The sequence below is a fragment of the Oncorhynchus masou genome, chromosome 15, assembly GCF_036934945.1.
Source record: "Oncorhynchus masou masou isolate Uvic2021 chromosome 15, UVic_Omas_1.1, whole genome shotgun sequence".
Classification (NCBI taxonomy): domain Eukaryota; kingdom Metazoa; phylum Chordata; class Actinopteri; order Salmoniformes; family Salmonidae; genus Oncorhynchus; species Oncorhynchus masou.
In genome coordinates this window covers 8,437,161-8,509,249 of record NC_088226.1, presented here as the reverse complement: position 1 = coordinate 8,509,249, position 72,089 = coordinate 8,437,161, and the positions used below count along the sequence as shown (strand labels likewise).

The 72,089-nt window shown below is 43.9% G+C and overlaps 1 protein-coding gene across 5 annotated transcripts; it reads right to left on the bottom strand.

Moving 5' to 3' along the window:
* Positions 1-21,656: 21,656 nt before the first annotated feature.
* On the bottom strand, positions 21,657-71,793 carry LOC135555494 (phospholipid phosphatase-related protein type 5-like). 5 transcript variants are annotated; one of them, XM_064987976.1, is made up of 8 exons: positions 71,441-71,793; positions 64,568-64,697; positions 48,153-48,341; positions 31,123-31,243; positions 27,209-27,459; positions 26,884-27,060; positions 25,860-26,003; positions 21,657-25,110 (listed from the first exon to the last, which is right to left on the bottom strand). In XM_064987976.1, exons 2-8 carry the CDS (start codon positions 64,640-64,642, stop codon positions 25,075-25,077), a joined length of 993 nt encoding a protein of 330 aa, XP_064844048.1. In that variant the 5' UTR covers positions 64,643-64,697; positions 71,441-71,793; the 3' UTR covers positions 21,657-25,074. The 5 variants fall into 5 exon arrangements, with proteins under 5 accessions (XP_064844048.1, XP_064844045.1, XP_064844049.1 ...); XM_064987973.1 differs by having other exon boundaries at positions 25,876-26,003; XM_064987975.1 differs by having other exon boundaries at positions 25,017-25,322.
* Between the last annotated feature and the right edge of the window lie 296 nt (positions 71,794-72,089).

Sequence of the window (72,089 nt, the reverse complement as noted above, 5' to 3'; positions counted from 1 at the left end):
TGTGGTATGGTGTCGCCCAGGCCCACTTCCTCACAAACTCTTATTGGATTCCCCATCCACCACGCACTGCCTCTGATAAGGGCATCTGTCAAGCGGAGGAATAATCAGAGCAAAAAAGGGATGTGATATATGGCTGGGAGGCGCTTACCTTCTGAAGAGGATGTCTGGTTGGGGCTCAAGGTACCGGTCACAACACAGCTCAGAGAGAGAGAGTGTTGGGCAGCGTTGAGGCTGCTTGGATCAACACTAAGGGTCCATATAATGTAGAACATTTAAAACAAATGATAGTACAAAAGTGAAGATTGATCTTTGGAGGAAGGTGTTGCTCCTGTATGTCTATATGACTCCAGAAGGAAAGGTTGGTTGAGGAAAATGGCTTCCACTCAGCTACGCGTATTCTCAAGCAATAACATCGACATCTGTATTATCAACCCAAGAATACCCGTGGTCGAGACGGGAGCAAACATTCCGGCCACTTCCTCCCCTCATCTTCTCTCCTCTCTCTCCTCTCCCCATCCATGCTTCATTACAGTGGAAAAGAGATGGAGGGGTGGGCGGGGGTTCATTTACCGCTAACATTGTCCAGGTCCTAGAGAAAAAAAGAAAAACAACTTGCAAAGGAAGAATCGTCTTTCAGTTTGGAGTAGTAATTTGGAATGAACAGTCAATGAATGAATAAGTATCCTGTATCTATATATTCTATATGTCCATATCACCTGTATCTATGCCTGTAATAGTATTAAAATACAGTAACTCTCCCATATCTAGTCCATATCTGACATCTAGTCCATATCCCACAGTGTGGGGTGACTGAAAGGCCAGTTGAACGTGATGTAACTGCACCAGTGTACAATAAAGTTGGCAGTTTTTGAATTCCCGGCCCCTGACTGAGTGTAAACTGTGAGGCTTGCCATCCCTGTCCCTGCGTTTATCAGTGAGAGCCACAGTCACACACACATCTGAAGGAGTGTGCTTCCCCCGCAGCGCCGGGAGCCCAGGCCCCCACGCTGAACACATGAGAGAAACGGAGAGAGAAAAAGAGAGAAAAAGAGAGAGAGCGTAAAGGAGGGAGCAGGGAGTGAGTGAGAGATATGTTTATTGGGACAGGCAGACTGTAAACTTAAAGGACCTGCTATCGCCTGGCTTTGGACTGGCGTTATGAGCTGTGATTGGCTGTCAGTGGAGATAAGGAGACTTCACATCCTCATGCCCTTGCTTCCTCAAGGGGTGGGAATCAAACCCAGAAAACACTGCTCTGCATGTCTCTGCTAAAAGGCGAGCACATGAAAGGAATGAATCCAGCTCTATTATTCTAAAAATCTCTGCATGTGACATACCACACGTTTGGAGGAGGAGTGAAAGAAGGAAGACAGAAAGCCCTGAAAGGCTTTAAATGGGAGGATTGTGGTAGGAGTCTGATAACATCCTTGTGGTTCCAAGGCCTGAAATTCAAAGCTATCTTTTTAGCTCCACTCCCTCTTTAAAACTGCCTTAGGCTCTCACACAGGAGAGTGAATTTAAGGGAAGGATGGAGAGGGGCAGTCTCCCATATCCCAAACCCCAATCGGATGTAGCTAGTACTGTAGCCCTGAACCAAAGATGCCATCTATAACATGTACATGATCATGGAACATACTGCATGAGGTATACATATGGGCCTTTATGACATATAGTCTAGGCAACTGTTTATATGATTTCTATTGATGCCTATACTGTATAGAGGTATATACACAATATAATGTCTACACTGTGAACATGACAGGGCTGTCTGACAGGACTACATCCTGGGTATGGACACCTAAAGTAGAAGAGGAGATACAGCTATACACCTATCTACCACTGACAGTCTGTGGGATTCCAGGAGCATCAGTGCCACTCCAAACCAGCTCCCCACTACGCATCACATCAATTATTCACCATATTTATCTATGCAATTTAACGGCCGCTCCCCTCTAAAGCGCCTAACAAATTGCGGAAGCTGCTAATATGGCTTCTGGGTCTCTGTCTCAAATCACCACACAACATACAGAATGCTCAGAGGCTATGGTGGAAAGGCTGTAACAAGCTAGCTTGGCAGTATGATAGTATTCAATACCCACTGGGCACAGACGTCAATTTAACATCTATTCCACGTTGGTTCAACATAATTACATTATGTGGAAACAACATTGATTCAACCAGTGTGTTCCCAGTGGGTAGTCTCTTATATGACTACCAACAGTGATCTTTCTTTGTAAAGAAGTATAATAACTGTTGACCAATGCGACCAATGAATAGTATAGTGCTGTATGTATGCAAATATGAAACCTGTGGAGCCTTTACCAACACAAAAATGATTTGTCAACCTAGCACCCCTTCCCCCATCAGTTTAAACGCACAATAACACACCTTTGTTTTCCTCTCCACCAAACCTGCATTTAAGCATGACCGAAGCCGAGGAGCCAGGGAAGCCAATAATCAAACAGATGTCAATGTATGTTTTACAATACTAAGGGGAGCCCAAATACCACACAGATGTTTTATTTTCACATAACAAGATGGTGTCGACAGATACAGTAGCCCTGTTTCTAGCTCCTAGCCAACTTTGCAGTATTTTGTCTTACATTATTTGCTCAGAAGGTTTATTTTATTATTACCTACAGCCGGAAATAACTTTTGGATATTAGATCGGCAGTCACCCACCAGAAATTTGAGCAGAAACGTGGATCCTTTGTTTGAACTTCCCGAGACAGGCGCAATTCATCCTGGGGGCTGCACCAAAATGTTGAGGCCAAAGAAGATTGGGGCCCTAGTCAGGAGTGGGGCCCTACTCGGACTCAGACGGCATGCATACCATCCACTGCTTCCGAGTATATTACTTGTTGGACAATAAACTGGACAATAAAAGGTAGACAAGCTCAGGGCGAGGATCTCCTTCCAGAGAGACATCAGGGATTCGTTCTCCCAATCTGGAATACCTAACCATCAAATGAGGACCGCATTACCTCCCGAAATGTTTTGGTCATCGTCACTGCCGTGTATACCCCCCCAAGCCAACACAGAGACGGCTCTCAACTAACTCCACTGGAATGTGCAAACCATATATCCCGAGGGCGCATTTAGATTAGCTGGGGACTTTAATAAAGGAAATCCTGTGCTACACGCACAACACAGACCCTGGATCATTGTTACTATCCCTTTCAGGAGGCGGCAAGACGCTTCCCCCGCCCTCGCTTCGGCGAATCAGATCACGCCTCCATTCTGCTCCGCCCCACCTATAGGCAGAAACTTAAACAGGAAGCTCCTGTGCTAAGGACTGTTCAACGTTGGTCAGATCAATCTGATTCTATGCTGTTTTATCACGTGGACTGGGAAATGTCGCCTCTGAGAATAGTATTGACGTGTACACTGACTCGCTGACGGGAAGTGCGTAGAGGATGACATTCCCACTGACAATTAGAACTTATCTAGACCAAACACCGTGGATAGATGGCAGCATTTCCACAAAACTTAAAGCGCAAACCACTGCATTTAACCATGGCAAAATGACAGTACAGGGACAATGTGGAGTCGCAATTCAATGGCTCGTGGCAGGGACTCCAGACAATCACAGATTATAAAGGGAAACCCAGCCACATCGCAGACACCTTCTTTGCCCACTTCAAGGCAAACAAAATGGAGTCGTCGACACGGGCCCCTGTCGCTTTCGAGGACTGTGTGCTCTCGTTCTCAGTTGACAACGTAAGCAATTTAAGCATGTTAACTATCGCAAGGCTGCCAGCCCAGACGACATCCCAAGCCTCATTCTCAGAGCATGTGCAGACCAGCTGGCTGAAGTGTTTACGGACATTAAATCTCTCCATATCCCAGTCTGTTGTCCCCAATTTCTTCAAGATGTCCACCCTTGTTTCTGTACCCTTGAAAGTGAAGGTAACTGAACTAAATGACTATCACCCTGTAGCACTCAGTTCTGTCAACAAGTGCTTTGAGAGGCTAGTTAAGGTAAGAACCATATCACCTCTACCTTACCTGACACCCTAGACCCACTACAATTAGCATATCACTCCAACAAATCCAACCGCCATTGCACTGCACACTGCCCTATCCCAACTGGACAAGAAAAATACCTATGCAAGAATGCTGTTCATCGTCTACAGCTCAGCCTTCAACACCATAGTGCCCTCCAAGCTCATCACTAAGCTTGGAGGGCACTGGGTCCTGGACTTCCCGACGGGCCTACGCCAAGTGGTGAAGGTAGGCAACAACACCTCCACCACGCTAACCCTCAACACGGGGGTCCAACAGGGTTGCGTGCTCAGCTCCCTCCTATGCTCCCTGTTCAACCATGACTGTGTGGCCAAAACGATAAGACAGCCTACAGGGAGAAGGTGAGAGACCTGGCAGAGTGGTGCCAGGAAAATAATCTCGCCCTCAACTTCAACAAAACGAAGGAGCTGATCATGGACTACAGGAGACAGCACAGAGAGCACACCCCCATCCACATTGAAAAGGACACAGTTGAGAGGGTTAAAAGCTTCAAGTTCATCTGCGTGCACATCACTGACAACCTGAATTGTTCCCTTCACACAGACACCGTGGTGAAGAAGGCGCAACAGCGCCTCTTGAACCTCAGGAGGCTGAAGGAATTCGGCCCCTAAGACCCTCACAAACTTCTACAGATGCACCATTGAGAGCATCCTGTCGGGCTATATCACTGCCTGGTATGGCAATTGCACCGTCCGTAACCACAGGCTCTCCAGAGGGTGGTGCGGTCAGCGCAACGCATCACCGGGGGCACGTTGCCTGCCCTTAAGGACATCTACAGCACCCGGTGTCACAGTAAGACCAAGAAGATCATCAAGGACCTCAGCCACCCGAGCCACGGCTTGTTTACCCCGCTACGATCTGGAAGACTGAGACAGTACAGGTGCATCAAAGCTGGGACCAAGATGGCCTCCCAAGTGTTGCTGCGGTCTAAGGTACTGCATCGCAGTGCTAGAGGCATCACTACAGATCCGGGTTCGATTCCGGGCTGTGTCCCAGCCGGCTGCGACTGTGAGATCCATGAGGCGGTGCTCAATTGGCCAAGCATCTTCCGGGTTAGGAGAGGGTTTGGCCGGCCGGGATGTCCTTGTCCCATCGCACTCTAGCGACTCCTGTGGTGGGCCGGGTGCATGCATGCTGACACCAGTTTGACGGTGTTTCCTCCGACACGTTGGTGCGGCTGACCTCCGGGTTAAGCGAGCTGTGTTCAAGAAGCAATGCGGCTTGGCAGTGTCGTGTTTCGGAGGACGCATGGCTCTCGACCTTCTCCTCTCCAGAGTTACAGCAATGGGACAAAACTGCAAACACAAATTGGAGAGAAAAAAGGGTAAAACGTACCAAAGAAAAATACCCTTAAGCTGTGACCAAGAGACAGAAAAACAGTTTCTATCTCCAGGCCATCAGACTGTTAAATAGTCACCACTAACCTTAGTCACTGTTCTAACTTGCACCTTAGAGACTTCTGCCCTATGTTCATAGTCATTGAACACTGGTCACTTTAATCATGTTTACATACTGTTTTACCCAATCGTTGAACACTGGTCACTTTTTTTATTTCACCTTTATTTAACCAGGTAGGCCAGTTGAGAACAAGTTCTCATTTACAACTGCGACCTGGCCAAGATAAAGCAAAGCAGTGTGACAAAAAAACAACAACACAGAGTTACACATGGGATAAACAAAAGTACAGTCAATAACACAATAGAAAAATCTTTATACAATTGTACAGTGTGTGCAAATGGAGGTAAGGCAATAAATAGGCCATAGTAGCGAAGTAATTACAATTTAGCAAATGACCACTCGACTGATAGATGTGCAGATGATGATGTGGAAGTAGAAATACTGGTGTGCAAAAGAGTAAAAAATGAAATCTAAACAATATGGGGATGAGGTAGGTAGTTGGATGGGCAATTTACAGATGGGCTATGTTCAGCTGCAGCGATCGGTAAGCTGCTCAGATAGCTGATGCTTAAAGTTAGTGAGGGAGATATAAGTCTCCAACTTCAGCGATTTTTGCAATTCGTTCCAGTCATTGGCAGCAGAGAACTGGAAGGAAAGGCGGCCAAAGTAGATGTTGGCTTTGGGGATGACCAGTGAGATATACCTGCTGGAGCGCGTACTACGGGTGGGTGTTGTTATGGTGACCAGTGAGCTGAGATAAGGTGGAGCTTTACCTAGCAAATATTTATAGATGAGCTGGAGCCAAATGGGTCTGGCGACGAATATGTAGCAGCCAGCCGACGAGTTCATGGAGGTCGCAGTGGTGGGTGGTATATGGGCTTCGGTGACAAAACTGACGGCACTGTGATAGACTGCATCCGGTTTACAGAGTAGAGTGTTGGAGGCTATTTTGTAAATGACATCTCCGAAGTCGAGGATCGGCAGGATAGTCAGTTTTACGAGGGTATGTTTGGCAGCGTGAGTGAAGGAAGCTTTGTTGCGAAATAAGAAGCCAATTCTAGATTTAATTTTGGATTGGAGATGCTTAATATGATTCTGGAAGGAGAGTTTGCAGTCGAGCCAGACAGCTAGGTATTTGTAGTTGTCCACATATTCTAAGTCAGAACTGTCCAGAGTAATGATGCTAGTCGGGCGGGAGGGTGCGGGCAACGATCTGTTGAAGAGCATGCATTTAGTTTTACTAGCATTTAAGAGCAGTTGGAGGCCACGGAATGAGTGTTGTATGGCATTGAAGCTTGTTTGTAGGTTTGTCAACACAGTGTCCAAAGAAGGGCCAGATGTATACATAATGGTGTCGTCTGCATAGAGGTGGATCAAGGAATCTCCCGCAGCAAGAGCAACATCATTGATATATACAGAGAAAAGAGTTGGCCCGAGAATTGAACCCTGTGGTAACTTCATAGAGACTGCCAGAGGTCCGGACAACAGGGCCTCTGACTTGACACACTGAACTCTATCTGAGAAGTAGTTGGTGAACCAAGCGAGGCAGTCATTTGAGAATCCAAGGCTGTTGAGTCTGCCGATAAGAATACGGTGATTGACAGAGTCGGAAGCCTAGGCCAGGTCGATGAAGACGGCTGCACAGTACTGTCTTTTAACGATGGCGGTTATGATATCGTTTAGTACCTTGAGCGTGGCTGAGGTGCACCCGTGACTAGCACGGAAACCGGATTGCACATCGGAGAAGGTACGGTGGGATTCAAAATGGTCAGAGTTCTGTTTGTTAATAACTTGGCTTTCAAAGACTTTAGAAAGGCAGGGCAGGATGGATATAGGTCTGTAACAGTTTGGGTCTAGAGTGTCACCCCCTTTGAAGAGGGGGATGACCGCGGCAGATTTCCAATCTTTAGGAATCTGAAAGAGAGGTGATATGAAAGAGAGGTTGAACAGACTAGTATTGGGGTAGCAACAATGGCGGTGGATAATTTTTGAAAGTGAGGGTCCAGATTGTCTAGCCCTGATGATTTGTACGGGTCCAGGTTTTGCAGCTCTTTCAGAACATCTGATATCTGGATTTGGGTGAAGGAGAAGCTGGTGAGGCTTGGGCAAGTAGCTGCGGGGGTGCGGAGCTGTTGGCCGGGGTTGGGGTAGCCAAGAGGAAACCATGGCCAGCCGTAGAGAAATGCTTATTGAAATTCTCGATTAAGGTGGAGTTATCGGTGGTGACAGTGTTTCCTAGCCTCAGTGCAGTGGGCAGCTGGGAGGAGGTGCTCTTATTCTCCATGGACTTTACAGTGTCCCAGAACTTTTTGGAGTTAGAGCTACAGGATGCAAATTTCTGATTGAAATAGCTAGCCTTTGATTTCCTAACTGACTGTGTGTATTGGTTCCTGACTTCCCTGAAAAGTTGCATATCGTGGGGACTATTCGATGCTAGTAATATCTGTATATCTGACTTTAGTCCACCTGGCCGTGCTGCTGCTCCAGTTTCAACTGTTCTGCCTTATTATTATTCGACCATGCTGGTCATTTATGAACATTTGAACATCTTGGCCATGTTCTGTTATAATCTCTACCCGGCACAGCCAGAAGAGGACTGGCCACCCCACATAGCCTGGTTCCTCTCTAGGTTTCTTCCTAGGTTTTGGCCTTTCTAGGGAGTTTTTCCTAACCACCTTGCTTCTACACCTGCATTGCTTGTTGTTTGGGGTTTTAGGCTGGGTTTCTGTACAGCACTTTGAGATCAGCTGATCAGCTGATGTACGAAGGGCTATATAAATAAATTTGATATGATTTTGATTTGATTTAATAATGTTTACTGCAGGAATGTCCAACAGAGCTGTTGCCAGAGAATGTAATGTTCATTTCTCTACCCTGAACCGCTTCCAACGTCCTTTTTGAGAATTCGGAAGTACGTCCAACCGGCCTCAAAACCGCAGACCACGTATAACCACGCCAGCCCAGGACCTCCACATCCGGCTTCGTCCCCTGTGGGATCATCTGAGACCTGCCACCCGGACAGCTGATGGAACTGAGGAGTCTTTCTATCTGTCATAAAGCCCTTCTGTGGGGAAAACCCCATTCTGATTGGCTGGGCCTGACTCTCCTGTGGGTGGGCCTAACTCAAGTGGGTGAGACTATGCCCTCTCAGGCCCACCCATGGCTGCACCCCTGCCCAGTCATGTGAAATCCACAGATTAGGGCCTAATGAATGTATTTCAATTGACTGATTTCCATATTGAACTCTAACTCAGTAAAACCTTTTAAAAATGTTTATAGTTGCGTTACATTTTTGTTCAGTTATATATATATATATATATATATATATATACACACACACACACACACACACACACACGCATACATACATACATACATACATACATACATGCATACATATACATACATACATACATACATACATACATACATACATACATACATACATACATACATACATACATACATACATACATACATACATACATACATACATACATACATACATACATACATACATACATACATACATACACAATATGTACACTGCTCAAACAAATAAAGGAAACACTAAAATAACACATCCTAGATCTGAGTGAAAGAAATATTCTTATTAAATACTTTTTCTTTACATAGTTGAATGTGCTGACAACAAAATCACACAAAAATTATCAATGGAAATCAAATTTCTCAACCCATGGAGGTCTGGATTTGGAGTCACACTCTAAATTAAAGTGGAAAACCACACTACAGGCTGATCCAACTTTGATGTAATGTCCTTAAAACAAGTCAAAATGAGGCTCAGTAGTGTGTGTGGCCTCCACGTGCCTGTATGACCTCCCTACAATGCCTGGGCATGCTCCTGATGAGGTGGCGGATGGTCTCCTGAGGGATCTCCTCCAGGTCGCAATTGTAAATGAGAACTTGTTCTCAACTTGCCTACCTGGTTAAATAAAGGTGAAAAAAAACTGGACTAAAGCATCCGTCAACTCCTGGACAGTCTGTGGTGCAACGTGGCGTTGGTGGATGGAGAGAGACATGATGTCCCAGATGTGCTCAATTGGATTCAGGTCTGGGGAACGGGCGGGCCAGTCCATAGCATCAATGCCTTCCTCTTGCAGGAACTGCTGACACACTCCAGCCACATGAGGTCTAGCCTTGTCTTGCATGAGGAGGAACCCAGGGCCAACCGCACCAGCATATGGTCTCACAAGGGGTCTGAGGATCTCATCTCGGTACCTAATGGCAGTCAGGCTACCTCTGGCGAGCACATGGATGGCTGTGCAGCCCCCCCAAAGAAATGCCAATTTGCCAATCTTGGTGTTCTCTGGCAAATGCCAAACGTCCTGCACGGTGTTGGCCTGTAAGCACAACCCCCACCTGTGGACGTCGGGCCCTCATACCACCCTCATGGAGTCTGTTTCTGACCGTTTGAGCAGACACATGCACATTTGTGGCCTGCTGGAGGTCATTTTGCAGGGCTCTGGCAGTGCTCCTCCTGCTCCTCCTTGCACAATGGTGGAGGTAGCGGTCCTGCTGCTGGGTTGTTGCCCTCCTACGGCCTCCTCCATGTCTCCTGATGTACTGGCCTGTCTCCTGGTAGCGCCTCCATGCTCTGGACACTACACTGACAGACACAGCAAACCTTCTTGCCACAGCTCGCATTGATGTGCCATCCTGGATGAGCTGCACTACCTGAGCCACTTGTGTGGGTTGTAGACTCCGTCTCATGCTACCACTAGAGTGAAAGCACCGCCAGCATTCAAAAGTGACCAAAACATTTGCCAGGAAGCATAGGAACTGAGAAGTGGTCTGTGGTCACCACCTGCAGAACCACTGCTTTATACTCTTTTATTGGGGGTGTCTTGCTAATTGCCTATAATTTCCACCTGTTGTCTATTCCATTTGCACAACAGCATGTGAAATTTATTGTCAATCAGTGTTGCTTCCTAAGTGGACAGTTTGATTTCACAGAAGTGTGATTGACTTGGATTTACATTGTGTTGTTTAAGTGTTCCCTTTATTTTTTGGAGTAGTGTATATATTCCTGTCTCTGACATTGCTCGTTCTGATATTTCTTAATAATTTTTTCTGGATGATTGTTTTTATTTATTTATTGCTCGGTGTTACTGCTTTGTTGGAGCTAGAAACACAAGCATTTTGCTGCACCTGCAATAACATCTGCAAATCTGTGTATGCAACCAATACAATTTGATATGATTTTGATTTGATCATCCCCTCTCTTGCCTTTTCCCAACATGGTATGTTCAGGGCCCTCTGAGGATATCCCTAGCCCCCCCTCCCTCCACCACACACACACTGCTTGCCAAATGGAGAGGCTGAGATTGTCAATTAGCAGGGTGGGAGAGGGGATGGGAGATGTTGGGGGGAGGTTGGGGAAGGTGGAAGGGATGGAGGAGGGATGGAGCACAGATCAGAACCAAGGACAGCTCCCAGTGGAGAGATCTGTGCTGGTTTACTAAATGGATGTCCCGCTTGTTTGGCTTTTAGAGAAACAGACACACTCGTCAATTTCCCTCTCATTTTCTATTTTCCCTTGGTTTCTTTTATTCATCTCTATTCTCATCTCCTTCCTTAGAGGAGGTACACTCACAGTTTCAAGCCCAGTCCAAAAACAGATGTGACAGAACTCTATGTCTCCCTCTTCTCCTTGATCAATATGAATTTAATGGACAAGGGTTGAGTTCAGGGAGTTCATGCTGGCCAGTGTGCCTATGGGCAAACTGACTACACACTGAGACTGACACACACACTCATGCTCACACAGTCCACATGCATATACACACATGCGCAAACACACACACTTGCACGCTCACACACACACTCACAATGTTCCCTGCAAATGCTACTAATTCAATCCAATTTAGTCTATAGGCAGTATGTGTCCCAAGCTCATATTACTGACATTCGAGTAATAATTCACACATTATTGAATTATGTATCTCACTAGGATAAACCTTGGAAGTTTTATGGGCTAAATGGGCTAAAATTGATTGACAGAAACAAAATACCTTGCCTGCCTCAAAGTGAATTTAAATATACAAGATAGAGACTGAGATACTTACAAATAGTGATCAAGCGGTTGTAGACAATTCACAACCCAAAAAAATGTATGCAGGACAAATGCAAATAGTTACCGTGTTTATAAAGATTATAATTCAACTCTAAATAAGATTGTGGAAGAACACAACTGACACATCAATCCCTTTCTTTTTAAAGAAATTATGTTAACCATGTAGCGACAAAAATTATATTTATTTATTTAAAAGCTTGAATACCTAATTGAAACAATAACAAAGCAGCCACCCCACCTCAGTTTTGGTAAAAAGTTGAGGGATGTGCTTTGGGAAATGTTACCACTCTCAAATCATAGTCAGAGCTATGGATGCAAGGGCTGACCATCCATGATATCAAAATGATAGTTTTAACCATATTTTGTGTTTTTGTTGCTATACAGTGTTTGTTTACATGGAGTAAAACAAGCTTATATTGTGGTTTCTGATGGGGTAGGCCCTACTACAGTTGAAGCTCATGAGGCATTTATGAGTTACATTCCTAGATAATTAATGGGGCACAGACTTTTGGTAATGGCTGAAGCAGAATGAGTGTTTTCCATGTGTCTGATGCCATTCCATTTGCTCTGTTCCGGCCATTATTAGCAGCCTCCTGTGCAATGGGTATATATCATTAATAAAAAAAACATTTAAAAAATGATGTAGCAATTAAGGATTCTAGCTTTAAGACTAAATATAGTGTTAAGTTTTAGGTGAATGAATGTCATTCATCTGTGTGTTGCATTGTGCATTGGATTGCCACCTGCTACACATATTCAATATGGATAGTCCTGTTTCATTTGTGGCATTATTTTAAACCAAATGACAAGCCTTTAACTTTTCCAAAGGTTTAGGTTGTTGAGTGTTGTATCTATATCAACTTCTATTCACAAATAATAACTTGAATCTACTGTAAAAACAAACAGACATGGTAAAAGTAAATCATTGGCAATACACTAGGCCTCACTCTCAACATGCATTCATAAAGTCGCTCGTGACAGTTTGAGCTGTCTATTGAGGAATACGAATTTAGTACAAGGTAGTCTATCTACCAAGTCACGTAGGTCTATCTCTGAATGCATAGACTAGCTTTTACAAAAACAGTCGGTCCTGTTATAAGGGGATATGAGATCAAACAATTACATTTCAGATAATTAAAATGGAATAAGATAGCTTGAGAAGTCATAGCACTGTTGGCTTTGTGATGCGTTTCAAACACAGCGCTTTTCAGCGCTTTTTCCACTTGATGATGGAGGGCTATCTTTTACCATGGCCAAACAAGTATTTGCCATCACGTGTAGCCTACATAGCAACCAGTTAAGTACCGTTCCTTACTGTATCAATGAAGATCAATTGATCACAAATGTTTGGTTAAGAATATAATAATTTCAACCAATCTAAATCCTCGTGGGTTTCGTAATTGTAAACCATTGGGTTATTTTGTCGGCAAGAGGAGAACATATAAAGCATGACCAAATATTACATTCAGATGTCATATACTCACCAATTGTTTTTAGTCCTGTCAGTTTCCCCCACTCAAGTAGACGACACGATGTTGACAATGTATTGGAAATATCTGATAATCATAGCCAGGAGAAACGCCCCCTCCAACTCTCTCTCTCCCGCTCTCTAGATACTCCATCCCAAAGCCTCTCCCTTTCAGAAAAAAAGAAGAAAGACCCGAAAGGCAGAAGCCACACGCGTACACCCTTTTTCCTTCGTTATCTCTTGCATTTCTTTCTCGCTCACTCTGTCTCTCTTTCTCTATGCCTCTCTCTTTCTCTATGCCCCCCCTCTCTCTCTCTCTCTCTCTCTCTCTCTCTCTCTCTCTCTGCCTCTCTCTCTCTGATTCTATTTCGCTTCTAACCTCCCATTGTTGAGATTCAAACGTGGTCAAAGGGGCGAGGCGGAGGCGACTCGAGATTGGGAGAGAAATACATTCATGCTCACACATCATCATGATGCATAGCCTACGGATCAAGATAATGAGAGTTATAAGTGCCAAAAAGAGCTGGTGATGACTGTAATTGTGTCATAATAGCCTAATAATAATAATCCAGTGAAGTCTAATGCCTACCATTTTATTGTAATCAATCAACTGCCTTCATTGCATTAATAACCACATTAAACAATGGTGCTAAAAATGCAGGACAATTATTCAAATGTAACCTTCAGAAAAGTGGTCGAATTATAAAACTGCACACCAGGGACACTAATTACACCAGTGCCATGTTGCTAAGAGACCTCCCTCTTTGAGCCGTTTTGCCCTAAACATAACCGTGGTATGCGTTAATTACCTGTAACTTAAAATTACAGATGGTCCTGAATTTAGATTCAGGGTAGACTGATCGACATTTCTGTTATAATTTCATGATCCATCTCGCCCTTGCACTACAACATGGTTATAAAACAGGGATCATCAATTTTTCCTTGAGCCGTATGGTCGGGGTGCCTGAACATAGTTGTAAATAATTTATACACTGGAAATTGACCGCAAGAATCCAAAACAGATAAAACAGTATTTCAAAACTTGATTACCTTTGGTAGGATACGATCACAAATGCCTTTCTATTTATACGTTGGAATAATTGGGAAAAGACTTCCTAAATTACAATCACTTTGAGCTGATTTCCTGGTGATTTTACAGTCTATGTACAACATTAAAATAAAGATTGTCTTTTTGCTTAGAAAACATGGGGCCAAATAAAATGAAGGCTGCCAGAAAATTGTTACCTAGATGCTGGGTATACTTTAAAACATATACATAAATTATAGGACTAATAAAGAATATTTAAAAATGTGTATTTAACCTTTATTTAACTCGGCAAGCCAGTTAGGAACAAATTCTTATTTACAATGACAGCCTACCCCTGCCAAACCCTAAAGACATTGGGCCAATTGTGCACTGCCCGACGGGACTCCCAATCCTTTTTAATAAAGGATAACATACAGAACATATGAGGCTATGATGGATATATCATTGCAATGAGTGAATATGTCTTGCTAGTGCATGAAGAGTCCTATGCATTGGCCACTCCATGTTGTCTGAGGAACACAGTAGGCTATGTGGTGAGTGACAGTGACATATCAGAGATGGGTTGTAAACACTCTGATTTAATCTCACGGGAATTCCAGGTGTGGCATTTAGACACAGACAGCTTCAATTCTATGATCTCTGCTTACCAAATCTCCCCAAACCATCCTCATCCTCTGGGGGATAACACAGGCCTGCACCATGGATAGCCTGCTCTCGATGCATCTGGCTATTACACAGCTCCCCATTGGCCTGTAGATCTGCCATTAAAAAATATAACAATGGATTTTGTCTGTCAGTCAGTTGATATCGTGTGTTTGTCACAATTTATTAGAGACACAAATGAATATTTCTGAAGTGAAACTGTCAGAGGCTCAAATAAATCTCCCTACACAATGGAAGGAAAAAAGTAAACGTTTTATTTCAAATCTATGCCTAAAAACATATATTTTACCTTTTTTGTGAAGAGATTTTCCACTTTTCTTATCTGCTACCCAAGAGACTAAATATGCATAGGCAATGTGGCATTGTGGTGTGTGCAGTTCCAAATGGCCTGGCGAGGACAGCTGAGTACTGAACAGGAGTCCTGTATGCCTCTAACTGCCCGCCCGTCCTGTTGTGTTCTGTTCTGTCTGACTCTCCACTCTCTTTCCTCTTTTGCAGTCTCCTCAGATCCCTGTTGGAATGAGCACATTTCTCATTCCTTCTATCCTTCTCTCCCGCTCCCTCGCTCCCTCCAGATTGCTGCTTTATTAAACAGACTCTCCCTATCTTTCATTTGTCAATCTGCTTCCCATTCCCTCCTCTCTCCTTCACTCTATTTTTCTCTTTCACTCACGCACGCGCACGTCCCTGCACACACACAGAGCTGGATACATCAGTACAGCACATATCAGTCATTGCTCCATGTAGTTTCTGCTCTTACACTTTCCTACATATTCTAGTTCAGGGAGAGAAGAGAGAGAAAGAGAGAAAGAGAAAGAGAGAAAGAGAGATAGAGAGAAAGAGAACAATGAGCAGCAGCCCCACAGAGAGCTCCACGCTGCTCTCGGTCTCCTCCTCTCCACTCCTCTCCCCCTCTCTTCCCTGTGCTCCGTCTCTCCCAGAACCGGCCAGGGCAGCTATATTTAGAGCCAGGTTAACTGCTCCTGTCAAAGGTCTGATTTGTATTCCTTGCATGTCTGTCTGACTCAGGGCTGGGAGCAACACAAACAAAAGGGCTAGTTTGAATATGCACTGAGCCACTGGCTTAGAAATCAAAACCCCCTTTGCCTCATTGCCAGTGGCGCCACCTGCTCTGGGGGGAACTCAAAGTCAAGCCCATTCACTCTGAACACAATCAGCAGAGAGGACTGAACTCAAAGCAACACTTCAGTTTGCTCTATCACATAGTCAAATGTAGGATGGTTAGATTGAAGAGGGATAAGGCAGCCTATTGGCCATCTATCATTCCCCTGAAATGTCTTCATAGGGCCCCTACAGGAACATCTTACTTGGAGTATTTCTTGACATTAACCCCCAGCTGAAATGACAGAGGAAATTGTATTGAAAGACATGCACACACACAGGGGCAAAGACGTGTAATGTTCAGTTGAGAATGAGGTGTGATGCTTGCTGCTGCTCACCTCCTCCTCTCTTCCTCTCATTGGCTCTGACTACAACTGTGAAGCCTTCTTCCCACAGGAGCCTCCCCAGTACTCCCAGCCAGACTTCAGCTCCAGCCCCTGGGGAGACAGACTCACTCCGCGCCCACTGTAGGCCAGGCTTCCAGCACCACTATTTGGTTCCAGATGCCCAGACTAGATGGGAAGTGGATCCCGTAGAGACCCTGACAGTCTGTCTGGTCCGTGATCGGCTAGAGGTACTGCATGAGGTTTGGACTCACATTGCAATTTACTTGCTGTATCTTGACATGGAAATATCAACCAATCCATGTTTACACCGGTCCAACTGCATTGGATCAGAGATGACTTCAAGGAAGAGAGAAAAGGAGGGAAGGAACTTAGGCCTCTGTCTTGAGTTCACTTCCTGACTGACTGGTAGCCTGACAAGGGACGTTCCTATGCAGAGCCCCAGCTGGGTCTGTGGTTGGTTGATGCTTCCGATGCTTCCTCCTGCATTCAGAGTTCAGACAACAGACACTGTTTGTCGTCAGTGTGGCAGAGTCACAAGAGCACCTTTGTTCCCACCTGTCATCCCATCAAACACTTTTGCTTTTCACCAAATACATAAGACTGTATCCTTTTCTCTTTCCTGTTCTGTAACAGTATTGCATTGATAGAGCAATGTGGTGGACTTTCACTTTAACAATCTATAGTCCTTAGTGGATGCATGTTCAGTTTTTGGACATTACTAATCACACCCAGAAGATTCCTCTGACAGCATGTGCTCATGGGCCATTACCTTACTGTGTTCTCCCTCTCCCTCTGTCTCTCTCTCTCTCTCTCTCTCTCTGTGTGTTTGTGTGTGTGTGTGATGAGGTCCTGATCCTGCCATCAGTCAGATTAACAGAAGGCAGAGAGAGGCATCTCATTCCCTCAGGTCACCGTTTCTCCCACAGGCTCTGATGGTGGCTCACGCTGATGATGTCATGGTATAGATCAGCAGGGCGTCTGTTGTGGGGTTGGGTGTCAGTGGCGCTGGCTGGGATAGAGGAGGGAGGGAGAGATGGAGGAGTGGGGAGTAGGGACAGCAGAGTGACTCACTGGCTGAGAGTGACTCAAGCCTTTTAGCCAACTTCAAGAGACACTGGGGAAATGTGAGGAGGATGAATCCACACATTACTTCCAGCTACTGCTCATTCTCATCCATGGGTGGGTCAATATGTTAACTGTAAATCTGTTGTGTTTCCATCACACAGACAGTGAGTGGGGTGAAGTGAGTGCAGCATCATGCCCTCCAGGGTGGTGTGGGACAGAACAGGGACACTGTCTCTAAGGGCTGCTGGGCTCTTGGCTGTATCTCCGCCTGATACACAACTATCCTTTCCTCCTCCTCCTCTTCCTTGCTTCGCAGTTTCAATCACACTCTCTGTTCCCACTTCTTGGAACCAGCCCATGCAATTGGATTTGGTCTCTGTCCGTCGGTGCGTCTGGCTTGTCTCAACATCCTCTTCACTCACTATGGCTCTTCATTCCCCCCTGCCCTGCCTTTTATCTTTCTCGTAACTGGCCAGTGGTCCATTGCAGTCTGTTACAACATGACTGTGCAACAACAACAGCAGAGATCCGTATGTACTTGTGCTGATGCTGTGTACTGAGCCGCGATACGCCTGCTGCTGCCTCTAGGAGCCTTTGTGTGATGTTTGATGCTTGCTCTGGAGTTACACTGGCTGTTTGTGTTTAGATATCTAGGAATCGGTTGGGGGGGATGGAGAGATAGACAGTTCATTGTTTACATTCATTGATTGCCAGGGAGCCTCTCTCTCTCGCTCTCTCTACCCGTCTTTTCCACCAAAACCACTTTATCAGTACACCCAGTACCCTGCTCCCTAAGCAGCTGCAGGCCAGGGGTTTGGTTAGATCAGGGTAATGGGTGTAGAAACAGGCTAATAACATTACTGACACTGTAAGGAAGGGAGGGGGGGGCAGAGTGGGCTGATGGGAGAAAAGGGTGGAGAGGGATGCTGGGAAGGGGGAGGGGCAGGTGCATCACTAATAGCTTTTTAAAAAGGTTACAGCATGTCGCTCCCTCTTTATAATGGGCCCTTGCTGTGCTGGAAATGCAATTTCCGGGAAAGATAATGCGCAAGTGAGAGGGGGGAAGTGTGTACCTTGTGCTTGTGCTTGAGAAGGGGAGGGAGAGAGAGGGGATGGTGAGAGAGAAAGACATATAGAAAACAATAGAGGGAGAGAGAGATAAAGGCAGGTGGTGAGTAGAGGTGTAGCGAGTGTACCCTGTTTATCACAGCAATGTAAAGGGTGGCGGTGTAAATGTTGAAATACTTCATGTGAGCATTATCCGTGGACACTACACTGTCATGTATCTGAACAAACATGATTCCTGAGCTTCCTGCATGTCTGATTCAGCCATGTACACTAATTAACCTCGTGCATCCACTGGATAGGAGTTTAAACATAGCCTGATTACGTGCGCATGCTTTTTCAAGGGTAAATGTTATTGCTAGTCATGTTCTGGAGACAACTTCATTGCACACTGCCTATAATGATTCTCTTACAATTTCCTTCTCACTCTCTGCATTTTACATGCAGGTACATAATTGATTAAATGTATCATTTCTATTTCATCAAGAATGGAGAGCTTAAGGCTGTTGATATGCCAAACTAAAGAATTATAGTCAATATTGACCTTCCGTTGGCGTGTGTGTGCGTGTGTGTAGAGAGAGAGAGTGAGAGAGAGCACTGAAGAACAAGTCAGAGAACATTGCCTGGGTTTCTCTCATCAATCAGCTTCCCCCCATCTCTTTCTATATCTCTATACCTCTATCACCTAATCTATCAGCCACGGAACATCCGGGACTGTCTGTCACTCTCTCCCCTTCCTCTCGGTAGAGTGTTATACACCATCTCTCTCTCTCTCTTTCCCCATCATGACTCATCCTGCCTGCCTGCCTCGCCTCCTTCAGTTAATGATGATGGTGACACGTGTGACTTCCTCAATGGAGTGACTCATCTGATCACACATAACTTCCTCTTTGACAAGGGAATCTACTGCTGCCTCAAGTCACTGCACCTGGAGAGACTTTAGGGTTGAGCAGTATGGGTCTGGGGTTGTATTCGGAATGTGTGACATTATTAAACGTAATAAATATGAATCTGACCTGTTTTACAACTTCTGTGTGTGTTAAGGGTCAGGAATTTAGCACGGTTTAGAAATAAGAAAAATCAATAGCAGAACATACACATAGAATTACACTCTTAACTGATATTCAGAACATTGTTCAAACTTTAGAGCGCTCAGTCCAGGTTTAAATGATCCTGAAGAAACCCCAGAGGAAGTGCAGATGGAGTCCGGCTGTGAGGGGATCATTTCTCCTCATAGGGTCTTTCAACCTCTCTACATGGAGGCTTTGGTTCTTTATATTAATTTACCCAGGTTTAGAAATTGCAGGTGCAATTCTAAAAGGTCTTGAAGCTTCTGAAATCATTGTGAGTCAAAGGTTTATTTTCTAAGATTTCAATTAAAACCTACATTTGTAGTAAAAGAGGTGAGCCTAAGAGAGCCAATGCTACTGTGTCATTGGAATACCTTAATATAGGAACATCACCTAGAAGAAACAGGAATGACAACCTCGTAATCAGTGATGCACTCTGATAATTGCTTACCTTGCATTATTAACACAGGTACGTTGCCTCTGAATAACACAGTGATAGCACCGTTGGAAATATCTGATATAGGTCGCCATCTTGTGGCATCTACTGTCAATGCATAGTGAACTATTATTTTATTTATTTATCTAGGCAAGTCAGTTAAGAACAAATTCTTATTTTCAACGATGGCCTAGGAACAGTGGGTTAACTGCATGTTCAGGGGCAGAACGACAGATTTTGTCAGTTTGGGGGTTTGAACTTGCAATCTTCCAGTTACTAGTCCAACGCTCTAACCACTAGGCTACCCACTAGGCCCAGTCCTTGCTATGACAGTCTGTAGGGTCTTTGCTATTACTATCACATGCTTGCTTGCACATAATACATATATTCTACATTTTATCCCAACATACATTTACCATTTGTGAAACCATTAGGCTAAGAACATAAAATACAGTGTTTCCTTGTTCAGTAATTTGCACGTATGCTAGTTTTTAGACATTACTGGGAGTAATTAACAACATTGTACTGAGGTAATAAGGACATTTTAAAACTTCTTAGGGCTAGGCCACTTTTTTCTCCACTTCCTGTCTGAATGATGTGCCCAAGGTAAACTGCCTGTAGCTCAGGCCCTGAAGCCAGGATATGCTGATAATTGATACCATTAGAAAGAAAACACTTTGAAGTTTATAGAAATGTTAAAATAATGTAGGAGAATATAACACAATAGATATGGTAGGAGAAAATCCAAAGAAAAACCAACTGGAATTTATTTTTTGAGAGGGACCATCCTCTTAGAAATGCAAGAGAAAGGTCATATTGTAAAATTGCTCCCTGGATGCAATTCCTATGGCTTTCACATGATGTCAGCAGTCTATGTTCAAGTTTCAGGCTCACAAATAACAAATAATAGTTTTTGTAAGAGGACACAGTCTTGTTTTTGTGCGTCTTGATAAAGTTGCGCAACTGCTAAAATCGATTTCCTATTGAACATACTTCTTTCCAAAATAAATATTATAGTTTGATTACATTTTAGGGTGTCTGAGGAGTAAATAGAAATGTAATTTGACTTGTTTAAACAAAGGTTAGGGGTAGATTTTTGGATTTCTTTCTCTGCAAGTTGAACGAGTGGATTACTCAAAACTAAACAGACTTTTTGGGAATAAAAAAGGATTTGATCTAACAAAACAACACTACATGTTATAGCTGGGAACCTTTGGATGACAAATCAGTAGAAGATTTTCAAAAAGTAAGTGAATATTTAAAATTTATATGTGAATGTATGAAACCTGTGCCGATGTAAAAATATTTTGATGTGGGGCGCCGTCCTCAAACAATCGCATGGCATGTTTTTGCTGTAATAGCTACTGTAAATCGGACAGTGCAGTTAGATTAACAAGAATTTAAGCTTTCAGCCGATATAAGACCCATATGTACCATATTTTTTAAATCCTTAAGAACTATTAGAATTTATTTGAATTACGCGCCCTCCAGTTTCACCAGAAGTTGTTCCCCTAGCGGGACACCGATCCAAAACAACTTGTATATCACAGAGGTTAGAGAGTTATCAGCTCAGAAGTTGCAGATCTGCATTGACTAATAAAATAAATGATTTACATGTAATACGTATCTCTCACCAGCCTTTAGCGGTTGTTGCTAAGGCAGAAGTGCATATTATGTCCAATAGAGAAAATAAAAAGAGAACATTGATTAAAAAGTATAAAACATTCCTATTGGCTATGATCCACACCCTGGGCCACATTTGAGCAACAATCAGCATTGGTCAAAGGATAAAATCAATGACAGTAAAACAGAATGTGTCCTGCCCTCATAAAAGGCAAGAGCAAACACTCAACATCCTTTTTATTGCAATATCCATTTATTGTTCTCATCCGACAAATCTTTACAAAACAGAGGGTACGTTGTAACAAGATGAAATGAAGTGTTAAAACTCAAAACACTTTCCTATGTTACTGCATTATTTACCGTCTTGTTTAAAAAAAATATATAACTAAATCAAACTGCAGATGTATTGTATGTGCACCAAGGAACACACATTCTGACCAAAAACTTAATCAAGCCATCTGTGTAGTATTTTGTAGTTGATGTCAGTTTTGGCCTAGCAGTTAAGAGCTCTGGGCCAGTAACTGAAAGGTCGCTGGTTCGAATCCCCGAGATGACAAGGTGCCCTTGACCAAGGCACTTAACCATAATTGCTTCTGTAAGTCGCTCTGGATAAAAGCGTCTGGTAAATGACTTAAATGTAAAAGCAACAGACCCCCTCAAAATTGTGATAGTAGTATACAGTGCACTTTGTCCTAATTCACTGACTTTGGTGTATAGGGAAAGGGGGATACCTAGTCAGCTGTACAACTAAATGCATTCAACCCTACCCCTCTGAATCAGAGAGGCATGGGGGGCTGCCTTAACCCACTGTTCCCTGGGAGCCAATGGCATTGATTAACTGTCTTGCTTAGGGGCAGAACGACAGATTTTTACCTTGTCAATTTGGGGATTCAATCCAGCAACCTTTCGGTTACTGGCCCAATATGGACTGGCAGGTGAACTATTACAAGAGAAACTAAACCATGAGGGGATTCTATTGTTAGCATAAAAACACGGGCCATCTTCGGTTGACTCCAACCTTGGACCGGGAGGGTACCTGGTTTGATGCAGAATGGCTGCCATTTTGGAATGAGGAGAGGTCCAATCCAGGCCTGATTTAGAGTGGACCAGGACCTTTACATACACTCTTGTCTTTAGTAATACAGTTGATACGATTAATGTTCCCATTTCTCCATAACCACTTAATGTAAGGAGAGCAGTGGGGTGTCTGTGTAAAAATCACGTTCTCATTACAAAAAAATAACTATTTACAAAACCATACAAACAGGTTTAAGTGTAAGAAAGTGGAAAAGAGGGGAGGTATAGGCTAGAGATTAGGAGAGGTAAGTGAGTGTGTGTGTTTGTTTGTTTCGTTGGGTGAGCATGTGTATGTTCGTCCAAAAGTGTGTGTATTTTGGTAAGTTTGTCAATATTAAATATATGTTTTCTTATGAGCGTTTCCGTGTGTGTATGTGTGTGTTGTCCAGCAGAGGGAAACATTCCACAGCACAGTGACAGTATAGTCAGGATACAACACAAAGAAGAAAACCATACGCCAGTGGGAGGGAGTGGAAAGTGGAGGGTGAGATATGAGCAGTGGTGGAAAAAGTACCCAATTATCATACTTGAGTAAAAATAAAGATACCTTAATAGAAAATGACTCAAGTGAAAGTCACCAAGTAAAATACTACATGAGTAAAAGTCTAAAAGTGTTTGGTTTTAAATATACTTAAGTATCAAAAGTAAATGTAATTGTTAAAATATACTTAGTTAGACGTAAAAGTAGAAATAGTTTCAAATTCCTTATATTAAGCACATCTTTTTAATTTACGGATAGCCAGGGGCACACTACAACAATCACATAACTTACAAACAAAGCATTTGTGTTTCGTGACTCCTCCAGATCAGAGGCAGTAGGGATGACCGGGGATGTTCTCTTGAATAGTGCATGATTTGGACCATTTTCCTGTTCTGCTAAGCATAAACATTTTTTGGGCTGTCAGGGAAAATGTATGGAGTAAAAAGTACATAATTGTCTTTAGGAATGTAGTCAAGTACAAGTAAAAGTTGGCAAAAATATAAATAGTAGAGTACAGATACCCCAAAAAACTACTTAAGGAGTACTTTAAAGTATTTTTACTTCAGTACTTTACACCACTGGATATGAGTGAGGGCTGTGCAAATCAAAATTAAACTGTTTGTGGTAACCATACCATATATACACATCAAATAAATACATCTATGATCAATCTCCTCATAAATAAATCACATTATCACATGAATAGGCAAAGTCCAATAATATCTCTCTACGGCCCAGAGACAGGGAATCTTGGTTTTCCAGTGTGGCGTTCCGTTCCATGCCGATGTGATCCGTTCCATGCCGATGTGATCCGTTCCATTCCGATGTGATCAGTTCCATGCCGATGTGATCCGTTCCATTCCGATGTGATCCGTTCCATTCCAGGCAAAAGGGATGTGTAAGTAAACAAGTATTTTAGTGACATCACAATGACAAAGCTTTGGTAACCAAGGTTCCCTGTCCAGATACATTGAGTTTAAAAGAAAATGTTTGGTACTGTACAAAGCTCATGTCCTGTCACTTGTGATGTATTTCAAAATGTGTCTCATCCGGTCTTACCAAATCTGTATATATATATATATATATATATATTTCATGCTGACTTGCTGCAGAAGCAACCAATTGAAAGCGGAGAAAAATAAACCGTCTGCAGTTTCATCCTGTTTGTTCTTGTAATGTCTTCTCCTCAGTGATATGAACATAATCCTTTGATCTGGGTAATGTCATGCAGAGCTGAAGAGAGGTCTGCCAGAGAGCTAATGCGGTGCGTGTAGACCTACCAGGATCTTGATCTGTGTGTGTTGTCTCTATGCTGTATTTGGAAGGTACAGTAAATAAGTACCACAGTTGCTACAGAAAGTGATTGGTCCGTAAACAATTGTTCACTTGAGTTTGTTGACTCGTGCAGATATATGATGACTGGCGCATTCTAGGATACTGAAAATGATCTCTAAAGCCAGCAGAGAGCGCTCATTCAGCGGTTGTTTGGGTTCATCTTACAAGTGTACAGAGACACACATGACTGAAGTGTTTCAGGATGACTGGCTGCATTGCAGAGAGTTGAAAACACAAAGGAACACAGTTGTCAAATGGATTGACAGTTTCTCCTTACAAGCACGTAGAAGATGAAACATCACCTTGTAATATCAGTGAAATGTGTACTTCACACAATGAAGCACATTCAAAAAAAGTCTGCAAAACAAAAAAGAAGCCTCTGAAAACAACAAAATGAAAGAGGCATACCTGTACCTGACACTGTACTGAATGTTCAGCTGGACAGCTGTTAAGTCTTTGTGAGTCTCACTTTGAGAGCTCTCAGTTCCCCCAGGGGTTTGGGTTTGGACAAGGTTAGGGGGAGGTTTGTAGAGGTCTGAGTATGCTGTGTGTGTTGTGTTTGTGTGCGTGTGTTTTGAAAGTTTAGACCTGCGTGGAGTAGGATCTGTAGAGGGTGGAGTAGCGGCCTGCCGGGTGGGCGGCGCAGTGGTGTTCGTGTGAGTGTTCATGTTCGTGTGGCTGGTCTAGACTTCGCTGGAAATGGAGCGAGACGGAATGAGGACATCTGGGGTGGCGGGGAACCGATACGGCTGATGGTCATGTGATCTCTGTGAAAGGAGACCCCCTCGGAGTCTGCAGGGGAGAGAGAGGAGTGAAAAAGAGAAAGGGAGGGACAGAAGAGAAGAGAGGGAGGAAGAAGAGACAGAGAGAGAAAGATGGGGCGGAAAGAGTGATGAAAAAAAGAAAAACGAGTGAGGAGCAAAGAGAAACAGATCAAAGGTTGGTCAGAATGGCTGGTGAACGTAGGGATGGTAGGGAGGGCAGGAGGAGGAGAGTGCAGGATGCTGGTAACAGAGATAGAAGGATAGAGATCAAGTGAGGGATAAGGGAAAGAGCAAGGTGGGAGACAGGGGAGAGGAGGTCAGGTGAGGGTTAGTGTAGGTGACAGACAAGAGGAGACACAAGCAATCTCAAAGCTGCTCCCTTGAATCACACTTCCAACAGGTTGTGCTTCCCCAGTGCCTTCTGCTCTCCCTTATCTAAAGAGCTCACAGTGCACTTCTCATTCACTTCAAAGTTCTAAGAGGCCTTCAAAGCTTCAACCACTGAGGGATGGTGAATGAATGCTGAGGAAGAGACTACTGCAAACGGCTCCCTCTAAAGAGCCACACATTTTCTGAGTAAAGGGTTATTGGCTCAAAGACAAGGTTTGGTGTTCTTGTGCTTTGGTCGGGGTTGAGGGTTAGGGGGTGGTGCTGGGAGATGCGCTGTGAGGGGACATCCTCTTTTGGGATTTGGGGGACGACAGAAGGGGAGAGAAGGGGTGCATGTCTGCCCCCCTGTGTGTGCAACCCTGCCACTCACCCACCCCCACCCCTTACCTGAGTTCCACTTAACTTTTCGAGAGGACTCTCCACACATGGCAGAGCCACCATGGGCATGCCTAGCACTGACTCAGGGCGCTGTGGCCGCGGGGGAGGGGGAGGGGGCCTCGTCTGCTGGAAGTTGTTGATCACACATGTCACCTGGAGAGAGAGCAGTGAGAGTGAGAAAGAGAGAGAGAACGGAAAAGAGAGAGAGAGAGAGAGAGAGAGAGAGAGGGAAAGAGAAAGGGAAAAACTGAGTTAATAAGAAAAGAAAAGGTAATGCCAAAAGTATTGGGACAGTGATAATTGTGTTGTTTTTTGGCTCTGTACTCCAGAACTTTGGATTTGAAATGATACAATGACTATGAGTGTAAAGTGCAGACTGTCAGCTTTAATTTGAGGGTATTTTCATCCATATCGGGTGAACCATTTAGAGATTACAGAACTTTTTGTATATAGTCCCCCATTTTAGGGGACCAAATCAAATTGTATTGGTCACATGTACCGAATACAACAGATGTAGACTTTAGAGTGAAATGCTTACTTACGAACCCATTCTCAACATTGCATAGTTAAATAGTAAGACAAATACTTACACAAAAAAAACAAAATAGTAAGACAATAAAAACAATAACAATGATATAAAGTGGGGCAAAAAAGTATTTAGTCAGCCAGCAATTGTGCAAATTCTCCCACTTAAAAAGATGAGAGAGGCCTGTAATTTTCATCATAGGTACACTTCAACTATGACAGATATAATGAGGAAAAAAATCCAGAAAATCACATTGTAGCATTTTTAATGAATTTATTTGCAAATTATGGTGGAAAATAAGTATTTGGTCACCTACAAACAAGCAAGATTTCTGGCTGTCACAGACCTGTAACGTCTTCTTTAAAATGTCAGCAATATACATCACTGTTACATTCTATCACCCTCATCTCATCTCTCTGAATAATGACTTCCCTAACCACCCTCTTCTCCCTCATCATTCTCTCAGCTCCCTCCATGCTTCCCTCCCCTCCCCTCGCTCCCTCTCACCAGAAACACAGCGATGGCTCCTCCAGTGAAGAAGCCGGCCAGGACGTCGGCCCAGTGGTTGCGGTACTCTGCCACCTTGACCACTCCCACCAGCATGGCCAGGCATAGCAGGGTCAGGCTGACCGTAGGCTTGGTCAGCCGAGTGCCTTTGGTCCGGAATACCAGCGTCACATACATCTGAGACAGACAGGTAGGGAGAGGAGACCAGGAGGACTGTCAGGAATTGTAATACTGTAGGCTGGGTATCAACTCTATACTATAGGGTGGTATACCATAACATGTGTATCAAACTGTCCAAACTCCTACTCCCCAGACCAGAACCTACCACAGTGTAGACTGCAGAGTAGACACTGAGGGCTGCGTCCTTGGAGGGGAAGGATTTGCGTGCGGATGCCACTACCAGGGGGTTTCCAGTGCAGGCACGGGGCTGGGTGATGTACTGCATGTTGGATGTGCACCCCAGGGCCGTGTAGTTAGGCCGGCAGGCAGACAGGAAGTGAGGCGTCTGGTTTCCTGTAACCGCCTGACCCGCGTTGGCAAAGATGGTGGTGGTGAACAGGCCGAAGGAGAACACCCCTGAGGGAGAGAGAGAAAGAGAGAAAGAGCGAGAGAGAGCAATGACAGCCAACTAAAAGAGGAGGAGTTTAGTTATCCCCCAGCCTACCTGGGAGCCGCTGTTATCAGCTGAGATGTGAAATTGCAAAAGCCTTCATGATCACCTGAAGTGATGAACATGCAAATAAAGTTGAAGTCGGAAGTTTATATACACCTTAGCCAAATACATTTAAACTCAGTTTGTCACAATCCCTGACATTTAATCCTAGTAAAAATTCCCTGTCTTAGATCAGTTAGGATCACCACTATATTTTAAGAAAGTGAAATGTCAGAATAATAGTAGAGAGAATGATTGATTTCAGCTTTTATTTCTTCCATCACATTCCCAGTGGGTCAGATGTTTACATACACTCAATTAGTATTTGGTAGCATTGCCTTTAAATTGTTTAACCACAGTGAAATGTTTTGCGTAGCCTTCCACAAGCTTCCCACAATAAGTTGGGAAAATTTTGGCCCATTCTTCCTGACAGAGCTGGTGTAACAGAGTCAGGTTTGTAGGCCTCCTTGCTCGCACACACTTTTTCAGTTCTGCCCACAAATGTTCAATAGGATTGAGGTCAGGGCTTTGTGATGGCCACTCCAATACCTTGACTTTGTTGTCCTTAAGCCATTTTGCCACAACTTTGGAAGTATGCTTGGGGTCATTGTCCACTTGGAAGACCCATTTGCGACCAAACTTTAACTTCCTGACTGATGTCTTGAGATGTTGCTTCAATATATCCACATAATTTTCCCTGCCTCATGATGCCATCTATTTTGTGAAGTGCACCAGTCCCTCCTGCAGCAAAGCACCCCCACAACATGATGCTGCCAGCCCCATGCTTCACGGTTGGGATGGTGTTCTTCGGCTTGCTAGCCTCTCCCTTTTTCCTCCAAACATAACGATGGTCATGATGGCCAAACAGTTCTATTCTTGTTTCATCAGACCAAAGGACATTTCTCCAAAAAGTATGATTTTTGTCCCCATGTGCAGTGGCAAACCGTAGTCTGGCTTTTTATGGAGGTTTTGGAGCAGTGGTTTCTCCTTGCTGAGCGGCCTTTCAGGATATGTCGATACAGGACTCGTTTTACTGTGGATATAGTTGTTTTTGTATCTGTTTCCTCCAGCATCTTCACAAGGACTTTTGCTGTTGTTCTGGGATTGATTTGCACTTTTCACACCAAAGTAAGTTCATCTCGAGGAGACACAACGCGTCTCCTTCCTGAGCGGTATGACGGCTGCGTGGTACCATGGTGTTTATACTTGCGTACTATTATTTGTATAGATGAATGTGGTACCTTCAGGAATTTGGAAATTGCTCCCAAGGATGAACCAGACTTGTGGAGGTCTACAATTTTCTTTCTGAGGTCTTGGCTGATTTCTTTTGATTTTCCAATGATGTCAAGCAAAGAGGCACTGAGTTTGAAGGTAGGCCTTGAAATACATCCACAGGTATACCTCCATTTGACTCAAATTATGTCAATTAGCCTTTCAGAAGCTTCTAAAGCCATGACATAATTTTCTGGAATGTTCCAAGCTGTTTAAAGGCAACTTAGTGTATGTAAACTTCTGACTCACTGGAATTGTGATACAGTGAATTATAAGTGAAATAATCTGTCTGTAAACAATTGTGTCATGCACAAAGTAGATGTCCTAACCAACTTGCCAAAACTATAGTATTTAACTAGAAATTTGTGGAGTGGTTTAAAAATGAGTTTTAATGATTCCAACCTAAGTGTTTGTAAACTTCCGACTTCAACTGTATGTATGAAATTCTTCGCACCATTTTTAGCCATCACCATCACAAACTGCTGAGGCATGTCTCTTCCTGTTTTATTGTTGTGTTACTTGCATTCTCGTGTTTCTTCAAATGTAGCAAGTTCAATCAGGAAGGCTGGTCTGAATGTTTGTTCAACTTCATCAAGCCGCAAACATAATTCACTCTGTTTCTTATTATACGGGCATATTGGGAATGAATACAAGTGTTTCATCACCAGCATAGCATCTAGTTCTTCTCCTCTATCCTATTAGCCATGTGCAGAATGTCATTCACCTATTCACCTTAAGCCTATAAGCACGGCACAACAATGCACATTCTGCAGGGTTCCTGTTTAACATATCACTTTCCTCTCTTTACTGTCCCAGACAATCCATTTGTGGCAGCCGGAATTGGGTGAGAGCCCTCCGACCTGATGTTTGAGGACTGGCCTGGCCCTGGACGAGAGGAACGATTTGCCGTGGTTGGTAATTGGCGGAAAGGCGAAGGAGTAATGCTTTGTCCAGATGGAGGAATGCTAACTTGTGTCACTGGCATAGAGGGCGTTGGCGGAGCGGCCTGTCCCCCATGCTCCGTGTTGGCTGTTGACCCCGGAGCCTCCGGGGACTGTGTGCCATGCTGTACCAGAGGGGCAGGTTGGGAAAGAAAGGCAGACAGGTCAGGTCCATGTGGAGGGGTGGTCAGGTCAACTCCCTGTTCGTTCCTCTCCAGGAAGGATGAGACCATCCGTGCCTCCTCCAATTCCCTTCTTGCTTGACGGTGCCGTCGCTGCTGTGCCAGGTCCTTGGCAATGAATTCCCGTTCCTGTAGAGCTCTACGGCCTGCACATCTTATTGGTGACATCGTTCGTCAGCCTGTCGTTCCTCCTCAATCTGACGCTCAATTTCCTCCAAAGCTAATAGTTTCATCCTCTCTTGTAGGACAGCGTTCTGTGAATCACTGAAGGGCTAGTGAATGGGGCAGTTTCCTATCTAAGAGTGGAGGATAAGGCAGGCCACACCCATGTCTCCTTTGTCATGGCCAGGTCCAGGGTCGCACCAAATAAGCAGTTGTCAATGCCTAGGATGGAACTCAGTGCCGCCCTTTCCCGGAGCCAAGTTGGCCTCTACCTTGCGAGCCGAGCTCACCTTACCAATCCAAAGGGTCATCTACTGGAGTGATTCGACCACTGTATTGACCTGGCTCAAGTCGGAGTCCTGCAGGTATAAGGTGTTTGTCAGAACTCGCATTGCGGAAATCCAAGACCTAACAGAAGTCCAGGACTGGAGGTATTTATATTGCTATCTATATTATTATCCATATTTATATCTGTATTATTATTATTATTATTATTATTATCTATTTTATTATTATTTTCTATATTATTATTAGTTTCTATATTATTTATATTATTATTTATATTATCTTTATTATTATTATTATTATTATTATTTATTATCTATATTATTTATATGATCTATATGACTATTATTTTCTATATTATCATTCATATTAATATGTATATCTATATTATTATTATCTATATTTTTTATTTTATTTTTATTATTTTTATTTTCTATATTATTATTATTATTATCTAAATTATTAGTAATATCTATATTATTATTATCTATACTGTTATTATAATTATTATTATCTATATTATTATTATTATTGCTATCACTGCACTGTTGGGAAAGAGCTCTCACTGTATTGTTTTATATCAGTTATATCCTGTGCGCAGTGACAAATGCAATCAACATCTACATTTCCCTTTAAAAATACATCAAATGTAGGTACGCTTTTGTAGATATTTCCAATTCCAGGTGTGTTTATATCATCTTGTTAGACACACTAATCATTCAACTCTAGAGGCTGTAGTGGTTACCTAGGAAGCGGACGATGCGTCGCAGCAGGGGGTTGAAGTAGCAGCAGTCTGCTGTCACTATGGTCTTCTCTTGCGTCCCCTCAGCCTTCAGAAAGAACGCCACCAGCTCCCCTACCAGGATCTGTAGAGAGAGAGAGAGAGAGAGAGACAGACACAGAGAGAGAGACACACACAGAGAGAGACAGAGAGAGAGACAGACGAAGAAGAGACAGAGAGAGAGAAAGAGAGAGAGACAGAGAGAGAGGGAGGCAGAGGGAGAGAGAGAGAGCAACAGAGAGAGGGAAGCAGAGAGAGAGACAAAGAGAGAGACAGAGAGAGATAAGTGAGAGAGAGAAAGAGAGAGACAGAGAGAGAGAGAGACAGAGAGAGAGGGAGGCAGAGAGGGAGAGAGAGAGACAAAGAGAGACAGAGAGAGAGATAAGTGAGAGAGAGAAAGGGAGAGAGAGAGACAGACAGAGAGAGACAGACAGACAGAGACAGACAGAGAGACATACACAGAGACAGACACGTAGAGACAGAGAGACAGAGAGAGAAAGAGAGAGACAGAGAGAGGGAGACAGAGAGAGAGAGAGAAGAGGCAGTGAGAGATCCCGTTAGCTTTATTGAGGGCCCTGAACTGAGCGAGAGGGCGCGTGTCTTGAAAACAACAAGTTATTTGATTTAATTTAGGCAAAGTTCTCGAAAAGCCACATGCCCACACAGACCTCAACTCTCTCACACAACACGTGGCTTAATGTCAGCGCGTGGCTAGTGATCCCCATGTTCACACCCACACAGTTTAATTTGAAACCCTTATCATCAACATCACATTCGCAGGAGTCCAGCCATTCATTTGTGTTACAAAAAACACCCACCATTGGAGCGAGGAACGTGCCAGGCTCGTGACAGCCGCAGAAGCCAGATAACTGTAGCTACATTGCACACCCACTGAGTGCATGTGCTGACATGATTGCTTTATTGAGGGCCCTGAACTGTGAAACTCACTCTTTTATGCATGGTACTCAGACAACATCAACTATTTCCACTTTCTGAAACGACTTGCCTCAACAAAACATTTGCTTGTCCTTCTGGAGAAAACATTGTGTTTATTACTCCAACAGCAAGGACTTAAGCTAATAGCCACCCTAACACTAAAGCATAACGGAATCCAAGTTATGTTCATGAAATATAAATGTAAAATGCACTCTGGATCCACAATACAGAGGAATAGCAGAGAATAACATATTACCTTCCCTTATTTATAGAAATGAGAGAGAAATATAAGTCTCAGATCTAAGAAAAAGTAAGACTGGAGAGTTTGAATGAGCTAACAGCCTCTGAAGCAAAGGCTCTGTGTTCCTATGTGCGTGCCCAATCGCACTCCCCCTCCATTAGGGAAACATACATCATAGCGACTAATGGTTCCATAGCAACATTAAACTAACTCTAATATGAACCATGACTTCAAATTGGAAGGAGATGATCAACACAAACTAGAGGTTGCAGAGAGCACCGCTGACTGACAAACATATGTCCACACAGTAAATCTGTTAGCATGTGTTAGGGAAGTGAGGTACTGGGCTTCATCCCATCCTACTCCTGCATGGATCAGTACTCTGAAACACTGATTCTCAGTCTGCTAAAAGCTGTTCAGCAGTAGGGTGGTGATCCTGTTCGGAAGCATATCACATAGTCAATACTGTACAACCATCCCTCTTTCACCACTGTTAATAGCTGCATCCTCCAGAATTGGAGCAGATGAAAACACTTTGGAGATACAATCAGTACAGAGAGGGAGATAGAAGTGCGTGTCGAGATGGAGAGGGTGCGAGTGAAGGGAGAGGGACACAGAAAGAGAGGGAAGAGGGAAAGAGAGAGAGAGCAAACTGTAGCAATTAATTATTCACGGATATGCCTGGACCCTGTCGGCATGGTGAATCATGTTGCACATTATTTCAACTGACGTCTTTTAAACAATCCCCTCCATAACGCTGGAGCTCGCTCTGCTGCGTGTCTCTATTCTTACTGCTCTCTTAAGGAGTCAAGGTAACATTGCTGGAGTGTTTGTGTTTAACGTCAAGGAAGTTAAGTACGACAGTCAATGTGCTGTCTACAACACAATCACGTAACAATTCTGTTTCTACACAGCACCAGTTGACTGATGTGAAGCAGGGAACTCTACAGTAAGTGTTTGTTCGCAATGTTATTAGACCCACTCCACCACACCTCTGAGGAGGAAAGGAGAGAGAGAGTGGAAAACACATAGGAGGGTTGGGGTCAATTGCATTTCAATCCCAGTCAATTCAGGAAGTAAACCAAATTCTATTTCCAATTCCAAACTGAAAATTCCAAACTAGGCAAAAACATTTTATTTTTACGGCCTAGAAACAGTGGGTTAACTTGTTAACTGGAAAACACACAGGAGGGTTGGGGTCAATTACATTTCAGTCCCAGTTAATTAAGTAAACCAAATTATAACAAATTGAAAAGCATTTTATTTATTTTCAATGACAAGCTTATTTTCAATAACAGCCTAGGAACAGTGGGTTAACTGCCTTGTTCAGGGGCAGAATAACAGATTTGTATATGGTCAGCTTGGGGATTTGAACTTGCAACCTTTCGGTTACTAGTCCAACACTCTGACCACTAGGCTACGCTGCCACCCCATTGAAAAGCATTGAAGGGAATTGGAATTGAAATGTGAATTTCATTATACTTCCTAAATTGACTGGAATTAAACAAAATGTTTAACCTCAACCTACTGCAGACAGGCAGTATCCTGCACTACACCCTCGTCTGTCACTGAATCAGACAAAAGCTCTGAATAAGTGGAATGAACTGGACCCTGACACTGTTGGGGTGTGTGTGTGTGTGTGTGTGTGTGTGTGTGTGTGTGTGTGTGTGTGTGTGTGTGTGTGTGTGTGTGTGTGTGTGTGTGTGTGAGTGTGTGTGAGTGTGTGTGTGAGTGTGTGTGTGTGTGTGTGTGTGTGTGTGTGTGTGTGTGTGTGTGTGTGTGTGTGTGTGTGTGTGTGTGTGTGTGTGTGTGTGTGTGTGTGTCTGTGTGTGCGTGTGTCTGTGTGTATGTGTGTGTAAACATTTCTGCCAGTGTTAGAGCAAGTTGGAGGAGTCAGTTTGTGTTTGTGTGTAAGCAACTGGGTAAATATCTTTACTGTGCATATCAAAATATGTGTCTTCTCCAAAACAAGTTGGGAATCAGTTCTCATCATGTGGGAAAGAGGGGGAAGGAGATATGAAGACAGGGAGAAGAGGCAGAAAGAAGATAAGGAGGAGAAGAGGCAGGGAGATAACAGCCTTAGGTAATCATCTGAGGCTAATTCCAAGAGGCCTGTTAGATCCCAGATAAACACAGGCAATAAAACCGAGAGTGACAAGAACAGCAGCAGCCTCCTGACAACAACACAGCACTGGAGCAGAACCATTGTTCCTCAGACACACACACACACACACACACACACACACACACACACACACACACACACACACACACACACACACACACACACACACACACACACACACACACACACACACACACACACACACACACACACACACACACACACACACACACACACACACACGGGGCTACGGATGCTCAGCGAACCGACACACACCGCTCTGGTCCAACAGCTGACTCTGTTAAGATGAGTGTGTGGGGAAATGGAAGGCTGACAATTCCAATCCCATGAACAGATGCATTATGGTACATGGTACACCACCTCTACTGCTATTGTGTGTGTCATCACCTACAGTGGAATCTGACCTGAATCACCTCAACATACACTGGGCTTTAGATAGGTCTACCATGTAGTGTACATGTCACAGCGGATTGAGTTGATTATCCTCTGGTGCTGAGAGAATAAGCTACAGCCTACAACACTATGAATGGTACGTAAAGGAAGTGTTAAGGGCCTTGGCGACTTGGAGTTAGATCCCATCTAGTACATACAGTAGTGCCTGGGATTGTATAGTGTATACAGTATCATGTTAATATGAAGAGGATCCAGGCTGTACCACATCTCCACGGAGGGTAGGAACAGCTGGCCAGGCTGGGGATTGTTAAAACCATTTGTTCAACATGAACCGTTACAAGAGAGAACAAGCACTATCGCGGTTGAATGAAATCTGTATACGCGCGTGCATTCACGAACGCACGCACGCACGCACACACACACCAATTAACTAATGTGTGAGTGCACTTCATGGACATTGATATATCTCTCTGATATGAAGGGAAAATTGAAAACTGTTTTCAACGCACTTATTTCAGTGTAAACAGCTGAACTTTACTGTTTCTATGGTTGACATGTATGGTTAATCATTCTGGTTGTTTTCGGTTTACTATGTTCTAATGCTGTGATTTCTATAGTCTTTACCAACCATAACCCTTTAGTCTTGTGTTATATCACTCTTCTCTTACCCACTCCTTCCTCCCTCATGTCTTTTTCTATGTCAGTCAACCTTTATAGATTTTCCCTCCCAGTCCCCAACAGGGAGAGTAGGTTAGGATTTCTCTCTCCCTTTCTCTCGTTGTCCTTCCCCTCCATTCTTTAACTCTTTCATTACATGCTCTCTTTTCCCAAAATCTCCTCTGTTAAATCCCTCGAAATTCCCTGTCGCCAGCCAAACAGCTAAGCCACAGCTGCAGATGAGGAACAGAGTCTGTCTTTAGTGTGAAAAGTACAGAGATGCAGGGAGAGAGGCAAAAGAGAGGAGTGAAATGAAGAGGAAGGAACCGAGAGAAGGAGAGCAGAAGCTGAAGAGAGTGAGGATGAGTGAGTAAAACAGAATTGGATGATGCTGCTAACTGGTCTCTGGGGTGTTAAGTGAAGCATGTCCCTCTGCCAGGACCACTGAGGTGTCTCTGCTTTCTGCCTGAGCGTAAAGGGATCAGTCATCCGTGCTGTGGAGCTGTGACTGACGAGTTCACTCTAATCACATTGCACAAGCGGGTGTATGTCTTCAGCTGTCACATACAGTACAACTAGATACTAGATACTGCATAATCTGCTTATATCATACACATATGTACATTATACACACATACAGTATTACTTTACATGCAGGTATATGTAGACTATCCATGGCCAATCAGGTCAGTAAAGAAACCTTCTCAGGAGAACCAAGCTAATGCTACATGGAGCTGATAGAGGCAAAACTCTGCCATAAACTCTACATAAACTATACTATTCACTATACCATAAACTATACTATAAAATATACCATAAACTATACCATAAACTATACTATAAACTATGCTATAAACTATACTATAAACTATACTATAAAATGTACCATGAACTATAAACTATACCATACACTGTACTATAAACTATACATAAACTATACTATAATTATACTATTCACTATACCATAAACTAAACCATAAACTATACCATAAACTATACCATAAACTATACCCTAAACTATACTATAAACTAAACCATAAACTATACATACACTATACCATAAACTATACCATAAGCTATACTATAAACTAAACCATAAACTATACATAACCTATACATACACTACACCATAATCTATACCATAAACTATATACAAACTATACCATAAAATATATATAAACTATACATACACTATACCATAAATTATACACAACCTATACCCACTCTCAGAGAGAAAGTAATGCAAATAAAGAGAGCAAGAGCCAAAGAGAGAGAAACAGTAGAGAGCAAGAGCCAAAGAGAGAGAAACAGTAGAGAGCAAGAGAACCAGATCAGAAAAGAGATAGAAAGAAGCGAAAAAGTGATGGAGTGAATCATTTGATGGTGCGATCAGTGTATCGCTCAGTAAAGTGATTATCAATGTGGTCAGTCATATAATCCTTGTGATTGTGTTGAGGCTGAGCGGGACTGTGAAGCTGCTTGTAAATTGGCCTGCTGCACGGATACCAAACAGATATAGCACCACTCTGAAAGCTGGGTATTACCATGGTAACCACTTCACAGTGGTTAAACTAGACACGGTCATTCTCCTAAAAATAATAGGCGACAACCTCTCTTTTTCTTAATGTTTGTCTTTCTTAATGTTTGTGTTTATCTCTTAGGGAGATCAAGGAAAGTCCTACTCTCCCACCATCTCTTTCTGTGCCTCCACACTCAATATTTCTCTATCCCCTCCCTGTATTTCATCATCTGATACTCTTCTCACATTTCTCAATTTGTCATTTCACCCTTGGCACTCCTCATTTACCCCCTCTGCACCCGTCTCTTGCCCCCTCCACACCGCTCGCTTTCCTCCTCCTATGCACCCCTCCCTTACATTCTCCTCCTCCTCTGCACCCTCCCTTACATTCTCCTCCTCCTCTGCACCCCTCCCTTACATTCTCCTCCTCCTCTGCACCCTCCCTTACATTCTCCTCCTCCTCTGCATTCTCCTCCCCCTCCCTTACATTCTCCTCCTCCTCTGCACTCCCTGCACCCCCTTACATTCTCCTCCTCCTCTGCACCCCTCTACCTCCTCTGCACATTCTCCTCCTCCTCTGCACCCCTCCCTTACATTCTCCTCCTCCTCTGCACCCCTCCCTTACATTCTCCTCCTCCTCTGCACCCCTCCCTTACATTCTCCTCCTCCTCTGCACCCCTCCTCCTCCTCCCTGCACCCTTACATTCTCCTCCTCCTCTGCACATTCTCCTCCTCCTCTGCACCCCTCCCTTACATTCTCCTCCTCCTCCTGCACCCCTCCCTTACATTCTCCTCCTCCTCTGCACCCCCCCTCCCTTACATTCTCCTCCTCCTCTGCACCCCTCCCTTACATTCTCCTCCTCCCTGCACCCCTCCCACATTCTCCTCCCCCTGCACCCCTTACATTCTCCTCCTCCTCTGCACCCCTCCCTTACATTCTCCTCCTCCTCTGCACCCTCCCTGCACCCCTCCCTTACATTCTCCTCCTCCTCTGCACCCCTCCCTTACATTCTCCTCCTCCTCTGCACCCCTCCCTTACATTCTCCTCCTCCTCTGCACCCCTCCCTTACATTCTCCTCCTCCTCTGCACCCCTCCCTTACATTCTCCTCCTCCTCTGCACCCCTCCCTTACATTCTCCTCCTCCTCTGCACCCCTCCCTTACATTCTCCTCCTCCTCCTCTGCACCCTCCCTTACATTCTCCTCCTCCTCTGCACCCTCCCTTACATTCTCCTCCCTCCTCTGCTCTGCCCCTCCCTTACATTCTCCTCCTCCTCTGCACCCCTCTGCACCTCCTCCTCTGCACCCTCCCTTACATTCTCCTCCTCCTCTGCACCCCTCCCTTACATTCTCATCCTCCTCCTCTGCACCCTCCCTTACATTCTCCTCCTCCTCTGCACCCCTACCTTACATTCTCCTCCTCCTCTGCACCCCTCTCTTAACCCCTCCTCCCCATCGACACCACTCCTTCACCTCGTCCTTCCCTGAAGCAGGTCACAGCGGCCAAAGCGACAACAGTGACTCTTTCTAGACACATATGTTCCCATGGCAGAGAAGAGACACAGCCAACACGTCCCCCTGGAGACCACCCTGCCATCTGCATCTCTGTGTGTGTGTGTGTGTGTGTGTGTGCGCTCATTTACACTCCAGTTGTCTTTCATTTGATCCTTTCTGTCTTTCTTACTTTCTGGACCCAAAATCCAAATTTCAGTATGTATCACTATGATTAAAAGGTAGTCAAATAATTCTTATAGAATTACTCATATAGAATTTCCACGTGGGTGAGGATAATGGACATTTTATTTGCATTTTATTGGATAACACCTTGTTTTTAACCAGGACAGAATTATTTATCATTTATATCATTTATTTTTCTGACATAATAGAGGTATGACGGCCTTGCAGGTTCAGAAATGGCTGATTAATTGCAATACCTGGAGCTAACTCTGCAAATAGCACTGCTGGGTGATTTAAAAGTCATAGTCAGTAGATCAATATAGTAATACTCTAAAAATGTTGATCTTTAATTTACTACCTGTAGAAACTATGAGAATAGAAAGGGTCAGAATTTTTGTGAAACAGCACAATGGAAAAATATGTGGCAAATAGAAATATCAAAACTGTATGGTGTTCAGAGATAGGTGGATGGATAGCTGAAGGATGGTACTAAAAACAAACAAAAAAACTATTGTAAAATATACAGTGTCTGTAAAATGCATATACAATGCCTTCGGAAAGTATTCCGACCCTTTCTCTTTTTGTTACGTTACAGACTTATTCTAAAATGGATCAAATTGCTTGATACCCCATTTTCACAAAGAAAAGGTAGGTTTTTAGACATTTGTTAATGCATGATTATTTATTTTTTATCACATTTACATAAGAATTCAGACCCTTTACTCAGTACTTTGTTGAAGCACCTTTGGTAGTGATTACAGCATAGAGTCTTCTTGGGTATGGCGCTACAAGCTTAGCACACCTGTATTTGGGGAGTTTCTCCCATTCTTCTCTGTAGATCCTCTCAAGCTCTGTCAGGTTGGATGGGGAGAGTTACTGCACAGCTATTTTCAGGACTCTCCGGAGATGTTCGATCGGGTTCAAGTCCGGGCTCTGGCTGGGCCACTCAAGGACATTCAGATACTCATCCCAAAGCCACTCCTGCGTTGTCTTGGCTGTATTCTTAGGGTCGTTGTCCTGTTGGAAGGTGAACCTTAATCCTCAGTCTGAGGTCCATAGCACTCTGGAACAGGTTTTCATCAAGGATCGCTCTGTACTTTTCTATGTTAATCTTTGCCTCGATCCTGACTAGTCTCCCAGTCCCTGCTGTTGAAAAACATCCCCACAGCATGATGCTGCAACCACCATGCTTCACCGTAGGGATGGTGCCAGGTTTCCTCCAGACGTAACGCTTGGCATTAAGGCCAAAGATTCTTGTTTCTCATGTTCTGAAAGTCTTTATGTGCCTTTTGGCAAACTCCAAGCGGACTGTCATGTGTATTTTACTGAGGAGTGCTTCCGCCTAACCACTCTACTATAAAGGCCTGATTGGTGGAGTGCTGCAGAAGATGGTTGTCCTTCTGGAAGGTTCTCCCATCTCCACAAAGGAACTCCAGAGCTCTGTCAGACTGACCATCAGGTTCTTGGTCACTTCTCCCCGATTGCTCAATTTGGCCGGGCGGCCAGCTCTTGGAAGAGTCTTGGTGGTTCCAAACTTCTTCCATTTAAGAACGATGGAGGCCACTGTGTTCTTGGGGATCTTCAAGGCTGCAGACATTTTTTGGTACCCTTTCCCAGATCTGTGCTTCGATGCAATCCGGTCTCGGAGCTCTACGGACAATACCTTCAACCTCATGGCTTGGTTTTTGCTCTGACATGAACTGTCAACTGTGGGACCTTATATAGACAGGTGTGTGCCTTTCCAAATCATGTCCAAACAATTGAATTTACCACAGGTGGACTCCAATCAAGTTGTAGAAACATCTCAAGGATGTTCAATGCAAACAGGATGCACATGAGCTCATAGCAAAGGGTCTGAATACTTATGTAAACACGTTTTTTTGCTTTTAATATATTTGCAAAAATGTATAAACCTGTTTTCGATTTGTCATTATGGGGTATTGTGTGTAGATTGCTGAGGATTAAAAAAAACAATTTTAGATTAAGGCTATAAGGTAACTTAATGTGGAAAAACACCAGTCTCATCGTCAACAGCGAAGAGGCGACTCCGGGATGCTGGACTTCTAGGCAGAGTTCCTCTGTCCAGTGTCTCTGTTATTTTGCCCATCTCAATCTTTTCTTTTTATTGGCCAGTCTGAGATATGGCTTTTTCTTTGCAACTCTGCCTAGACGGCCAGCATCCTGGAGTCGCCTCTTCAATGTTGACGTTGAGACTGGTGTTTTGCGGGTACTATTTAATGAAGCTGCCAGTTGAGGACTTATGAGGTGTCTGTTTCTCAAACTAGACACTCTAATGTACTTGTCCTCATGCTCAGTTGTGCACCGGGGCCTCCCACTCCTCTTTCTATTCTGGTTAGTGCCAGTTTGCGCTGTTCTGTGAAGGGAGTAGTACACAGCGTTGTAAAAGATCTTCAGTCTTTTGGCAATTTCTCGCATGGAATAGCCTTCATTTCTCAGAACAAGAATATACTGACGAGTTTCAGAAGAATGTTCTTTGTTTCTGGCCATTTTGAGCCTGTAATCAAACCCACAAATGCTGATGCTCCAGATACTCAATTAGTCTATAGAAGGCCAGTTTTATTGCTTCTTTAATCAGAACAACAGTTTTTAGCTGTGCTAACATAATTTGAAAGGGGTTTTCTAATGAACAATTAGCCCTTTAAATTGATAAACTTGGATTAACTAACACCACGTGCTATTGGAACACAGGAGTGATGGTTGCTGATAATGGGCCTCTGTACACCTACAATAGTCATTTATAACATTAACAATGTCTACACTGTATTTCTGATAAATTTGATGTTATTTTAATGGACAAAAAATGTGCTTTTCTTTCAAAAACAAGGACATTTCTAAGTGACCCCAAACTTTTTAACGGTAGTGTATATATTTACAAAAAATATATATGGGGGATTGGAAATTATGCAGACAATTACATTGATGGAAGCCACAGTCTATCTGCAATATTAAAGCTGATCTACCCCACCGCCACCCCTCCCAGCCTCTGAGCAGCAGGGAGACGCAGGAGAGAAAACATCTTCTTGTTGTGCCGGCTCAGCGTGTCTGGTCTCCGGTACGTCGTTTCGGCCCAGGGTATCCTGCGCCAGCTCTGTGTGCTGTGTCTCCGGGGTGCTGGGAGGGTGCAGTGCGTCCGGGCAAATGTGGGCATTGAGCCTAAGGGAGAGGTGTGAGTGGTATGCACCAGATCTCCAGTGTCATGTCCTGACCTTAGTTCCTTTTTTATGTCTTTGTGTTAGGTTGGTCAGGGCGTGAGTTGGGGTGGGTAGTCTGTTCTTTTTTCTATTTTTTATTTCTATCTGTTTGGCCGAGTATGGTTCTCAATCAGAGGCAGGTGTCATTCGTTGTCTCTGATTGAGAATCATACTTAGGTAGCCTGTTTTCCCCATTTTGGTTGTGGGTGTTTAATTTCTGTTTAGTGTCTGTTCACCTGGCAGAACTGTCTCGTTTTCTCTTCGTTGTTATTTTGTGTAGAGTTCAGTTTTTTTTATTAAAATATGACGAACACTTACCACGCTGCATTTTGGTCTTCCTCTCCTTCCAACTTTACTGTCTGCCAGTTGGATCATGTGCATGAGATCTCACTTCGACTTGGCCTGATGGAACTGTACTGAACAAGCAGTTCTATAGCTCACCGATAGAGCTGGCATCTACCTCCATTTCTAAAGGCTAACTGTGAAGAGACACTAATCTTAGATGACATCTTACTTACACGATCCCTTATTACTTTGATGTCACTAAAGTAAGGGTATAGATAAGAAATGACACGGTAATGGTAACTGGTAACTCTTATCCAGGTTTCCCCAACTGGCAAGCCTGTGCCAATTTGGGCCATTTTCTGACAAATAAAAAGTATGTTTTTTAATTAAATTTGTATTATTTATCATTTTCATTGTTGGACATAAAATACTGTATAAACACCAGGAAATCAGCTCCAAGTGATTTTAATTTTGGAAATCTGTTCCAAGTATTCCCAAGAATAACAGAGAGGCACGTGATCGTATAAACATGTAAGTAAGGTTTGAAATGATTATGTTTTAGTCAAATATGAATTCTGTTTGTAGTCTAAAAACGATTTGTAATTATGTTCCAACCCCACGACCATCCACTCAAGAAAAAAGCTTTGCCCGTGGCTGAATCTAGTTGACTATCCCTGCTCTAGTCTATTTTAAACACAAACGGATTAGTCCCAAAACTCTCGCTTCTCTTCCATTAGGGCTACCTGTCATCCCCATTACCCTTTCCTGATATGAAGAGACTGGATGGGCAGACGTGCAATGGCATGAGCCTATTTGCTGGCAAAACCAAGGACTGCTAGTGTGAATTCCTCAGGTTCCTGTTAGATTCAGCCTCTCCTCAATGGCACTAAGCACATCATTTCCATCTGTTCTGTCCTCTCAGATAACTGTTGGAGTAGAAGAGGATGATTTGCCACGGTAGAGTATTGGGATTCACCCCAGATTCAGTATTTCTCTGATAGGCCTACAATACAGTACATGCTGGAAAAGTATTCTCTGGTGAGCAGGTTTGGTAGGCCAAGTGGTAGTCCATTAAGGCTGAAGTGGGAGGGTAGGTTAAGCAGAGGATCCATCTCTTTATCTAGGCAGAAATTTTGATGGGGGAAATTGATAAAGGACTCTTGGGGATGATGCGTTAGGTCTCACTACATCTCTGCATGACAATGTGGACACACACATACACACACTCATCAACTGTCAGATAGAATCTACTATAAGACATGCTCTCTCAGGTCAGCCCACTCCTCCGCACACGCCACTGGCTTCCAGTCATAGCTCGCATCCCCTACAAGACCATGGTACTTACCCACGGACCAGCAAGAGGAACTGCCCCTCCCTACCGTTAGGCTGTGCTCAAACCCTACACCCCAATCCAAGCCACCTCAGGTCTCTTGGCCCTCCCATCCCCTACGGGGGGCAGCTCCCGCTCAGCCCAGTCCAAGCTCTTCTCTGTCCTGGCACCCCAATGGTGGAACCAGCTTTCCCATGAAGCTCGGACAGCAGAGTCCCTGCACATCTTTCGAAAACATTCGAAACATTGCCTCTTCAAACATTTTCTTAAATAATCATCCTCCTCACCTCGACCCTGCCCCCCCAAAAAACTAAATAAAAAACATAAACAGCAGTTAACCCCGCCTTTCTAGCTCTGACTCTACAAATAGCTACGTTATTGAGGAAAGTGTTAATTTTTATGCCTGTGATAGTCCCACCTATCTATCTTAAGATGAATGCACTAACTATAAGTTGCCAATTGACGAAAATGTAAAATGTAATTAAGCCTCAGACCTACTTCTAAGATTCCCTACAAATAAACCAAACTCAAGTGTGTGTGCATGCACTTGCTTGCATGTGTGCGACGATCTGTGTGTGGAGCGGGGGCCACAGTAACTGTAAATGCAGCAACAGCCTTGGGGTAAAAGCCCACAGTATCCTACTGGATGGAATGCATTAATATATAAATAAATGTAGCTGTCTTTTTAAAGTTCACTTGTTTTTCTGGAATAATTCAGTTGACACACACACACACACACACACACACACACACACACACACACACACACACACACACACACACACACACACACACACACACACACACACACACACACACACACACACACAAAAGCAGTGTTTTTGAGATAACATTGAATCAAAAGCCAGCATCAGAATGACGTCACTCCAGCTGAATGTAAACTCCATGGGGTCTGGCTCCCTGCAGGGATTCAGCTCTGCTTCTGTGTAAAGCAGAGTTTCCCAACCCTGGTCCTCCAGTACACCCAACAGTACACATTTTTATTGCAACCCTGGACAAGCATACTTGATTCAACATGTCAATTGATCATCAAGCCCTAGATGAATTGAATGAGATGTGTTTGTCAAAGGGCTACAGCAAAGATGTGTACTGTTGGAGTTGGAACACACTGGTGTAGAGCAAACTGTCATCCTGAGCGGAGCAGTGGGCTAAGGCACTGCACCGTAGTGCCAGAGGCGTCAATACAGACCCTGGTTCAATCCCATGTATCACAACTGGCTGTCATCGGGAATCCCATAGGGCAGTGCACAATTGGCCCAGTGTAATTTGCGTTAGGGTAAGGTTTGGCCAGGGTAGGTAGTCATTGTAAAATAAGAATTTGTTCCACTAGCGATAACATTCCGCTGAATTCAAAAATATTTTTGGGAAATATGTAACTTTCACACATTAACAAGTCCAATACAGCAAATGAAAGATACACTTCTTGTTAATCTCAATCGTGTCCAATTTCAAAAAGGCTTTACAGCGAATGCACAACATATGATTATGTTAGGTCAGAGCCAAGTCAAAAAAACACACAGACATTTTTCCAGCCAAAGATAGGAGTCACAAAAAGCAGAAAATCAATCACTAACCTTTGATGATTTTCATCAGATGACACTCATAGGACATCATGTTACACAATACATGTATTTTCTTTTCCGATAATGTGCATATTTATATCCAAAAATCTCAGCTTACATTGGCACATTACGTGCAGTAATGTTTTGATTCCAAAACATCCGGTGATTTTGCAGAAATACTCATAATAAACATTGATAAAAGATACAAGTGTTATTCACAGAATGAAAGATAGACTTCTTCTTAATGCAATCTCTGTGTCAGATTTCTTTTAAACTTTACGGAAAAAGCATAATCTGAGTATGGCGCTCAGAGCCCAATCCAGCCAAAGAAATATCCGCCATGTTGGAGTCAACAGAAGTTAGAAATAACATTATAAATATTCACTTACCTTTGAGGATCTTCAACAGAAGGCACTCCCAGGAATCCCAGTTTGACAATAAATGGCTGATTTGTTCCATAAAGTTTCATAAAGTCCATCATTTATGTCCAAATAGCCACTTGTTGTTCACTTCTTGTTGTTCAGCCCAGTAATCCATCTTCATGAGGCGCAAGCACTATGTCCAGACGAAAACTCTACAAGTTCCATTACAGGTTGTAGAAACAAGTCAAACGATGTATGGAATCAATCTTTAGGATGTTTTTAACATAAATCCTCAACCGGAGAATTCCATTGTCTGAAGAAAAGCATTGGAACGAGAGCTAACTCTGTCGGGACCGCGCGTCATGAACCTGAGACACTGCCAGACGCATGATTCATTCAGCTCCCATTCCCTTCTCCTTTATAGCAGAAGCCTGAAACAAGTTTCTAAAGACGGTTGACATCTAGTGGAAGCCTTAGGAAGTGCAACTTGACCCCATAGACACTGTGTATTCGGTAGGCCAAGCTTTGAAAAACTACAAACCTCAAATTTCCCACTTCCTGGTTGGATTTTTCTCAGGTTTTCGCCTGACATTTGAGTTCTGTTATACTCACAGACATCATCCAAACAGTTTTAGAAACTTCAGAGTGTTTTCTATCCAATAATAATAATATGCATATATTAGCATCTGGAACAGAGTGGAAGGCAGTTCACTCTGGGCACGCTATTCATCCAAAAGTGAAAATGCTGCCCACCATCCCAAAAAGGTATAACTGACTTGCCTAGTTAAATAAAAAATCTAAATGAATTACCTCAGTGTGATAACACTGGTATAGAGGATCCTGTCATTACCTCAGTGTGATAACACTGGTGTAGAGGTTCCTATCATTACCTCAGCGTGATATCAACTGCTGCCCATTCATCATCCACCCTCACAATTGTTTTTCACACTTTTTCCTAGATCACTTACAAACCCTTTCTAGTAGAGCCCACTGGATGCTGACATTACATCATCACGATGTCATTTCTACAAATACTAGGTCTAAACCACTGGACTGGTGACCACCACAGACACTCGGGACAAAGTTCCAACACGGTGTTGTACATAAAACAGCTATGAGATCTGTGACCGGATCACTGTACAGGGCCATCATACAGTAGTACTTCATACATAATGCAGCATTCTGAGGAAAGGGGTCAATTATCAACAAGCGCCAACTGAAAAGTCACAGACGAGACGTGAAAGTGGCCAAACCCTCTTTGGTCTGTGTGGATACTGTTGGCCTCTAAGCAGGGGACTGGCTCCTAATGCAGAGCTGAGATGTCAAAGGATAACTGACTACTTTAATTAGGAAAGAGGGGACCCTTGGGAAGATGAGTGAGGAGGATTGTGCCAACTACTAGCCCTGCAGAACTGGCTCTGACCCAAATACACTGGCCAACAAGCAAAGGTAAAGGACTGACTGGTGCACTGTACTGTAGCTGTTGGGAAAAGGGATTAGATGCCTCTAGACTAGAGTCAAAAACAAAATGACAGAGGTACTATAGACGGGAGGTGTCATGAATATGCCTGCCCACAGGTTATGTGTTTGGCCCCTGTCAGTTAAGGTTAGGTCAGGTTTTGGCTGTGCTCTGATGCAGTGAAATGAAGCTTGACCCAGGTCAAATCTTGGTTAATGCACTTTAAAGCTGTTGTGGTCTTTTATTGTGGTGGTTTTCAGCTAAGGCCGGTATTGTCTGTTGTCTGAAACACGGAAGCAGGTTTGGCTTTGTTGTTCAGTGCCAGGTGCTCCATGTTTTACGCCCACTGAATCTCTCACACTGACAGCTCCACAACATTGGTACCCTTCCATCCACATCACCATCTCTTTTCTATCCACCATCTCTGTGGTTCTTTGTCTCTCTTTATTGTCTCATCTTCTCACATCTCCATTCAATTGACCTTTCTGTCTATTACTTTCAAATAAAACCCACTGACCATATCACCCTCACAGCCTCTAAAACGTTGCTGTTTCCATGTTCTGTTTTCTCACTCTCTCGCCAATCGTTTCTCCAACTCTGTTTGTTTCCATTACATCTTTATGTGGTGTGACTATCTTCACCCAATCTCTATTTATATCTGTCCATACACAGCTTTCTCCACAAGCCTGAGCTCTCCTCCCTGGCTGACCATACACACACACACGCACGCACGCACGCACGCACGCACGCACGCACGCACACACGCACGCACACACACACACACACACACACACACACACACACACACACACACACACACACACACACACACACACACACACACACACACACACACACCTTTCTGTGACAGGCTCTGAAATGGAGGGAGGGGGCTCCACGTGGCTCACCAATCTGTTCACCATGTCTGTCATAAAGCAGAGATGCACTGGAGATGCTTTGACTCACCAAATGACAGACCGGATCCAACATTCAGACAAATGATGAATGGTAATATACAGAACCATAGCCCCTCTCCTCCGAGACACAAACAAACACATAGAATCGGGTAAACATGCAAAACACATCCAGGTACTCAAACACAACCCCTTGGAATACCACACATACATGCACTCATGCTCTCACTTCCCACACATGCTCTCACTCCCCCCCCACAGGATTAACCACATGGTCTTACCGTGAAGCATGGGATGCCTGTAACCAGTGAGTAGACCAGCAGTGGGGGTATCTTGCTGGTTTCATCCGGGCCGGGGTAGGGCTTGGAGAACGTCTTGTCGTAGCAGAAGAAGCCCTGGATGTGCACGGGGAACGTGTCTGTGTACTCAAAGTAGTACGCCAGGAGAACCGTCCCTGCCATGATCACCAGCTGGAAATAGAACATGATCCCTGCGTTAGGCAAGAAGAGGAGGAGGAGGTGGCGGAGGAGAGGAAGGAGGGAGAGTCAAATCCCGGTTCCCCTCATCCACAGAGAGAGACATAGGAGTGATGGGAGCGAGAGAGAGGTCCGGTGAAGAGATCAATAGAGGCAGAGAGCACCTACTGTAAGCCTGACCAGTGCAGCGGGAGACAGAGAGAGAGTGGAGTACGAGAGAGAGAGAGAGAGAGAGAGAGAGAGAGAGAAAGCTGGAGGAAGAGAGAGCGAGAGAAGGGAGTATCTACAGGGGAGAGGAGGAAGATGGAATAAAGACAGAATAAATAGAATTCTTCAGCAACATGAAGAGAGAAAACAAAGAATATCAGAGAGCGAAAGAGAGACTGGGAGTGTGGAAGGTGAAAAGAGTGTGAGATAGCGATAGAGGGAGAAGTGCTTGCATTGGTATCGGTGCCGGCGCGCCTGAGTCTACTACGGAGGAGCAGTGGGTTATTTTTGGATGCTGTGTATGAAGAGTAGTGTGAATGTGATCATAAGCATCCTCCAAACCAGTTATATGAGCTGACATCCCCTGTGACATGTTCAAAGTCTGATTCCAGGGTTTTTCTTATATAGGCAGATCCATGGATATCAGAGATAATAATACACTACTGAGATATCAACTCAATAGCAAGTCGTCCTACAGTTTAAAAAATATATATGAAAATGGTGTCTACATGTAATATTTTCCCACATGTTGAATAGACCAAAATATACTTTTACATGACTTTTTGTTTCACATGGAATATACACTGTACGGTGCAATGGAGCTGCATCTGACTTTGTAACTCAAATACCCACAATAAATCTGTAGCTGTATGGCCTCGTTTATCAGGGAAGTGAAGGGGTAGTAATAGCCCTTTCCTTCTACTTATCTAGGGACATGGTGCTGGGTGAGGGGACATGTTTCAGCTTCACACTCCCCCAGGATATTATCTGTGCTCCATCTCCCTCTGACCATAGACACTGCCGACATCTGCGACACACACACACACACACACACACACACACACACACACACACACACACACACACACACACACACACACACACACACACACACACACACACACACACACTAGGGTACTCAGATATTTATATATTTTTTGTCTTCAACTCTCTACCCTCCCTTGAGAGAGAGACATGTTATGCCATGAGCGGTTGTCATGGTGAAGAATATAACGGTAGAGACGAGTTCACAATATTGTGCAATTTAATTTCCTCTCAGCAGGATTTATGAATGCATAAAGTGTGGAGGTATATTGTCCTCATTCAGAATGATTCAAGTGTCACAAACGTTGTTGTAAGAATCAGACCAAGGTGCAACGTGGTTTGGGTTCATCATCTTAATTTAACGTGAACTGGCAACAAAAAGAAGAAAGAAATGAATGTGAAGCTATGCAGTGCTCAAGGCAACTATACACAAACAAGATCCCACACCAAACAGGTGGGAAAAGGCTGCCTAAGTATGATCCCCAATCAGAGACAACGATAGACAGCTGCCTCTGATTGGGAACCATACCCGGCCAACAAAGAAATAGAAAAACTGGAATGCCCACCGTAGTCACACCCCGACCTAACCAAAATAGAGAATAAAAGATCTCTAAGGTCAGGACGTGACATCAAGGGAGATCATTGTAAGAGTAATGAAGAACGAATGATGACCAGCATCATCACTGAAAGATACATAAGAGCTAAACATATACTTTATAATTGGCGTTATATTAAATGATACTGTTAATTAACTGTATGTTCTATCCTGACAATGAGTATGTGGAGTAGGTTTATGTTTAAGTAACACATCTGCAATAATGTAGGCTATTCCAGATACAACATTATCTTATCAATAATGATACCCAAAGCCCCTGATTTATCACATTCCAAGCTAATGTGATTCTCTCATTGTGTATGTTTATCCCCAACAGCCTGGAGAGAACAGAGATATTTTAGGAGTGAGTCATATCATTTCTCCGTTCCATTATTTTACACATGATCTGGGAGGGATTTGAATCATTACATTCTGAGAACTGTCCATCTCACAGTAATGCATTTGAAAGACATCTGAGAAAATGTATGGCATTGTGTTATTAGCAGTACATCGTTCAATAAGACACAGTACAGTACAGTAGTGAGGACATTATTCCCATTCAGGTGGCCTCTTGTCCAAATCCAGTTGTGGGTTTGTTGTTTTTTGTGCCAGTCTCACTTTCATCTGATTCGTTGGACTGGTGATGTTCAGACACATTATTTACACCCTGACACCTCCTCAACCTCCCTCTGCTTCTCTCTCTCTCTCTGTCTCTCTCTTCCTCCCTCTCTCACACCCAATCACTGTCTACAGTATATCTCTCTCTCACGCACATCAATGTGCTTGTATCTGACTGGTCCAGCTGTGCTGCTGTCAGAACTCATGTCAACCAATCCCTGGTCAGTCATAATTCCTAACCTGTGATGGTCACAATGTGAAACATGGCAGTACTGTTTACAATGTGGGCCGGTCCCTTTTAATATCAACCAGTATGAAAAGAATCCTTTAAAAGGGGCAGAATAGTAAAAAAAGAAGATTTTTCAAAGAAATACCTGATATTTCAACTCTATGAGGTCAAAATAACACTGAAATTGTGAAAATGATAAAGCACTTATTGTGTAAGAGCTGTTTAAAAAAACAAACATGGAATTTCAGCCTGTTCAGTTAGGATGGTGTTTTTTAATTCTCTTATTTTACAGGAAATTATGGTTCCTCTCGCCTGGAGGAGGAATTTGCCCACTGCAGAGTGACAGGCGCCTCTTCTCCTCTATTCTAAGATCATTAAGTGTTAATTGACGTGGAGCTAGCTGAGGACCACCCGCAGAGCGCAGCGCCCAACACCCGTCCAACTAGAACACTCTTCCTTTATTCTTAGTCACACACTTCTGGGTCGTGGCCAGGGACGATCTAATGTGATGATGGATGTTAAAACAGTTTGTCCTCTTCATTTCCTTCAAGGTAATATAAGTTATTAAGCATGTTTCATAAGACTGAATAGTTTAAAAGCAATACATTTGAAACAATTCTGTTTCCGAGCCTCAGCAAGTGGACATTCGCTCAGGCATCCTGACTGTGGTTATACAGTTATACAACTATGTTCTCCTGATCAGATGTTTTGCAGGGAGCTATTGTGCTCGCTAGTCCCACTTTAGTGTTGTTCTAGCGCTGTTATGTGTTGTTTGTGGTGGAATCGTTTCAAAATTACCTGCATCCCTCGCAGCGAGATACTTTCTTGCTCGGGATCTTGCATTGTTAGCACTCAAACACAGGGGGAGATAATTGTCATTACCTTCAATGACCACAGTTTGAGTAGCACTCGTGACACCGACACTGCTGAACACAGTTACCCTGCTGTTCACCTTTTCAACAAAGGCTGGCCTGTCATACACCTCCTCACAACACCAGTATTCAAAATGACACAGACAGGAAGCAATTTTGCCCTTTTCTGAAATTACTGTTCCACCTCCTTGCTTAAGTATGACGTTAGGAATTTCACATTGTGTGTATATCTTTTCCTTTCAACATGTCACATTTGTTGTCCTGTCTTTCTTAATTTTCCTCAAATCTTAACCTTTACCTTCCCCTCTCTCAAACCCCTGATTCACCTCCTAAAACGTTCTTTCGCTCTTTCTCCCCTCAGTCTCCCCTGAGGGTTTATTGTTCTCCCCGTCTCCTCCACTCGTATTTTCCCAGCTGTTCTCTAACATGAAATGTTTTAACTCTGGTGAATATTTCATAGCTGTACATCTGTGTTTACAAGTTCAGGACAGACCAGAAAGACATAAAGTACTTGAAGACACCATTTAGACTAAGCCACTAAACTCAGGGAATACTCCATCACTCTCACCCCAAGCTTCCAGATAAAACATTTATCATAATCCTAACTCCACATCCTAATCCTAATCCTTGGGTGTAATCCTGAATCTTTTCTTTTGTCCCTTTCATTAAAAAAATATTGTAATCCATGTTCCCTATAATACTGATCAAGAACTCAGATCTCAGATCTCAAGACTGGGTTGGTAAGGGCACGCTGTTGACACTGAATGTACAAAACATTAGGAACACCTTACTAATACTGAGTCGCACCTCCTTTTGCCCTCAGAAAGCCTTGATTCGTTGGGCCATGGACTCTACAAGGTGTCGAAAGGGTTCCACAGGGATTCTGGCCCATTTTAACACCAAGTTGTGCTTCCCACAGTTGTGTCAAGTTGGCTGGATGTTATTTGGGTGGTGGACCATCCTTGGTACACACGAGAAATGGTTGAGAGTGAAAAACCTAGCAGCACTGCAGTTCTTGACACACTCAAACTGGCACACCTGGCACCTGCCTGGTTCAAAGGCACTTACATATTTTGTCTTGCCCATTCACCCTCTGAATGGCACACATACACAATTCATGTCTCAAGGCTTCCTGCTTCAAGAGGGCCACCATCATTCCTGTTCCCAAGAAAGCTAAGGTAACTGAGCTAAACAACTACCGCCCCGTAGCACTCACTTCCGTCATCATGAAGTGCTTTGAGAGACTAGTCAAGGACCATATCACCTCCACCCTACCTGACACCCTAGACCCACTCCAATTTGCTTACCGCTCAAATAGGTCCACAGACGATGCAATCTCAACCACACTGCACACTGCCCTAACCCATCTGGACAAGAGGAATACCTATGTGAGAATGCTGTTCATCGACTACAGCTCGGCATTCAACACCATAGTACCCTCCAAGCTCGTCATCAAGCTCGAGACCCTGGGTCTCGACCCCGCCCTGTGCAACTGGGTACTGGACTTCCTGACGGGCCGCCCCAGGTGGTGAGGGTAGGTAACAACATCTCCTCCCCGCTGATCCTCAACACTGGGGCCCCACAAGGGTGCGTTCTGAGCCCTCTCCTGTACTCCCTGTTCACCCACGACTGCGTGGCCACGCACGCCTCCAACTCAATCATCAAGTTTGCGGACGACACAACAGTGGTAGGCTTGATTACCAACAACGACGAGACGGCCTACAGGGAGGAGGTGAGGGCCCTCGGAGTGTGGTGTCAGGAAAATAACCTCACACTCAACGTCAACAAAACTAAGGAGATGATTGTGGACTTCAGGAAACAGCAGAGGGAACACCCCCTATCCACATCGATGGAACAGTAGTGGAGAGAGTAGCAAGTTTTAAGTTCCTCGGCATACACATCACAGACAAACTGAATTGGTCCACTCACACAGACAGCATCGTGAAGAAGGCGCAGCAGCGCCTCTTCAACCTCAGGAGGCTGAAGAAATTTGGCTTGTCACCAAAAGCACTCACAAACTTCTACAGATGCACAATCGAGAGCATCCTGGCGGGCTGTATCACCGCCTGGTACGGCAACTGCTCCGCCCTAAACCGTAAGGCTCTCCAGAGGGTAGTGAGGTCTGCACAACGCATCATCGGGGGCAAACTACCTGCCCTCCAGGACACCTACACCACCCGATGTTACAGGAAGGCCATAAAGATCATCAAGGACATCTACCACCCGAGCCACTGCCTGTTCACCCCGCTATCATCCAGAAGGCGAGGTCAGTACAGGTGCATCAAAGCTGGGACCGAGAGACTGAAAAACAGCTTCTATCTCAAGGCCATCAGACTGTTAAACAGCCACCACTAACATTGAGTGGCTGCTGCCAACACACTGACACACAACTCCAGCCACTTTAATAATGGGAATTGATGGGAAATTATGTAAATATATCACTAGCCACTTTAAACAATGCTACCTTATATAATGTTACTTACCCTACATTATTCATCTCATATGCATACGTATATACTGTACTCTATATCATCGACTGCATCCTTATGTAATACATGTATCACTAGCCACTTTAACTATGCCACTTTGTTTACATACTCATCTCACATGTATATACTGTACTCGATACCATCTACTGTATCTTGCCTATGCTGCGCTGTACCATCACTCATTCATATATCCTTATGTACATATTCTTTATCCCCTTACACTGTGTATAAGACAGTAGATTAGGAATTGTTAGTTAGATTACCTGTTGGTTATTACTGCATTGTCGGAACTAGAAGCACAAGCATTTCGCTACACTCGCATTAACATCTGCTAACCATGTGTATGTGACAAATAAAATTAGATTAGATTTGATTTGAAGGCTTAAAAATCCTTCTGTAGCTCTGTCTCCTCCCCTTCATCTACACTGACAAGTGGCATCGATAAGGGATCATAGCTTTCACCTGGATTCGCCTGGTCAGTCTACAGTATGTCATGGAAAGAGCAGGTGTTCCTAATGTTCCTAATGTACACTCAGTGTATCTCCCTAAAGAGTAGATAATATGCTATTCCTGACCTGTGTGCCTGCCATGCATGTGGAAGCAGGCCTTTAAACAACCTATGTCATGTATGTTAAATGATGATTTGTGAATGTTATGGGGGATTACATATGTAGGATCTTAATTTGAGTCTGTTTTCTGCAGCAGGAAAATAGTCCTGCAGCAACAGAAAATGTGATTCATTATGTGGACATTTTTGTAGGGGTTGATGCATTTTTCGTAAGAAAAAATCCATTCTGACATTTCTAAGTGGAAATGACAAACTTTAGAAGCCTTTTTAAAACTCAAATACACTTTGCAAGTTTTAATTTCCTGCTGGGCAGAAAAATTCTCAGCAACAAAAAGAATGAGGAAATTAAGATCCTACATCTGTAGAGATGCCGTTTGCTTTTCAACGTGCTTTTCCCTGCCTCCATGTATGATGCATTCTCTCCCTCAATCTTACAGTACATGGTCTAACCTTACTCCATCACTCCAAGCTCTGCTGACAGACCTCACCCCCCACTGAGAGGACAACTTTGCAGATGGACTCCCATGCTGAGTGGACAAGACTGTGTAGCGTGATACTCACTATCACTGACCACCATCCTCTAACACAGGGTCAGCTGAAATATTTGTACATAGCTTTGTCTCAACGTACAGTTTTTCTCAGGAGGAACAGCCATGTCCCTTTGTGCTGCTAAAGCAGTGTACTCTGAAAGAGCAGTTTTATGCTTTGCTGGATGGGGTGTGTGGGTTCAGATGGAGAGCTGGGCACAAGGGCCCACGTCAAACACATGCTGTACATTAAGAGCCCCCAACAGCATTCCACTCTACTGCCATTACACACGCTACACTGAACCGCCCAGACATGACAGGAGACATGGGGAGAGAGGAGGGGGAATGCAGGGAACAGGTGCAGGACTAGGGGTGGTGGTGGTAGCAGCAGAAGTCCCCTCTCTCCCCCTCTCCCCCCTCCACAGTCATAAAAACAACATTCACTATGTGAGGGTAGAGGGCACAATAACATATGATTTTATGATTCACTAAGTGTGTAGACTAAAGAAAATTCCCTTCAACTTGCTTACCTTACCCTATGTGCATACACGTGTTTGTGTGTGTGTTGGTGTGTGCTGAATCGCATGTTAAGCATGGAGGCTCCTCTGTAACTGACTGTAGAGTGGGCTGGGTGGGGGGCTCAAATGGACATTGTGTAACCTTTAAAAACACACAACCCTCTCCAGGGTACTGACCAATGCATGTGGAGAAGAGAGATCACTCCTGCCCTCCACACTATAATACATGATGCAACAACACAGAGACAGTTGTCACTGGCATCCTCAGTCTAAGGAGTTGGTGCTGCCCCTCATTACATAAAACTTACTATACTCTTGTTGTGGGTCAACAACCAAATCTCTCCTAGGTAGATGTTGCCATCCATGCAGCTGACAGCAGGTCAGTGTTAATTATAGCTCAGCCACAGACTACAGTAGAGTTGGCAGGCCTGTGCCAGACAAACAGGTGAGCTGAATGGGAGATTAGTGAGGCTGGAATGGAGATAGATTTGTTGAAGAAAAATATATGTGTAATTTTCCTCAATCCTTCTCTCTCTTTCTCTTAATTTCTTTCATAAGATTCATCTCAACATCTTTCAGACTCACATGTCGAATAGCTAGCAACATTAGAGGTAATGTGTTTTGCTCATTCTGCCAGCCAGAAGCTGATCAAGTGACTATTTGACAGCGCAGAAAAGTCAATAGAAACGTGTGTGTGTGAGAGAGTGTGAGAGAGTGTGAGAGAGTGTGAGTGTCAGAGAGAGAAACAGACAGAGACAAAAGAGAGGAACAGAGAGAGAGAGACAGAGAGAAAGAGAGAGAGACAGAAAGACAGAGAGAGAGAGAGAGAGAGACAGAGAGAGAGCATGAAAGCATGAGAGAGCAAAATAACAGAGATGGAGGAGGTAAAATAGATGGATGAGGAGGGATGGGAGATTAAATTAACAAGAAGTATGTCTCACTGTACATTGTTTTGGCCGTACAGATCCCAATGGTGGGAGGAAGAAAGGAAAGCAGAGGAAGAGGAGGTGTACATGGATTGAGGGAGGAAAGAGAGGAAGGGATGGCGTGGGGAGTGGAGGGGACAGGAAAAGAGAAAGGTTGAGAGGGGGTGAGTGAAGAGAGGTACTGTAGCATGGAGAGGTTGGTAGTTTGGCATGCTTTCAGGGTGTGTGTGTGTGTGTGTGTGTGTGTGTGTGTGTGTGTGTGTGTGTGTGTGTGTGTGTGTGTGTGTGTGTGTGTGTGTGTGTGTGTGTGTGTGTGTGTGTGTGTGTGTGTGTGTGTGTGTGTAAAAGAGAGAGTGAGAGAGAGATGGAGAGGGAGAGAGAGTAAGAGCGAGAGAGGAAGAGAGAGATGACCGATCTGTGTGAAAGAGTGGAGGAGGGGGAGAGTAGAATGGGTACAAAAGAGAGAGATGTGAGCTGAGCTTAGATCGTCCTCCAGAAAACATCTCCAGGGCTCCTTCTTTAAATATCTATTTCTCTCTGTTTCTGCTTTTCAATCTTCACTCCCTCTCCCAACCACTCTTTCTTTTCCATGTAACTCTTATCTTAGCCTCTGATTTCCTCCTCTTGTCATGAAATCCCTCTCGCCCTATTTTCAGTATAACTCTTCTTTTGTCCCAGTGATGTCTCTGTCGTACACTATGTGAGGATGACCCAGAGATCAACACACAGGGGGGCATGAATCACTGGGTGTAAATATTCAGTCAGATCCACACCCCTGCATAGTGTGGGACCAGGGAGGAGACCCTGTACTCACATTACACATACATTAATGCTACAGCACATATCACAGTACCTGCTTCTTACGAGTGTAGACACACTCAGCTGCAAATTATGTGAATGAAGGCTTATACAACCTTTACAATTATAAATCTTTTATAAATATGAAATTACACAGGAATAGCAGTTAAAGCTGCAGTCTACGATGTTGGGTTCTAATTTGAAATGTTGAAATATCCTGAGACATATTAACCATATTAGAACTGGGTGTATGGAAATCTACTGAGTGAGAAAGGGGAGTGCAGAAAGTTATGCAGCCAACTGCTTAAGGTGTTTCCACATATTCTATGTTTTGAAACACATTTAATCCCAAAAATAGGTATTATAAATGAAACACTAAAAGGGTGGGGAACTTTGACAAAGTGATACGAAGAGCACATTCACAGAAGATTGATTGACAGCTGGCTACAGTGACAGCAATCACCCACTTCTCATTCATATCGTCTGAGATCCCTAAAGATTGGAAAGCTGCCGTGGTCATCCCCTCTTCAAAGGGGGAGACACTCTAGACCCAAACTGTTACAGACCTATATCTATCCTACACTGCCTTTCTAAAATCTTCGAAAGCCAAGTTAACAAACAGATCACCGACCATTTCGAATCCCACCGTACCTTCCCCGCTATGCAATCTGGTTTCCGAGCTGGTCATGGGGGCACCTCAAGCCAAGGCTTTTGACTGTCAATCAATGCATTCTTATCGGCAGACTCAACAGCCTTGGTTTCTCAAATTACTGCCTCGCCTGGTTCACCAACTACTTCTCAGAAAGAGTTCAGTGTGTCAAATTGGAGGGCCTGTTGTCCAGACCTCTGGCAGTCTCTATGAGGGTACCACAGGGTTCAATTCTTGGGCCAACTCTTTTCTCTGTATATACAGTGGGGCAAAAAAAGTATTTAGTCAGCCACCAATTGTGCAAGTTCCCCCACTTAAAAAGATGAGTGAAGCCTGTAATTTTCATCATAGGTACACTTCAACTATGACAAACAAAATGAGAGGTGTCTGGTTAGACTGTAAACTCTCCTTCCAAACTCAAACTAAGTCGAAATTAAATCTGGAATCGGCTTCCTATTTCTCAACAAAGCCTCCTTCACTCATGCTGCCAAACATACCCTCGTACAACTGACTACCCTACTGATCCTTGACTTCGGCTTTGTCACCAAAGCCCCATATACTACCTACCACTGCAACCTGTATGCTCTCGTTGGCTGGCCCTCGCTTCCTATTTGTCACCAAACCCACTGGCTCCAGGTCATCTATAAGTCTTTGCTAGGTAAAGCCCCACCTTATCTCAGCTCACTGGTCACCATAGCAGCACCCACCCGTAGCACGTGCTCCAGGTAAATTTCACTGGTCATCCCCAAAGCCAACTCCTCCTTTGGCTGCCTTTCCTTCCAGTTCTCAGCTGCCAATGCCTGGAACGAATTTCAAAAATCACTGAAGCTGGAGACTTATATCTCCCTCACTAACTTTAAGCATCAGCTGTCAGAGCAGCTTACCGATCACTGCACCTGTACACAACAAATCTGAAAATAGCCCACCCAACTAACTCCACATATTGTTATTTATTTTTGCTCTTTTGCACCCCAGTATCTCTACTTGCACATCATCATCTGCACATCTATCACTCCAGTGTTAATGTTAAAATGTTATTATTTCGCCACTATTGCCTATTTATTGCCATTACCTCCCTAATCTTACTACATTTTCACACGCTGTACATAGATTTTTCTATTGTGTTATTGACTTTACGTTTGTTTATCCCATGTGTAACTCTGTGTTGTTGTTGTTGTTTTTGTCGCACTGCTTTGCTTTATCTTGGCCAGGTCGCAGCTGTAAATGAGAACTTTTTCTCAACTGGCCTACCTGGTTAAATAAAGGTGAAATAAAAACATGAATAAAAAACTTCCTGCATGCAAAATGGTAGAATGCTCCAACAGGAAAGCTTTAGAGCCTCTTTGATAACAAATACTTGTTCTCCCCACTGTATATGTTTTAACGTTTAGTAATAAACCGTAAAATATCACACCGCACCTGAGTAGCGCAGTGGTCTAAGGCACTGCATCTCAGTGCAAGAGCATCACTACAGTCCCTGGTTCGAATACAGGCTGTATCACATCTGGCCATGATTCGGAGTCCCATAGGGCAGTGCACAATTGGCCCAGCGAAGTCCGGGTTTGGCCGGGGTAGGCTGTCATTGTAAATAAGAATTTGTTCTTAACTGACTTGCCTAGTAAAATGTGAAGGCATAGTTTTTTGACAAATTCACTTACAGTGCATTCGGAAAATATTTAGACCCCTTGACTTTTTCAAAATGCTGTTGTCACAGCCTTATTCTAAAATGGATTAAATCGTTTTTTCCCCTCATTAATCTACACACAATACTCACAATACCTTAATGACAATGCAAAAACAGGGTTTTAGAATTTTTTTGAAATAAAAAACTGAAATATGATATTTGCATAAGTATTCAGACCCTTTACTCAGTACTTTGTTGAAGCACCTTTGGCAGCGATTACAGCCTCAAGTCTTCTTGGGTATGATGATACAAGCTTGGCACACCTGTAAGGTTGCACCGCTTATTTTCAGGTCTCTCGAGAGATGTTCGATCAGGTACAAGTCCGGGCTCTGGCTGGGCCACTCAAGGACATTCAGAGACATGTCCCAAAGCTGCTCTTGGCTGTGTGCTTAGGGGAGTGGTCCTGTTAGAAGGTGAACCTTTGCTCTGGAGCAGGTTTTCATCAAGGATCTCTCTGTACTTTGCTCCGTTCATCTTTGCCTCGATCCTGACTAGTCTCCCAGTCCCTGCCGCTGAAAAACATCACTACAGCATTATGCTGCCCCCACCATGCTTCACCGTAGGGATAGTGCCAGATTTCCCCCAGAGGTGACGCTTGGCATTCATGCCAAAGACTTCAATCTTGGTTTCATCAGACCAGAGAATCTTGTTTCTCAAGTTTTAGGTGCCTCTTGGCAAACTCTAAGCGGGCTGTCATGTGCCTTCTCCTGAAGAATGGTTTCCATCTGGCAACTCAACCATCAAGTCCTGATTGGTGAAGTGCTGCAGAGATGGTTGTCCTTCTGGAAGTTTCTTCCATCTCCATAGGGGAACTCTGGAGCTCTGTCAGAATGACCATTGAGTTCTTGGTCACCTCCTGGACAAAGGCCCTTCTCCACCCGATTACTCAGTTTGGCTAGGCGGCCAGCTCTAGGAATATTCTTGGTGGTTCCAAACTTCTTCTATTTAATAGAGATGGAGACCACTGTGTTCTTGGAGACCTTCAATGCTGCAGACATTTTTTGGTAGCCTTCCCCAGATCTGTGCCTCGACATAATCCTGTCTCAGAGCTCCACGGACAATTCCTTCAACCTCATGGCTTGGTTTTTTCTCGGACATGCACGGTCAACTGTGGGACCTTATATAGATAGGTGTGTGCCTTTCCAAATCATGTCCAATCAATTGATATTTACCACAGGTGGACTCCAATCAAGTTGTAGAAACATCTCAAGGACGTTCAATTGCTAACAAGCAATGATTACATCAAGCTTGTTGGATGTGCATCAAACTTGTTGGATGTTAGTTGCTGTTTGTTTTGGTTGGGTTTCAGATAATGTTTTGCCCAATAGAAATGAATGGTAAATAATGTATGGTGCCAATTTGGAGTACTTTTATTCTAAATAAGAATCAAATATGTTTTTCCGACCACTTCTACATTAATGCGGATGCTACTATGATTATAGATAATCATAAATGAATCATGAATAATGATGAGTGAGAAAGTTAGAGGCACAAAGGCAAAACCCCCAATACATAGATTTTGGAGGGCATGATATTTATGCCTCTGTACCTTTCTCACTCATCATTATTTCCATGAAGCACTTATATTCGGTATAACATAATCTGAAACAAAAGCAAAACAAACAATGAATTTGTCCAAATACTTCGGAAATAGTGACCTCTGAATCACAGTCTTTCACCAGTCATTCATGCTTCTCTCATTATTTTACTTGAACAACTGCTTTCCCTTCCACAGTGCAGAGCTGCTGAAAACACTGTGCTGTAGCTACCTCAAGCTGGGCTGGCTGGCTGGCTGAGTGCTGAGTGCATTCTCCCTGCTTTGATTCAGAGGCCAAAACATAAAGCAGGGGCAGCTCTTTAATGGACATTTACCAGATGGCAACCAAAGGAAAAGTCAGTTTTTCTTTGTGTCTTAGCGCTCCAGCTGATCACAGCACTCTAAAAAAAATGTGTGTGTGTTCTTTGTGCACTTCACTTGAAAGACTCTCTCCGACAGGTGTTACCCACCATCACACACTGGGGTTATTTTCAGAGACGGAGGAAGCAAAAGAGAAGGAAAGGTGTTATTTCACCTATTTCAAGTGTTAATGAGGCTGTGTGTGTGTGTGTGTGTGTGTGTGTGTGTGTGTGTGTGTGTGTGTGTGTGTGTGTGTGTGTGTGTGTGTGTGTGTGTGTGTGTGTGTGTGTGTGTGTGTGTGTGTGTGTGTGTGTGTGTGTGTGTGTGTGTGTGTGTGTGTGTATGTGTGCATTCTGAACATTAATTACAATTCTACTAAAATCAAGCCAACTCGTTTTCAAATAGACAAATGTGGAATATTCATTACAGTATATTGTCACCATTACCATTCATTGTCCTTTCTGTGAATAAACCACCACAACAAAACTGAGCTTCATTGGCTAAATTCAACATTAGCAGAATATAAAGACAAATTGACTCTGGTTAGACACACAAAACCACGACGAAACAGTATTACTGAGCTTCCAAAAGCAGCTCTGAAAGCCTAAACAGTACATCAACAGTGCCCTCTGGTGGGTATAGAGTCCTCCCATGGAACGCCGAGGGGAAAGGTTCATCACACTGCATGTGGTGAGAGATAGCTGATGCCCACACAAACACGATTATGAGTACTGCTCATGCCAAAGACAAACACCCCTGCAGTCAAGGAAATCTCCAACGTCACAATGATTCTGACTCATAACCCTTCATTCCATAACAGTGGCTGAGAAAAGTGGGACATGTTCGATAAGAGGGTAAAGCACATAATGTATTACAGAATGGGTCATTTTCAAGTCCAAGTAAAACATTTGAAAAATTGAGAGTAAAACAGGTTATTGTTGCTTTTAATATTAGAGTAGTGTGTGTGTAGAGCATATTATTTGACTATTTATTTTTGTTCATTGAAGGTGATGTTTCCAACTATTAGGTTATTCCTGCTTCCACATTAAAGCCGCAGCCATTATAGAAGACACATTCCCACACTTCATAAACTGAATCTGTGACAACCCATACAGGGTCCTGTGTGGACAGGACACATCAATATTAGGTCACATGACGCACCACACACCCCAATCACATGGCACCGGCTGTCCAATAGCAGTACATCCAAAGCCATCAGAGTGGCTTGTATTTCCTCCTCCATTGGTCTGGATAACTGTTTATGTTAATGTGGCCTTTACAACCCCAAAGCTGTGTTCTCTGCTACACCTGATTTCTTATACACACACAGTGGATTATTTCCTAAAAGCATGTCTGTGTTCTGACAATGGCATTTCCATGCATCCTTTGTATCATCCCAGTGCTGAAAGAAACTGACCTGAATAAGCGCTGTTGATGTTGAAATTCACATTCAGATAGAAGAGACGGAAGGAGATATCTATATCTAATAAATGTCTATGACTTTCAGAGAGAGAGAGAGAGAGAGAGAGAGAGAGAGAGAGAGAGAGGCTATAGCCTGCATAAGAGGGTAGGTGGTGGATGAAAGGAGGCAGAAGAGAGAGAGACAGAGAGAAAATGAATCCAACTGATTGGTTTCCATGGAAACGGGCTGATGAGGTGTGAGTCTAAATAAAACAGCAGGTCCTGGCTCAGTCTAAATCACTGTCTGTCTGTGACACACCTCTGAGAAGGGGAGGGGGACGGGGAGAGGGTCAGGGGAGATGGACAGAGGAGCTAAAATGGTTGGGTCTCAGTCAGACCACACTGTCACATCTTCTGCACTCACTCACTGCTACCTCACATATTGCACACTATGATTTCACAAATCCCACATATCACTACAACTGTACTGAATACCACGAGGTCTTACATCCAATATAATATAGCACTTCATTCCTCATACAATACTTTTCACCTTCCATGTCATACATCACACCTCACATATAGACCTCCATATTTCACATGACACAGAACACCTTGTACCTCAAATATCACCTATTCCACCTCACATTTAATATGTGTGAGGGATGGCACAGTGGACTAAGGGAGTGCTTTTATTGTGGACCATAATCTAGCAGCATAGAGACCTTCAATACCCTCTGAGTAATGTAGCTCCCACAGCAATACGGGACATGCCTACGGGAGAGACCTTGTCCTGTGTGTGCGCGCTTGTAGTCTGTATGTGAGTCTGTGTCGGTGTGTGTGTGTGCCTGACAGTGTGTGCAGAGCATCCAGTACCTATACAAAACACAGTTAGCTGTGATATCACTAAATACTTCAATGGATCAGATGCAAAGACTCATATAAACAGGGAGCAGAGATCACATATAGTAGCAGTGTGAAGACAGGAAGCGCCATCTGAACAGATTACATACTATAACAACTATTTTATACCATATGACAACTGTTTTCCACCATATCCACGTTACTCAGTCTCAGCCATGGCAGTGTGGTGGATGTGTGTTGAGCTGACAATATTTATAACATTTTCCACTGAAGCTAAAGATGAAAGTGTTCCCTGGCGGCTGGACAGCAGACAACAGCCAATTGAGGTCAAGTAGTAGAATGAATGGAGCTCATTGAACTCTGAGAGGAGCAGAGGGGGGTGAGAAACTGAATATGGGGAAGGTTAAGGGTAAAGGAAATTCCCCATAAAGAGATATCATCAAACAGCATGAAGAGGCTCTACTGGATCCATGAGGAGCCAGAGGGTATTTCATCAGCTCCTCCCAGTAGTGTCATTTTAGCCAATCAGGAAAAGAAAGACATGGCAACTCACCTCAACAAACAAGAAGCAGGGAACGATGGAGCTGCTGCTCTTCAAACCTGGCTTCTCCTCCTCCACTGCCATCATTCTCTCGTTCTCTCTCTCCTGCCTTCTCTCCAGCACTCTCTCTCTCTCCTCACACCTGTGAAGGAAAGAGCGTTCCAGGTCAGTAAGAGTTGTCTTGATCTAAAGGCAGCTTGAGGCTCAAAGTATAACATTAAGTTTTATCCCATGACAAGAATGTAGCGCTGGATGGAACAATGGGTCTTGATGTTCATATACAGAATAACACTTTTGTTTACATGTTACCTCTGTGGCCATAAGGCAAAGTGCAAAGACCCCCCCACACCCACCCACACACTCCCTCCCACTCTCCCCAACACACACAAATAAACAACTAAATAGTATAATATAAGCCTATCAGTGTGCAGTAATGAGCCTCTCCCTCAGTCCTGATGAGTCAGTGCTGAAATGAAAATACAGATTGTGTCTAACACTGAATGCCACTAAAATGAATGGAACCTTTATGAGCTAGAATAAACATACATCCAGCCAATACACAACACAACATGGAAATAGCATATCTTAATGATGCATGCTACAAAGTAGTCTTAGATTAGAAATATGCTCTTGACATTTGCATAACCACATTTATGTTTACATCTATTTATATTCCAACCAAGGCACAACTCTCTGTCCGCGTGTCTTATGCAATGTCAAGTCTACACACTTTACATGGCAGGTAAAGGTGCTCTCGAGTGGCTAGATGTTCTTTACCATTCGGCCATCAGATTTGCCACCAACGCTCCTTATAGGACACATCACTGCACTCTATACACCTCTGTAAACTGGTCATCTCTGTATACCCATTGCAAGGTTGATGCTTATTTATAAAAACCCTCTTAGACCTCACTCCCCCCTATCTGAGATATCTATTGCAGCCCTCATCCTCCACATACAACACCCATTCTGCCAGTCACATTCTGTTAAAGGTCCCCAAAGCATATACATCCCTGGGTCGCTCCTCTTTTCAGTTCGCTGCAGCTAATGACTGGAACAAGCTGGACAGTTTTATCTCAATCTCTTCATTCAAAGACTCAATCTTGGACACTCTTACTGACAGTTGTGGCTGCTTTGCGTGATGTATTCTAGTGTAGTACGTGATGTATTGTTATGTAGTGTTGTCTCTCTTGTCTTTATTTGTGTTTTGTCCTATATTTATAGATAGACAGATAAGGGGCAATGCAAACTGGACATTGTGCCCAGTCAGTGAGCAGTCTCCTGAGCTCCGAATTGAGGTTTTCCCTGACTACAGGAAAAACTTCAGGCCCTTGTCATAGGCTATTGCTAGTCAGGTGGTTAGGGGAAACTCAGGGCCCTTCTTACAGCCATCCAACCTCTGAAGTGGACCAGAAGTCATCCTGAAGAGATCCTATAGCTTGGATCTGGTCTGTGAGAGTTCCCATTTCCTGGGATTAGATTGACCTCTATTCTGGGGAAATTAGTGTTGTGTGCTGGAAAGCTTTCTCTTTTTCCCCCACACTGACAGTCAGTCAGGCAGGATGTCAGAGAATAGGCTGTGAGGATGAATAAGGAATGAGACTGGGCTCTTAGCAGCAGAGAGAACAACGCAAAGCGGGGCTGCTTTTAGAAAGAGCTCTCTCTCTCTCTCTCTGAGTGGCCGGCCAGGAAACATCTTGTAGCTGTGACCGTGAACAAGCTGAGGCCCCAGGTAAGGGAAAATCACCCAGCAGCAGATGGGAAGTGTAATGCAGCCTGAGTGGACGGTCGGGTGTCTAACGTCCCTAAGATCAGGATGCCAGGAGGAGGGATGAGAGCAGGTCAGAACACAGGTGTTGCTGTTTGAGATGGGACAGTGTCTGTCAAAGAGAAAGCCTTTGTGTCCATATGTGCTACATATCGAATAGACAAGATGTAGTATTTTGTAGAAACCTTATGGGTGGGCAGGGAAAGGGAGGAGTGGGATGAGAGGGAGGAGAGAGAGATTTGTTGAGGAAGATAAAAGTAGGACACCAGGGGCAATTTACCCAGGAGAAAGAGTGTTGTTTGATAGCAAATGACTGCCTGCGCATGCATGTGTGTGTGTGTGTATGTGTGTGTGTGTTTGCGTGTGCGTGAGTACAGCTGGATTTGATCTGATTAGGGAGGCAGGGTGACATGAGTCCTGATCTTATTGGCTTGCCATCCATCAGAGAGCCCAGCCAGCTTGTTGTCACTGAGACACTGCAGCCCACAGACACACACACAAACACAAAAGCGAGAGCAATTGAGGGAAGAGACGAAAATACCAGGGAAAGAGAGAGGGAGGAGGCAAAACTATTGTTGGAAAACTCAAGAAAAAGAATGAGAGATGGGGGTTAGGAGGAAAGGACATGTGAAGGGAATGAAAGAGGATGAGGTTGTTAATATGAATAGACTAGTGACTAGTTCGCTGACACAGAGGAGGAGGAGGAGAACTATACAATATCCTGCTGGTCTGAATCCCCAGTCTTAGGAGAGGAGCCCAGGAAATCATATGTCCACTCTCCTCCCTCAGACACACACACGAACACGCACGCGTGCGACACACACGCACAGGCACATGTACAGACACACACCGCCCGGGGACACAAAGGCTAATTGGACACTACAATCTGTATCACGGCTGCCTTCACGTCCAGCTATTTCTACCACATACTGAGAAATACTACAACTACGCGGAGATATATTTCATCTGCACAGATGTATATTGCAATATTCTATATGAACATAAAATAGCAAAGTACAACGTACAGTGCCTTCAGAAAGTATTCATACCCCTTGACTTATTCCACATTTTGTTGTGTTACAGCCGGAATTCAAAATGGATTCAAGATTCTTACCCATACCCCATAATGACAAAGTGAAAACATTTGAGCAAATTTACAGAAAATGAAATATCTAATTTACATCTGTATTCAAACCCGTGGGTCAATACATGTTAGAATCACCTTTTTGCAGCGATTATAGCTGTGAGGCTTTCTGGGTAAGTCTAAGAGCTTTGCATACCTGGATTGTAAAATATCTGTACATTACTCTTTTTAAAATTCTTCAAGCTCTGTCAAGTTGGTTGTTGTTCATTGCTAGACAGCCCTTTTCAAGTCTTGTCATAGACTTTCAAGCCTATTTAAGGCAAAACTGTAACTAGGCCGCTCAGGAACATTCAATGTCTTCTTGGTAAGCAATTCCAGTGTATATTTGGCCTTGTGTTTTAGGTTATTGTCCAGCTGAAAGGTGAATTTGTCTCCCATTTTCTCAACAGTCTCTCAGCAGACTGAACTAGGTTTTTCTTTAGGATCTATTCCATTACTTTTTATCCTAAAAAACTCCCTAGTTTGACAAGCATACCCATAACATGATGCAGCCACCACCATGCTTGAAAATATGAAGTGAACTGTTGTGTTGAATTTGCCCCAAGCATAACGCTTTGTATTCTCACGATAATGTTTTTAATTTTGCAGTTTTACTTTAGTACCTTATTGCAAACAGGATGCATGTTTTGGAATATTTTTACTCTGTACAGGCTTCCTTCTTTTCACTCTGTCATTTAGGTTACTATTTTGGAGTAGCTACAATCTTGTTGATCCATCCTCAGTTTACTCCTATCATAGCCTTTAAACTCTGTAATAGTTTTAAAGTCACCATTGGCCTCATGGTGAAATCCCTGAATCGTTTCCCTCCTCTCCAGCTACTGAGTTAGGATGGTTGACTGTATTTTTGTAGTTACTGGGTATATTGATATACCATCCAAAGTGTAATTAATAACTTCACCATGCTCAAAGATATATTCAATGTCTGCTGTTTTTTACCCATCTACCAATAGGTGCCCTTCTTTACGAGGCATTGGAAAACCTCCCTGGTCTTTGTTGTTGAATCTGTGTTTTAAATTCACTGCTCGACTTAGGGACCTTGCAGATAATCGGCGTTACACTGGACCCTGATCTCTCTTTTGAAGAACATATCAAGACCATTTCAAGGACAGCTTTTTTCCATCTACGTAACATTGCAAAAATCAGAAACTTCTGTCCAAAAATGATGCAGAAAAATTAATCCATGCTTTTGTCACTTCTAGGTTAGACTACTGCAATGCTCTACTTTCCGGCTACCCGGATAAAGCACTAAATAAACTTCAGTTAGTACTAAATACGGCTGCTAGAATCATGACAAGAACCAAAAAATTAGATCATATTACTCCAGTGCTAGCCTCCCTACACTGGCTTCCTGTCAAAGCAAGGGCTGATTTCAAGGTTTTACTGCTAACCTACAAAGCATTACATGGGCTTGCTCCTACCTATCTCTCTGATTTGGTCCTGCCGTACATACCTACACGTACGCTACGGTCACAAGACGCAGGCCTCCTAATTGTCCCTAGAACTTCTAAGCAAACAGCTGGAGGCAGGGCTTTCTCCTATAGAGCTCCATTTTTATGGAACGGTCTGCCTACCCATGTCAGAGACGCAAACTCGGTCTCAACCTTTAAGTCTTTACTGAAGACTCATCTCTTCAGTGGGTCATATGATTGAGTGTAGTCTGGCCCAGGAGTGGGAAGGTGAACGGAAAGGCTCTGGAGCAACGAACCGCCCTTGCTGTCTCTGCCTGGCCGTTTCCCCTCTTTCCACTGGGATTCTCTGCCTCTAACCCTATTACAGGGGCTGAGTCACTGGCTTACTGGGGCTCTCTCATGCCGTCCCTGGAAGGGGTGCGTCACCTGAGTGGGTTGATTCACTGATGTGGTCATCCTGTTTGGGTTGGCGCCCCCCCCTTGGGTTGTGCCATGGCGGAGATCTTTGTGGGCTATACTCAGCCTTGTCTCAGGATGGTAAGTTAGTGGTTGAAGATATCCCTCTAGTGGTGTGGGGGCTGTGCTTTGGCAAAGTGGGTGGGGTTATATCCTTCCTGTTTAGCCCTGTCCAGGGGTGTCCTCGGATGGGGCCACAGTGTCTCCTGACCCCTCCTGTCTCAGCCTCCAGTATTTATGCTGCAGTAGTTTATGTGTCGTGGGGCTGGGGTCAGTTTGTTATATCTGGAGTACTTCTCCTGTCCAATTCGGTGTCCTGTGTGTATCTAAGTGTGCATTCTCTAATTCTCTCCTTCTCTCTCTCTTTCTTTCTCTCTCTCGGAGGACCTGAGTATACTTTTTTTACCTTTATTTTACTCGGCAAGTCAGTTAAGAACAAATTCTTATTTTCAATGACGGCCTAGGAACAGTGGGTTAACTGCCTGTTCAGGGGCAGAACGACAGATTTTGTACCTTGTCAGCTCGGGGATTTGAACTTGCAACCTTTCAGTTACTAGTCCAATGCTCTAACCACTAGGTTACACTGCCTTCACAGTGTAGCCTCGTTATTGACTCAAGACATTTCAGCTTTTCATTTTTAATTAATTTTTAAAACATATTTACACTTCAACATTATGGGGTATTGTGTGTAGGCCAGTGACATTTTTTTAAATGTAATCCATTTTAATTCAGATTGTCACATAACAGAATGTGTAAAAAGTCAAGGGGTGTGAATACTTTGTGAAGGGCACTGTGTATGGCACAGCCAGAAGAGGACTGGCCACCCCACATGTGCTCTCTATAATTCTCTCTTTCTCTCTTTCTTTCTCTCTCTCGGAGGACCGAAGCCCTAGGACCATGCCCCAGGACTACCTGACATGATGACTCCTTGCTGTCCCCAGTCCACCTGGCCGTGCTGCTGCTCCAGTTTCAACTGTTCTGCCTTATTATTATTCGACCATGCTGGTCATTTATGAACATTTGAACATCTTGGCCATGTTCTGTTATAATCTCCACCCGGCACAGCCAGAAGAGGACTGGCCACCCCACATAGCCTGGTTCCTCTCTGGGTTTCTTCCTAGGTTTTGGCCTTTCTAGGGAGTTTTTCCTAGCCACCGTGCTTCTACACCTGCATTGCTTGCTGTTTGGGGTTTTAGGCTGCGTTTCTGTACAGCACTTTGAGATATCAGCTGATGTACGAAGGGCTATATAAATAAATTTGATTTCATTTAATTTTGATTTGATATGGCAGTCTGGTTGATCCTTTCCTCCTTGAATGTAGCCATCCCCCTGACACAGTACTACTCAGAGAGGTACAAGGTAGTATATTCAATGTGTTTGTACAGTCCAATGCAGCATTTACATGGCACTGTCTGCTTCTTTCTTTCACCCTGTGTGTGGCTATCCTGTGCTGCCGAATACTCTCCTATAACCAATCACGTTCAAAGAGATCAGTCCAAGTCCCTTTAATCACTGTACTGTTTGTTGTCTTGGTGCATTACCAAGGTGTGTGTAGTAAGCATGCAGGATGGTAGTATGTTGAGTGTGTGTGCCTTGCTCTTGACCGACATGTTTCACTCAAACCAGACCACATGCTGAATCTGCAGATATCAGTGTGCAGAACGCATAAACACACACACACACACACACACACACACACACACACACACACACACACACACACACACACACACACACACACACACACACACACCACACGCACACTCCTTCACTTGCGGTAATAAAAACATACACTACCCCCCTGCCAGAGAGACAATTCCACTTCACGCTATTAATAGGGTGGTGGAGGGTGTAGGTGGGGGTGGGGGGGGGGGGCTAATAGGATTTCAGAACGCTAGGTTATTAGAGCTTCCCTTTGGGGAATACCATGGTGAAACACTCCTCACCTCCACATAAACACCAAAACACTCTCATTTGCCTCAACCACAATCTGAACCATTGACATATAACACAATGCTAACATGCTAATGCTCGTCATACTGCAACCCATGCAGACAGAGAGGAAAACAGACGGAGGAGAGGAAAACCCATCACTCCCTCCCTCTTACCTTAGACACCTCGCTGCTGCCTAGCTCCTCTGTTGCAGTGGCACCAGATTCCTACGCGGAGGCCATGTCAGATGAGGGAGAGTGCTGTGAAAATCTCCCCACCCAGCTGCCTCTCTATCTCTTTTCTTCTTCTCTCCTCCTCCTGCTCCAGAGTGAAGTGAGGTACCGGAGCTCCTCAGACAGACACGCGCGCACGGAGATAAAGCGTGCTAGCGACTCCCCAGCCCTCCTCACACACTCGACACACTCCCCATCTAATTAGCCACTTCAAATAAGCAGTTAATCAATTAAGTGGCGGGAATTACTGCATGTGCTGCGCTGTCTTCCAATACAGACCGAGAGGCAGCGTGTGTGGAAGATTGTGTATTCGTGTGTGAGTAAGAGAGAGAGAGGAGATGTGTGGTATCTGTGCCACTAGAGAGAAGCTCATTTGTATTCAAAACTTGTTTCCATCCATCCCTCTCTCTCTCTGTCCTCCCTCTCTCTCGCAGTGAATGAGGGAGGGAGGGGATGTAAAACTCAAACAGAGTGGTGTGAGAGAGAGAGAGAGAGAGAGAGAGAGAGAGAGAGAGAGAGCTCAGGTGTGCCTCTGTGTCGGGCTGCAGCCTGTCTGCCTCAGGACACACAATCCAATGAATACATGGCTGTT

What these genes read in the sequence shown, in the direction of transcription:
- LOC135555494 (XM_064987973.1), bottom strand. Translation starts at nt 64,642, where the DNA reads ATGATGGCAGTGGAGGAGGAGAAGCCAGGTTTGAAGAGCAGCAGCTCC. An exon ending in CCTGCTTCTTGTTTGTTGAG is followed by an intron (nt 48,342 to 64,567) that starts GTGAGTTGCCAT and finishes TTCTATTTCCAG; the next exon opens with CTGGTGATCATGGCAGGGAC. An exon ending in GTGGAGAGTCCTCTCGAAAA is followed by an intron (nt 25,111 to 25,875) that starts GTTAAGTGGAAC and finishes TCTCCCCTGCAG; the next exon opens with ACTCCGAGGGGGTCTCCTTT.